Below are 71717 nucleotides of genomic sequence, written 5' to 3'. Positions count from 1 at the left end.
GCGGGGAATTTGGATTTCTTTAATGCCGAGGCTTGTGCTTGTTTGGTTCCTAAGGGCTACAGCTCAATATGTCTTTGTTTAACAAGGTGTTGTGCATGTTTGGACTCCACATATCTTTGTTTTGATACCTGGATGACAGCACTGTGAACTTCCTGCTGCAAGAATTCATTTCTGGAGAAAAGAGGGAATTAAAAAACATGTGATGAATTTCATACTTTCTATGGAGAATGTATATTCATAGGAAAATACAATGGAAATTTGAAAAATCAATGGAAATTCAAGTCACAGTCTGCTATAACATGGTAGAAAATTACTTATGTGTACTGATGGAGCAGTATGAGGTTGGTTGCAATGTCTGAATGTCTCCAGATACATAAATATCATCATATTGTCATATCATGGTCTAGACATATGTTGCCCTCAAACAGAAAAAATACATAATACTGTTTGTTTAAAAGTATCTCTTTTCAAAAGGCATGTGCCAAGAAGCAGTGTGCTGGAGAATAAATTCAGTTTTAACCAGAAGGCTTTTTTTTAAATTAGCAGAATTGTTTGTTAATGAGCGATGGAGATAGTGACCTACAGGGTTTATAAAATGTGGGAATTTGCCTGTCTAGCCAGCACTATAAATAAATAAGAAAGGCTTTTGAAAGATTTTTGTCAGTTCAATATACATTATTTTGTTTCAGAAAGTCTCCTTTGCTTCACAGGCTCCATTCTGTATATGGTGCTATTTATAATCTGGGGTGGAGGAAGAGCGGGTGATTCACAGACACAAAATAGGGCCATAAACAATGTTAACACTGTGGCATAATCTGATAAAATCAGAAACTTGGACAAAGAGTGCAATGCTGTTCCTCACTAAGGCTGTTGTGTGGCAGCTTTTTCTCCCTTTCTCCTGACCTTCTCTGACTTGCCAGAAATGCCCTCTAGTTTTGTTTTCCTGAGAGCCCAGCACTGAGCTGCTGAAGGTTAACCTAAGAGCAGTGCTCTGGCTCAGCCTTCTGTAGGGAGGCTTCATGCCTGACCATATGAAGAGTGTGTGTCACCACTGGTTTTCTGGGACTTGGCAGGGGAGTGTCCAAGGACTTTGGTAGCTCAGTGGCTGTCTCCTCTGCACCCTGGCCTGGCTGCAGAGAGCTTGTGTTTGTGGCCAAAGGTGGATCAATGATTGTATCACGGGCTGGGAGTTGAGGAGGCAAGTTATGGATATGTGTTCTCTTTACACTGCTCCTTTTGTGGCTCTGGCAGAGAAAATGGAGCACTTAAGAAAATCTGAAGCTTGCCTAGGACTGTGCTGAGGGACAGAGTGCAGAGCAGACAAGGGCTGTTTGGGCACACTGAGGTGGTATTTTGAGTGTGTGCCTTTACTATACAGGTAGAGATAGCATAACTACCTCCAGGACTAAGATGTGTGCTTCCTTGTGCCAAATGGAGCACTGACAAAGTCCAGGATTTGTTACTGGAAAGAGGGCAAAGTAGAAGGACTGTGAAGAGCAAGGACATAATCATTGGTGCTTCTCGAAGGCCATAGTTGGAGGAGTTATTTGAGCTGAACTCTGAGGCACAGTATACATTATATGTGTGTACATTTCTTTGAGGCTGTTACGTCTGTTGGAGGGAAGTGATTTGTCACGCTTACCCAAGTACTGCATTGCAGAGCCCATCCTAAAACTCAGGGCTCATAACTGGGCTTGTGTATCTCCAAAACCATGGTGTGTCCAGCAAATCACAATTTAGGGAGTTACAGAGAGAAGTATGTGAAGACATGAAAAAAAAAGAGTGTAGCACATGAATTAAAGATGAATTTTTTCTGTGGTGGTGGATGGGGATCCCAAGGTACTTCCTGCTCAGAAGCCCGTTGGAACAAAATCAGAAATAAGTGTCTGAGCATTCAAGACACAACAGAGATGAAAAGCACATAGAGTTAATTTTAAAAAGAGGAAAAGAAGCTAGCCCAACCAAATAAAAATACACAGGCAAAAGTGTGCATTCATCGTAGGCGGGAAAATTCTATCTTTTGCTTTCTCCTATTATGGGAGGGGTCATTGTTTCTTTTTCTGGTAAAAGAATCCTTTTTTAAAATGTCTGTGGGAAAGGAGAATAGTCTGAATTGAGTCTTTGAGATGTTGTATTACAGAGAGTCACAGAAAATCTACTATGCAAATGACTATCTGCCTTATTAAGATGCCTCAATAGAGTTCATTGTCTCAATATTGCTATTATTGGAGATGGATGGACACTACGTGATTTTACCATCAAGCTGAAAAACTTAGTGTTACAGTCTCATTACAAGGGCAATAATAGTGCACTGACTTAAAGGAGAGAATTGAATTAAGGGGAGTGAAAGGTCCATTGCTCTGTCCATTTTAGTTTGTCTTTTGTAGACTGTGCATCGTTTTAGGGGTCACAACAGGGGGGTTTGTGCTTCATGGTCTTGGTTTTGTTCCTCTTTCATTGCTAATAAAAAGAAAGCCCTTTGATGGGGAGGAGTCCTCCAGCACCTGCTGTGATTTTGCTTGATTGCAGTTGTGGGAGTACTGGTGTTGTTGGATGGTGGTGGGGCTATCTCAGGTGGGAGCTGACCTGTACCACCCTGGTGTCCTCATGGAGGAGGAGCATCATCAACTCCTTTGTTCCCTGATGTCAGGAGCTCATCACAGTATTGCTCTTGTTCTCAGTTGGCTTCTTACCTATGTGACTGCTCACTGAGCCTTCCCTGAGCTGTCACTGGAGCCTCACGCACTGCCTAAGACAAAATATAAATCCCAAAAACTGCTGAAGCCAAAATCTGTCTGATGTCCAAGTCTGCATTGTCAATCACCCTTAAGCCTACTTTTGAGGCCTTGCATTGACAAGAATGTTTTCTTAGGTCATGTGCTTGAAATGACTACTAACTGGTGTTTTGTGATGTGTATTTTTTCCGGGCATCACTTGGTGTGCTGGATCTGGCTACATTACAGTATGGGAACTTCTAGACTTCGGCTCCAGAAGTGTGTTTGGTGTCTCCGTGGCCCCATGGCAATAGTAGGGATTCATCCTTGAGCCATACTGCTGTTCTCCATGATACAATGCATCTCTTGGGTGATGAATGAAGCAACCTATCATTTGCTTCATTTTTTTTCTTGGTGTGAAGGCGGAAGCAACCGAGTTTGTCTCTCTTTTTTTTATCTGGTTAATATGTGTGGAAGTTAATGAGTAGCTAAAAGCAGCAAGGGGGAATTGCGTTGTAACACAGTAACCTCACTCAGTGTTTGCGTCCTTCCTTGACTTTTCAGTTTTGGAGGGGATGAGGAAGGCCTATTACTCATTAAACAAAAACAGTTCTTTACAACCCAGACCATTTTCCCCCAAATACCCAACTGCCTCATGTTAGTCCTTGAAAGTAGCACCTATCATGCAGTACTCTGTAATAAGTATTATAATAACCAGGGATTGCAATGCATATACACTGTGTGAACCACATTTTCTGACAAATCTTTATGCAATAAAAGCTAAACTGCAGAATAAGGCATGCTCTACTTTTACTGTGTCATTCACCTTGGGGTATGTGCTCTAGACTTCTGTATTTCAGTGTTGCTTATTAATGTTTGGTAAACTTTGCTTCCTTTTGGATATATGATGTATCCAGGGTCACAGATATATGAATATATATTCTGTTCTCCATTTCACTCTCCACTTCAATTTTCCACACTGGTCTTGAGGGGTTAGTTTAATACAAGTGTATCTGTAGGAAGAAGAAATGAAGATATTGGTGGCTATTGTAACCCTTTATATTTTTGTGGAAGGGCTGAATTAATACCAGAAAAATTACATCTTCTCGGGTTAAAAATGGCCATTTAGTGTGGTCTGCTGGGCAATCTTTTGGGGAAGGTTTAAGCAGTAAATTACCCTAAACTCCTCTAGCACCTAATCCAGCAGACTTGGTCAAGTTGTAAAGAAGCAGCTCTTCTGCTTTTGTTTTTTTGATGACACTTTCATACTGCTGTGATCCTGAATATGACAATTACTGAAAGTTTTTTAAAAAACAAAACCAACCCCAAAATATGCACCCTTTCCTCCTGGAGCTTTTGGTGACACTTTCACCAAGTCAGTGTTTTATTTGCTCTCTGTTTTTGGTCATTTTGCACATGACAGACACAAAACAGGGAAGGAAAAGGTACTGTAGGAAACAGATACATCTATAAACCTAGAAGCCTTCATAGATTTCAGGAACTGTGCTTATCCCTAATAAACATCTTCAACTGATTAAAACCGGGGCGGGGGGGAATCTAATTAACGGTGCAGCTTTTCAGTTAAAAACCTGGTAATGCTGAGCTCAGTGAATTGAGCTAACTTGTATTTTGCCATTATCAATAGAGATAATTTAAGGGAATGTTGGAAGACAGATTGCAGTATTACAATTTGTTTGGCATGTACAGCAACAGAAATTCTGCTTTTCTCCTGCTTCTCATCAGAAAAGCTCAGTGCACAGGTAGTGTATTGTTTTGCACTGAGCTTTTTGTCTAGTCTTTCAGTGAATATGTGGAATTTTCTGTTGCTTGAATATATTCTGTGATTAGACATAATAGATTTTGTTATATGCAAAAAGCACACCTTAATAGGTTCTTGCAATTGTTTTGAACATCCTGGCTTTTATGCAGCTTATCTTCTTGTGTGACTTCTTTACATTTTTTTATCTCACTGTATTGAAATTATAAGGAAAATATTCTCATAATTTCAGTAAGAAAAGCATATTACATATTTATGACTGGCTGTGTAGAGTTCAATTACCATTTCATAAAGGGGCACTCAAAGCTGGGAAGAGCTCCTGGGGCGTTATTTCTCTCACCCTCTTTTCCTGACTCCCTTGTGCATCTCAGAAGGGCTTTAGCTACTTCCTCTGTTCTTCCTCTGTTCTTTCTCTTTCAGCATCACCCCCTGCCCAAGGGGAAAATTCCTCCCTTTCTAAAGGAAGATGGAAGGTCTGGTTGTCTGTTGAAGTGAACCCTTGTGCCTTTTGGTTGTTGATGGGAAGTGGAGCTGCAGCCTATGACTGCTTAACTCTTCTGACATCTCACTTGCCTGTTTCCTTTCTATGCCAAAGGAAATGGTTTTTGGTTGGTTGGTTGGTTGGTTGGTTGGTTGGTTGGGGTTTTTGTGTGTATGCTGCTGGCTTTGTATTTCTGCATATGACTTAAATTTTCTCCTTTTGCAAAGTTGGAGCTTTTTCATTCTTAACTTCAGTCCACTGGATTTTAGTAACTTTCTTGAGTCTCCTTGCCAAAGAAGCAGACATTTGGAAATAACTTCTAAAACAGGGAGGGGTAAATTACCTCACTTTGTCATTCCTACAGTTTGTGCCCTCCACATGCAGCACAAAAGGTGATTATCTGGCTGAACCTTTTCTGGACCACAAAGTATTTACTTCAGGTGAATGCTGTAGATTTGTCTTTCAAAACACATGTTGTAGCAAATGGAATTAATGTTTTGCACCAGGGAAAGGGGTACATCCTTTTTACAATTGCTGACTGCCTTAAAGACCCTCCTGTATTGCTGTAGTTGTGTTGGAAGGGCAATGGGCAGGAGCTAGTTTTGCCAGATGAGAGCAAAGTTCTTAATAGAGTGGTGCTCTGCTTTCTGCTTCTAAGTGTTACTGAAGTGCTGTAACTTGCATGTATGTAATTTGCATGAACAGGCAAATTAAAGGGTGCTAAATTTCCTCCTACTTTCTTCAAGTTCTGCTATTTCAAGCTGCTGTATTTGTGTTTTCCACTAATATTATTGCACAGAGGAAGGAGAACATTTTATTTAAAAACAAGTATTTCATGGCAGTTAATTTGTGCAGTGTTTATAGTAATTACTTGAAGAACACATGGTACCTTTTCTGTTGTGAATAAATACTGTACTAACCTCTGCTAAGGAGTAGTGCAGGTTGTCTAATGAATTGCATCAGGATTCCCAACTGGTTCATTCATTTCATTGTTGGTGCTGGCTGAAAGATGATTTGTTCCTGCTGTGTCAGAATACTCCCTCTGCAAGTGCCTTGTGCATCTCAGTCATGGCAGTGATAAAGTAGTGTGTCTGGAATAGAGAGTGCTTTTGAAAACAGCCTTTCTAAAAGGATGTTCTCATGTCCAGCCATGTACTGTGTTAAGGCAGAAGGACCTTAATTTGTGTGGTTTTTCTAAAGGAGTCACTTGCCCATCTCGTGTCTTTCAACTGGTTCACCTAGGCAAAAGACAGGAAAGTGAAGCAAGCAGGCAGTGAATGAGTGGACTGTAGAAAAGATGCTTTTGAGATTCCTGGTCAGAAAAGAACATGCCATCATTCTGTAGGCTGCCAGTAGAGCTTTCACCAGGAAGAATGATAAGCAAATGATTCTGTTTACTTGCTTTACATAATTGAAATATGTCACCTCTGTGAAATGACTGTTGTTGGTGGAAGGGTGAATGTTTTCCTGCCTCAAATGCCATTGAGATGGGTGAGTGTTAGATCTTTTCCTTTATGTTTGAAAGAGGGTGAGGCCTTATGAAACAGCTGAGCCAATCTAATGGCCATCTTCTTCCCTGTGTCACCCGGTGACGGGAGCTGCTCCCTTTCACTCTGCTGGTCCATGTCTGACCTCGTGTTGGGCTGGGTGAGATAGCTAAACTAGCAGAAAGCTATTTCCATTATTCTGGAAGAGAAGTTCTCTGCCAAATGAGCTGATTAAACAAATTCACTGTGCAGTCAGGTGGGTGACCATGCCTCAGTGAGGGCAGTGTGAGGAGAGGAGGATGGCCACAGCTGGGTAGGGTCAACCAGAGTCTGCAGCAGCAGTAGTAAAAGTTATATTAACTGTATTTTAGTTTCTTATGCAGTGTCATCATCCATCTCTGTAAGCCTCAAATCAAATGCCAATTTCAGAGCTAAATGTGTGAACTGTTTTAATAGAGCAAATCAAAGTCCAACTTGGTGGTAATAGCAATGTGCTGATGGTCGATGAGGTTGTTTTAGCATTCAGTTTCTCCTACAGCTGCAAAGACAAAAAGCTTCTCCAAGCATAAAAATCAGATTTCCTTTTTAAAATAATTTCTGAATTTTTTTTTTCAAGAAAACTGGAAATAATGGGCTAAGAATGTTGCACACCTGTGTAGCAAAAGCATGTTATTTCCTATCAGCCAAAACAAAACAAATTTACCATTTTTTTCTGGGGACCTGTCTGCTACAAACCATGGGATATGAGGAAAAAAAGTATTAGTATATGTCTATGCCTTGCTGAGCCTGAGGTTAGTGACAATGGTTAATTTCTTAATTACTTAGAAATAACCTTCTTTTAATGAAAACATGCAGTGTAATATAGACACTGTATTATTGCCCTATTCCTATGTTTCTGCCGCTTTTAAGACCAGTTTATCCACACTAATTTGAGTAGTTACTGCTTGTTAACACTATGTGAAGGAAAGCATTTACTTTGCTGAAGATCTCCTGTAACTTTTCTGACAAGTTCAGTGGGTGCAGTTGGGCTTTGTTATTTATTTCAGCCTAGAAAATCCTCATGTTAAGGAACCCTAAAATAGTTTGAATATCTGTCTATCAACACATTACCTTTTGGAGTAGACATGAGTGATTAGGCTAACACTATGTGAGCTGAGGAATCATTAACATTGGGTTGTGATAGATTATCCAGTATCTGGCATTTCTAATTCAAAGCTGGTTTTACCTTGAACTGATAATGTAGCTAAACCCCAAGGCATACACAGATTTTGGGAAAAAACTTGCAGTTGGAGTCAGGCCTTGGTCCCCAAGGCATGTATAGGTCTGTGTCTAGTGTTCCACCTGTGGTGGCTGCAGTGAAGTGTTTTGGTGATTTGCTACAAAGAGCTGCAGCTTTGTGTAGTTTAAGGTCTTGTTTGTTTGTTTGTTTCAGTTGACTTGTGTCCTGTCTGCTTAGCAAAAGTTGGAAGGACTGGGATCCTTCAATATCTTTCCTATGTTCCTATGCTCTTTAGTTTCTTGTTGCTGTTAGAAATTGCGGACTGGTTACTTAGAGTTCATGCAGAGGTCAGAACATGGGAATCTACTGGCAAATATTTTTTCTTCCTCCTCCAGTTTACATTAGGGAAATAATTTTTGATTCTTAGTTGTTTATTTTAGCCAAAATCTCTTATCTGTTTCCCCAAATGCATTTTGTTTAATTTGAGGCTTAATATTCATATTGTCTAAGATGTTTATTACACTTTTTAACAAGAAAAGTGATTTTTAGACTTTTCTTGTAGTCATGCCAGTAAGCAACTACTTCTGGTTAGAAGATTGAATCTAAAGCCTATTAGTTTTTACCAGGAAAAGTTCCAAAGCAGGCTGGAGTCCTTTCTACAGCTCTGGCAGTTTCAAGCTACTGTTGCCAGATGTTTTCACTTGTAAATGTTATGTCCATATGTGTGCACTCCACCTTTATTTTGTGTTTATCTGTACCTATGAACAAGGTCTCAGTGAAAATGGTGATGTGAAAATAAACAAATACTGCAAGCTTTATTCAATCTGATTTTTGTGCCTTTGATTTTTTTTTTTTTTTTTTTTGCCTCCATTTGGAATATGACACTTAATAACTATTTGAACATAAGTGATAGGGAAAACCCACCATGGATTTTGGGTCTTGTTTTCATGGAGCATGTTTAAAGAGAGGTGTTAGGTGAGGTGAACCTGGGGCTCTTTTTGTGGTGCAGCTTCCTCTCTCAGGTTGTTGCAGGTGGCTCCTGAGCTGGGACTCATGTTTGGGCTACATTGGTTGGAGGAGTCAGGCAGATGGGATTCTCCTGAGGATTCAAAAAGTCCTTTGACAAAATTTGCTCTGGTAATTTATTACCTGCTTTGCCTGGCAGGGACTGGGCTGGTAGCTTGGCTCAGTGATGTTTTAAATTTCCATGGTGGAACTTGTCACTTGTGAGCTTGCCCGCATCCTGCACCTGAAAAAGAGCAGCAAAGAAGCAGAGCTGAGATTTGCAAGGTGTGCCTGGGCAGGAATCGGGACCTGGCTGTTTGATGACAGTGATTGTAGGGGTGTTCTGTGTCATCAGGAATGGGAGGAAAGCTTCCCCCTTGTCTCTAGTCTCCTACAGAGAGAGGGGCTTGCTTCATTCACACAGAGCAGACCTCAGAATGCAAACTTGGTTCTTTTAGAGGGGATCAAAATAATAACAATCACAGGTTGGGGTGGGAAGAACAAAGCTGAAGAAAAGTTCTTTTCTTCCATTGTCACTTGGCACCTCTTCCTGCTCTAAGTGCTCAGCCAAAGCATTAGTACTGATCTGCTGCAGAGAAGGACTGTGTACAGTTGTTCATAATATAAGCAGGCCTTTTTTTATGGAGTTGTATGGATTACATATGGTGTCTGTTGTATGAGTTACATATAGGTATGTAGGGTACCCGTTTTCAGCTTTTCGAGGTGTTGTTGACCATATTTAATTTGAGTTTCCCCATGAAAAAAGTAATCAGAGAATAAAATAGTCTGTGCCCCATGTTTTTAGGCTTCTGAAATAAAAGTGATTTTTTTAAAAAACAGCAAACCCCTCTCTTCTAAGTATACGAAGATGAAATGTTCTGATATAGGCAAGTTTACACAGAAATTTAATGATGAAGATCAGTTAGTCATACAAATGTTTGGATGTTTACCCACAACCAGGGAAGCAAATAGCAAACATAGTTCCCAGCTCTGCTGCAGCTCTTTCCTTATCTAACTCTTCCTCTTGTTTGCTGTTGCCTTATGGTGCTTCGAGAAGAAAGAGAGGGCTTGGCATTCCTTGGTGTATTTTGGGAATTCTTGTGCTGAAACTACCGGTGTTCTGTTCCATGTAATCTCTGTCACCCACCCTCCTTTTTTTTTTTTTTCTTTTTTCCCCTCTCTCCTCTGTCATTGCTGCGCTTAAATTCATAATTTTTTTTAAACTGCTGAGCTCCTATCCCCACTCTGCATCAGAGACAATGAAAAAAGCAGGAATGTGTCTAATGACCCATGAAATCAATAATCCTTGCAAGCAGTTGGTTGGGAAAATGAGTCACATGTCTTTATTTTGAATGTCTGGGGTGTTTCAGAAAGCAGGCAGAAGGTCTCTCAAAACAGTGCTTGCTGACACCCATGTGTGCATCAGAACCTGAGCAGCTGATCTGAGAAAATCTTTAGAAGCTGCTCTCAGATCTGTTCTGAAGTGTCTTTGGGGTCATAGGAAATCCCCACAATCTGAAGTAATTAGCCTTCTGCTTTTTCATTAGTGTGAAGTTTTCTTCTTCAGTGTGGAAGTCTTCCTAAAGCTTGTATGTTCAGGGAAGTGCTGCAAGCTTAGTAATAGTTTTACAACTGGTCTATTGCCTGGCTTTTTGGCTGATCTTGGAGCTTGTCAGGAGAAAAAAAAAGGAAAATGTTCTAAGTGCTGCTCCTGATGTTGTTCATTTCCATAACTTGTCAAGGTGTGAAGGAATATTGATTTGTGGTTGCTGAATAGAATGAACAAACAAGTGTTAAGTTGTAAGGTCAGAGCAATTAATATATATGGAAGTATTTTTCCGAGGCTTTTTTCATATTTGCAAAGATAACAAGTTTTGCCTGTTTCTGTACCAGCAGCGATAGAAATCTTGCTTAAATAAACTGAAATAAAATACAATGAGGCCTTTAAAAACAAAGCATGGAAGGAAAGGGCAGCAATTTATTGGCTCATTGTGTTGATGACATGCTAAATACACAGCTTGAGAGGGCTTAGCTCAGGGTCTAATTCAAAATCTTTTCATTGGCATGTTGTGGTGTCCAAGATGAGAAAGAATTCTTATGTCTGGAAACTGTCTTAGTGCTAAGAACTATACTTTATCTGGTTAAACACTGTTGAAACTGAAAGTTTTTAAAATAGTACTGGGTGTTTTTTAACATCGTGTTAAACTGAAGCTACTTTGCATAAGGATGTTCCTGGCTTCAGTAAATGACTGTGGCCAGCAGGCCAGTTAATTATATTTCTGCTTAACACATTTGCTGCTGTGCTTATTTTGAGTAACCTCTTCTTCCTGCACTAGAACTGCAATATTTCTTCATGTAATTTCTAACAAGTTATGCTTCTGTAGGCAAGGAGTTGAGAAGTGTTCCTAAAAGCAGCCCAGTGGAACTGTTAAGTGATTTCAAATTGCAGATCTGAAGTAATTAATTAAAAGCAAAGCAAAACAGAAAACCACGGCCCAGTGAGACTGAATAGAGTAACAATGGCAACTTGTCTGTGAGCTGTGCAAATTTGATGTACAAGTTGCTGAGATACAATAATGTAGAAACTGTTGCACCATTTTTAGCAGTCTTAAAGGCCTTTATACACAGGGCTGTACAATAAATCTTGCATCTTTTTTATTATAGGGAAGTGTTTTCCTTTCACTGTGAGACGTTGCTGTGTTGTGTTTCAAATAATAAGTGTACTCTAAATCTTCATGTGTTAAATGCAGGCAGCAAAGCATTTTTAGATTTCAAAATTGAAAGTCATTTGATTTAGTCTGCTGCAAAAAGCCACTAAATTAGCAGAGCAAATAAAAAGGAAATAATGTTGACAAGTTCCTTTTCCTTACCAAGATAATTTAAAATACTGGCTTGTAAAAAGGTCTGTGAGAAATGGTTATAAAATGCAGCAAGAGAACTTAGGAAACAAAAATCCTCATCTCTCCTCTTGGTTGTTATGTGCAGCTAGTCAAGGACTGAATGGAAAACACTTTTACAATGTCTTGGTTTGAAAAGACAGGAGTCTGTGAAGGAAGGCAAGAGCCTCCCATGAAATGGAAAAGGTAAATCCCCTCCCCCCAGATTACAACAATTTCAAAATAAAAAGGCTCTCAGGCAAAGATATGGGAATGGGAATAACAGTTCTTTACTAGGAAAAAAAACTAAATTTAAAAAAATGTAATTAGTACAAACAAAACTACTGATAGAGTAAAAAACCCGACACCCTGAGGAGTTGGGGTATTGGTGATAGTCCAGTTAAATGGTGGCTGCTCCTCCTGGAGTGGCAGATGAAATACTGCTGAAGCGATGATCCAGTAGAAGGGTGTGGTCTTCCCTTCCAGGTGAAGGTCTAGTGATAGAGTAGATGGGCCTGGTCTTCCTCTGGGAGTCCAGTGAAGAGGCTGAATTGATGTCCCAAGAAATGCTGATTTTATGCAGGTAAGGATGCTTGGCTCCTCCCTCTGGGTGGAGCATCTCACAATGGGATGATGTAACTTTCTCAGTCATGCAGTGAGCCATTCAATGGCACATTAACAGAAGATATCTCCCCCGGGGGAGACATTGTTCTTGGAAGAGGTAAGAAAACTGCCCAGCAGAAGATACCTGCCCCACCTCTGACAGATGGCAAATAGAATATATGCTTATCTTACAAGCCAGGACATACAATAAGTTCGAAATTATAAGGGAAAGCAATTGTATTAAAGAATATACAGCTTTTGTGAAAGGGAAAACAGAAGCAATACTTGAGTATGACTAAACCCAGGGTCCCAGAATTTCAGGCACTTTATTCTTGGTGCAGTCTTCTATGTGCAACTGGTTCCATTTGAACTTCTGCACTTTTCCATGATCAAATAATATCTAACATTTTCATAGTTCTGTGGGCCAAATACTGGCTGCCTGCTCTGCCTCAATCCTTACTCTGTGCAACAGAAACTTCACAAATTCCCATTAATCAGTTTGCTGAAGAACTGCCTGCATGTGTTCAGCACTGTAGTTACTGCCTCTGTTCCTTTGGTCCTCAGGCCTCACAAGGGGGATAAAATGTTTCTAGTGTGTAATGTTTTCAGCTGTTTTTTTTTTTTTTTATTTTATTATTGTGTTCCTTTGCTCCTTGCTCAGAGGGATAATATATTGCCAGGTCTCAGTGGATCAGGGTTGCTTTAAGGCAGGCTGTTACTTTAAGCCAGACTTGTTGTTCTGCTCTCCAAAGATGTAACCCTTAGAATAACAGTTTGTGTGATACTACATTAAGTACTGAAAATGAGGATCAGAGATGCCCTTTGCAGAAGGATTCCAGAAAATGCCAGTTTTACATGGTTCCCACTCTTGGTTGCCCCTGAGAAACTCAAACTTGCTTTAAGAGCTCCTTTTGTCCTTGTAGCAGAAATGCTGCAGAGAGCTCTAAGGGAATTGTTAGTCATTTCTGCATAAGTACACACAGTGAAGGGCTTTGGTACCTTGTCCAATCCTATCATAGAGGTGTTTTTTAAGGGATGATGTTTGCAGCAGTGTGAGGCTGAAATAAGTGCACACTTCCGTATCTTGCAGCACTTGTTGAGATGTGCAGTTTGGCCCACAGGTCATCTTGTGAACATGAGTTAGGATTTACATCTCCTTTTACCTGTAAAACAAATGGTGACTTTAAAAGAAAAATGCCCTTTTTATCTGCTGAATCCAAGCTTGACTTGGACTTGGACTCCACTGTGTGGGAATCAAAGCCCCTGGCTGGCCCCCATCCACCCTCCTGCTCGCTCTCCCCAGTTCAGAGCCGCTTCTGGCCAACTTCAAAGAATTCACTTCAAAGGTTTTTGGCAGACACAGAACAGCCAGGTTGAGGTTGGAGTTTCCAACTTCAGCAGAGTGAAGCATTGGCTTCTTGGGGAGCCCTCTTCTCTTTTCCTGTTATTCACTCAAGCTGCCCCATGGGGGGCATGGAGGCTGCGTTCACCCTTTACTTGAGCTGTGCAGCAAGAGGGGAAAGTGCCTGGGAAAGGTAGATAGCTCTGGCAGAGCAAAGGAGCTTCAAATTCAGCTATGGAGAGAAGATTCTATGTTAGTTCTCCACCTCCCCTGAACGCAGGATTGGCTTTATAACTGAATGCAAGGTTTAATCCTGCCTGTAAGGGATCTACTTTTTCTGTTTTAGCAATCCGATTGTAACTCTTCTGGTTCTTGTTAGTCCCTCAAAGACCTGGTTCCTCTTCTCAGCTTCCTGAGATCTTACTTCTCGGCAACTTCCTATAACCATAATAAAAATGTGCTCCACAGAAATAGTGTGCACTGCCTGGAAATTTGCATTCTTTTGTGTTTGGCAATGTGGGACTTTCTGGGTGTCAAATGTCCAATTGCTTGAGGGAACACTGCAGCTCCTCCTGGTGCAGTTGTTCTGGAAACCTCAAGCAAGGTGGAGGCTAGGGCACACGTCGCTGTTGGGTTGGGGTGAGAACTTCTGCATCTTCCTGCCTTAATATCCTGAACCTCTGTGTACTGGCTTTTGGGGGGACTCCTCTCTCCTCCAAACCCCAGAGCATGTGTTCTCTTAGCCACTGTTCTCGATTAAAAGATGTCATGGCTTCAGGAGGAGGCAAATACCAGTGGGGCTGGGAGAGCTGCCCATGGAAAATAAAATGGGAGCAGGGGGAGAGCACCTGGCACAACATTTTTGTGTGAGGTGCTCAGTGTTCTTCAAAAGTAGATACAGAAATATGTCGAGTGCAACCCTTATCACCTTCTCCACATCCCATTTTGAATATTAATAGTTTTCTTTAAGAGAGTGGCCCTGAGATGGTGTGTGGTTTATACTATGCACTAGCCAGGCTATTTATATATTTAAAGCCTTGATCTTGCTGGTGGGAATTAGAACTGTGGAAAAATGCTGAAAGTTATTTTTTCTTCCCCTATTATTTTAAAGCAACTCTCTGGCATAAGGAGAAGCAAGAGATCCTGCAAAAAACAGAGGTTTGCTGCTTGTCAGAACTTTAGTCCACAATCAGTAACAGAAAAGATACCTCAAATACTGATTTTTCTTTTTATTAAACCATACAAATCGTTTTTTATACATAAATAACAAATATATGTACATGAAATATTTTTACACACACACTTCTTTCTGCACCAACTGTTTTGAGAGTGGAAATTAGGAAATAAAATTCTTGATACTGCCAGGCACTGGGTGTTCTTCCAGTTAGAGCCATGAATGCCTGGAGCTCTCCACCCCAGCCTGGCATGTGCCACTGGCTGGGAGTTGTGTGCTGGAAGACATTATTGGAGAGGAACTTTTGATTCATTTGTGTGCACATTAAAAAAAAAAAAAAAAAAAGGCCATTTTGGCTGCAATCATCACTGAGATCTTCCATTGTCTTGATCTTGTTTTTAGAAGTCTTGAGGCTGAGTGGTGATTGAAAAAGCTGTGCCACAGGGTGGAGGCTTTCCTCTGCCTGATCTCCTGTGCCCAGTGGCTGCTGCTGCTCCCACTCAGGACTGGGAAGGGGGGCTGAGAAGAGAGTCCTGCCAGCTTGGCCAGGTGTCAGAGCAGCAGGTGGGACAAGCAGTTCGCAGAAGCTGCTCTATGGGAGAAATGCAAAACTCAGTTCGACCTCAGCAGCTAGCCTCTCTTTTATATTTAATTATTTACCTATTATTTATTATCATCAGGTGGAGTGGAGCTAAATTTGCAACTGATCATGAAGATGCAAGATGGGAAAATGGGGCAGCACTTCCAGCTGTTAGCAAGTTGTGTGCAAAAGCTGGAAACATCCGGTCTCTTGGGTAATCACTAAGGGGCAGCCCTGCTGGGACTTAATCAGGTATGCCTCATGAAAGCTGTGTGGGTACTGTAGAGCAGTTTTGTGTATGAATGGCCACTTTCTAAGTAAGAAACTGCACCTGCAACACAGTATTTTTTTCTTCAGTAATGGCACCATAATAAAAGGAGCTATTTGGGCCTAATTCAGAAGGCTGGAATGCTGCAGTTACAGCATATATTAGAACACAGAGTCCCAAAATACCCCAGGCAGGAGCATCTTGCTTTGCTGTGCATACATGATGTGAGTCAGAGTGTTGCATTATGGTTTCACTGCTGCCAGTTCATACTGTTGTCCTGCTTATAATTAAATGACTTTTGGGTCTAACTTCCTACTAATTTTGCCTATCAACAAAGCTGAGTTTAAGTGTTTCAGATCCCTCCTTCCCCAGGCTTTTTATTTTGCTAGATGTGTTTTAGGTGTCTCCATACAGGCTTGTTAAGTAGATTTACTCTCACCCTGAGCAGAAGAAAATAACGAATAGCATTCTTCCCATTGTGCTCTAGCTGCAGTTGAATAAAGGGTATGTACTGAGTGGTCTCTGAGAGAGGAATTTGATGCTGTTCCCCAAATTACTGCTATTTTAGGGGGATTATACAGAAAGCTAAACAGAAAGGAAAAATAATAATTTATGTCTTTAGTCCTCTGCTGTTGCCCCACCCTGGTGTGCAAACAAATACCTTTCCCCTTTGCTTCTTTTGAATATTTATTTATTGTTTTTACAGGATTTTCTGCTCCCAGAGCTGTTGGCTTCTAGGTGCTAATAAAACGTGAATGTGTCCGAGACTCACCCTCACTGAAGTGCACACAGTTCTGCAGTGGTCAGATTTTCTTTTTTAGCACAACACGAAAAGAAAACAAAAAATCTACATCTTTATTTTTGCATTTGGTGGCATAGATATGGGGAAATAACTTACTCTCCCAAAAAACCATTTTCAAAGGGAAAAATTGTGGCAATTCCACTAGATGGTGGGAATGGGGCTGGAGGCTGGGAACAGGGGGAGGTCTTACAGCAACAACAACCCACAATTTGGGTAGTTTAGGGTAATTTGACTGTTTGGTGTGACCTCATGTTAGAGTGGTTTACCTTGGGCTTCTTTTTTGCCTGTGTGGTTTGTGTTTAAACCCAAGAGTCCTAGGGGAAGGAGTTGATGGAAAGACAGCGGGAGAAAAGAGGCAGCCCATGTTTTTCCCAGTGGCACATCCCTGTATGTGCTTTGTTGAAGCTTTTTTCTTCATTAGGGCTTGACCTCAGGTCTGTCCCAGCAGGAATGTGTTCCAAGCTTGGCGCTAATTAAGGACAACTGGGCACAGGGTGAGGGCAGCTCTGAGCTGGACTGTCAGCTCTTGGAGCGGGAGCTGTTGCCCCATGCCCATTTGCCCTTCCCTCTGTGGCCAGGCAGCGAGAGGATTGCAGTGTGGATCTGCTGTGTGCCAGCTGAGTGGGGCTGTTGGGAACCATGGTCACCATATTGTGGCTGAGTGTGGCTGAGTATGGCCCTTCATGTCCTCGGCTTTTGTTCCCCATGCTCAGCATCTGAATGTTTTTGTCAGAACCGAAATCGTTCCTTTCCCTCTCCCACCTCAGTTTCAGTGTGAGTTGCAGGAGGTTGTCCTCGAGTGAACCCTTCTGTAAATTCAGCCCATATTCATGAATAGTTTAGTCTTCCCTGAAGCTCTGTTTCTTAGTAAATAAATGATTGAGCAAGGGGGGAAAAACCATTTCCATCCAGAAGCAGCAATATTAAAATCTGCTAGGCCTGTTTCTTTATTTTTATATAGTTTTGGGCTGTTGTGACTGGTGTGGATCCAGTTCAGCTGATAAACAAACCTCACTCCTGTAGTCAGGGGAAGAAAGTTTTTATTTTACTGGAGTTTCTTTTAGGGTTTTTTATAAGCCTATAACTTTAAAAAGAGAGCTTTGCAGTAAAAGCTCTGGTACTGCAGTAGAAGGAACTGGCTCATATGGTAACACAAGCAAGGTATCTACAAGGCAAAACTTGTATATTATTTATTATATAAACTCTACATAATAAGAGAGGAAACTATTATGCATTTTAAACTTCTTATTCAGAGCAGTTCTGTGTCTTGCATGTCTGATCTGTGTTTGAAATAAAGGAGGAAGCTCTGGTGCTTTATTGGAAAGGGTTTTTTTCTGCAGAAGATCAGCTCTGTTGGAAGATGATGTTTTGGGTCTTTTTTAGGTTGTGTAGCTATGCAGATACTGTTTCTGGGGTGACTGAGCCACCATTTACATCCAGCTTTTCTGATAGCTGCTATAAGTATACTCTGTGTTCTTGATGGAAATGCAATAAAATTTATACTACTGAAATTAATTAAAAACTTCAAGAGTTGCATATTATGGGGGATAAGAATTGATAGATGAAGTGTTCCTGTGATACTGGAGGGGTATGTGAAAGAACAGTGCAACAGCTTAAAATGTTACTGTGGTAATATTTGGGAATGGAGGATCTTCATACAATACATGCTGAAATGGGATAAGAGGGTCATTAGGAAAATGGAAATATCTTTCAGGATGCAATTCTAGTTAAATCAGGATAAAGAGTACAAAGAATAACATTCAGTCCCCTTCTTCAGTTTTTTCACTCCTCAGTCAGTGTGGGCAGTTCAAATGTCAGGTATAAAGGATGTAATTCAGATGAGACTGTTTTGGTTAACCTGCAATATGAATGCTTTGGGTTAAAAATACCATAACTGCAATTTGTTTTCTTTCCTTTAAATATGAAGGTTAAATTCTGATAAGTCATATCATCTAACATAAGTTTTTTGGGAAGTTGGCTAGGAAATATCCAGTGATAGGTGTTGGATCAAAAAATTCACAGCTGTTCCCAGAGAATTTCCTGTTTAATTGTCTCTTATTGTAGTACTTTCTTCTTTCAGTGCAGGATTACCCCTGGGCTGACCTCTGTCAGTAAAAAGGTAATTTTTTGGTTTCTTTAGTGCTTGAGTTGTCCTGCTGATGCTGCATTCCTGGCACCAGAGTAATAGCGTTTGAATGAATGAAAGTAGGTAACTTCATGTTCTTGGAGTCAATAATGAAACATGCTTGTTTGAAGTACAATTCAGTGCAATTTTTTTTTTCCTTTGGCAGCTACAAACTCAATCTTTTTGCTTCTTGTAGAAGGCTTTAATCTTGAAATATTCCTAGAAACATATCCCTGATTCTAGAGCTATCCCTGATAAGTCGTTCTAGTTGGTTGAGGGCTTTTTTTTTTTTTTTGTGATTTTGTTCACAGTGTTGTTTTGTTTTGTTTTTTAACCTGTGATCTTGAGACATGGGTGAGTCTGTGTCTTCCCTTTTACATGCAACAATGTCCTCTATGATCAGAGCTCATCTCTTTGGCTGCCTGCATCTGAACCCCCTGTGTGACACTGCAGGAGCTCACACTATCTGGTCACGCCTCTATTTTCAAACAAGAAGGAAACCCCTTAGTTATCTAAACTAAGTTAGTTAAACTAAGTGTTTAGTTATCTAAACACTTTTCTGTTTGTTTGGCTTATTTGTAAGGAATGTGCTTTGGTAAGTGTCCTTGGGAGGCAGAACAGGGACTGGGCTCTAAAACTTAGTCTGCATTTAAAGTGGGCTCTGAACACAGACTTCACAATGTGCAGTTGCTGTTAGAGGCAGCACAGATGTAAAAATCACTGTATGGCTGGGTTTGAGAAACGACTGTAACAGTGGATTTTAAAAGGTTCTGGGTCACGCAGACTGGATAGATCACTAGGAAAGAAAAGGAGAAAATGTCTTAATAGAGATGTTCAGCCCTTAGGGGTTGTCTAGACATCTGCCTTCTTGCCTTTTGGCATCTGGAGGCTCATGCGTCCAAATACATGACAGAAAAAAAGTCTGTGGGGATATTTTAATTTTCATAGCTTGAGTCAGGTGGTGGAGCAGGCATCTTTCTAAACTAGGGCTTTGTGTATGCTCGTGTATTCAAACTAATGTGTTTCTCAGTCCTTTGAAAAGTGTTTCAGCTTTGCAGGGCCAGTCTGGGTGCAGTGAACAGTGGTCTTTAGTCTGACTTGGCTTGGCGTGCCCTCGCTCTCATTTATATGTGTCGTCTTAGCTGAGCCTTCCCTCTTGATGAAACTCTTCCTGGTAGTGTCTGCAGGATTCCTTCTCACTGCTGCTGAAACACAGGGTCCTGCCCAGTAGGCCAGGGATTAAACCCTGTGGGGGTGTGGATCAAACTCTGCTGTCAGCTCTCACCAATAAGACCAATTGTTCCGAAGTGCTTTTCCTTGTTGGGTTGTTTTCTGCAGTTGAAGTGTAAGGAGGAATAAAGCAAGCTGTATCTCCTAGAGATGGGAGAGGCTGCTATGGCCTGTGAAGGATGCAGTACTTTGTTCTGGTATGTAATGGTTCTTAGAAATACTTCACATTCTATATTCAAACCTGTTCTTCAGGTAGTCACGTTTCTGGTAGCATTATATAACTCTGTGACATTTTGACTATCTCTGTTAGAGACAGGAGAGGTGCAGAGGAATCCAGCTTGTGAATCACTGTCTGTTTAACCCTTGTTGGAAGGTGGGGAGGAAAGAGCCTGAGGCCACTAGAGGAGCAGTTCAGGGAAGGTGATGTGGAAGCAAAACCACATCAATCAAAAGGTACCAAGATAACAAGGTTTCAGCAGCTGGAATGCAATTAACTTCCTCTTCACTCTTATCTTTCTCCCCTACCTGCACATGGGTAGCAAAGGTCATTTGTGTCATCTGATACAAGGCTTTAGAACTCAGCACCCCGAGTTCATGTATAATTTTTATTGTGCTAAGATTACAGATATACCAAAATCCCACCAGTAGTGTGGTGCAGAGCACTTAAGGTTTGTGCTTTATATTTCTGCTTTACAGTTCTTGCTGTGGGCAAGCAGCAGTTTGTAGATAGTTACAAATAAGTGTGTTATCCCCCTCATCTGAGGGAACTCTGGCTATTAGATGAGCAAAGACAGTAAATGACTTAGCCTTCTGTGGCATGCACATAAAACATGATGCAAGGCATGGAGGACTTAATCTCATCTTTGTCTTAGAGCTGGTTTAATGTGGCTTTAGTATTCGAGTGTGAAGAGGAAGCTTTGCCCCATGTGTGCATCGTGAAAATGCATCACAGTGAACTGAAGGGTTTCCCATCTAACCTTCCCCAAAGCTCTCACTCCAAACACAGACACATTTACGTGGCTTTTCTCTTCAGAACTTGGTACTTGTCAACTACTTAAACACACAGATGAGAAACTTCAGAAGCATATTTTTAGCAGATAATTCAAAGTTCTGTTGGTTAACTAGATGTGTTTTCATAAAACACTTGAGCATTTGCATAGCAATCCATAGTTTGTGGATTTTTTTTTTGTTTGCTTGATTTTTTTTTTTTTTTGAGGAGGAGTCATTGGTGTGATGTTTTTGTTTTGTTTTTTGTTGGTTTTGTTTCAGGGTTTTGTGGGTTTGTTTTGTTTTGTTTTTTTGCAAACAAATAATAGCAGTGAATATGCTCTAGCTCACTGGCTTTGGGTATGTCCTTGTTTCCTCCCTGAATATGATAGAGCTGTTATGCTTTAGCTATTGCAAGGTAGAAAAAATTAAACACCAAACATGAGGCCAGAAAGAAATGTGCCCGTCTGGAAATCATGAAGTTCTTATCCGTCAGGGTTTCCCAGGCATTTTGCAGTGTGCAAAGAAACTGTTTATGTAGTTTAGCTCAAGGTTAGAAACCTTTTAGAAAAGCAGTGATTTTTTTTCTCTTTCCATACTTGTGGTCTGTTGAGGGCAGAGGAGCTAAAGAGAACACATCTACTGTTTCAAAGACACTAAACGTATAATCTGGGTGAAATCAAATAAAATCTACTCTTGTGACTTTCAGTCTGAGTCAAATAATAATGAATTGAAGGAAGTGTTAATGTGTTGTTAAAGAGCAGCAAAACTGAAGAGGAAGGAGGAGGTGTTGTGATTGATTATTGTACCTGCTGCTCATCTTTCACTCTGCCATTTCGTATAGACATATTAAGAGAGATTAAAATACATTGAGGGACATCTCTCCATTTGAATTTCTAACTGTCCCTAACATGCTTGAAAAAATAATTAGACTAAAGGGGTTAATAGCATAGGTAGGAAAAAGAGGAGTACTGATGAAGCCCTCCCCTACCCCCAGTGTCTTCTGCAGAGTCAGTGCCTGACCAGTATTAGTACTTTTTAATGTCTACCTTTTTTTTTTTTTTTCTTGTCTGTAGTTGAGGCAATAGTTGCTACTACAGACTTTGTCAAAGGGAGATCTGCCAAAATGCTTGGAGGATGGTACTGCACTTGTTGCTACCCCTTTCTGCTTTCCTATTAGGGCAACACTGTCAGATGCTGTGAAGGCCTTTGTGACACAATTATTCTTAATCATACACCCATACTTCCGATAAAAGTTCGAAGTGCATTTAATGTGTTTTCTCAAGGCAGTCTGTGAAAGAGGAGGCTGCCTGTATAAAATATACATGGGTGTGTCATCAGAAACAGAACTTGTATAGAGATTTTTTTTTTTTTAATCTTGTGTGTTTAAAATTTGCAAGAACCATCCTCAAGTGGAGGGGGAATTTCTGATTGTAATAGTTGTGCTTCATCATTAAACTCACTGGTAGTGGATCTTCATTTAGTGGTAAAACAAGTTGGGATAAATTTAATGAATTTTGTCTTTTGTCTTGTTTGTCTTTTACTTAATTGCAATTTTTAAAAGGGTTTTTTTTCAATAATATTTTACAAAAACTTGGGATTTGTCTGCCAAGACTGTGCAATAGAAAGAGATATGCTTTTGTATTCTGGGTTGTAGTGTAGGTAGAAGAAAATATGTAAGTCTATGGAGATAGCAGAAGCTATGGGAAGCCACATCAGTGGTACTGTTGCTCTAAGCAAAGCATGAGCAACATGTTGGGAAAATTGACTCTTAGTTTTGAAAGCTTTCTAGGTTTGGTTTCTTTTTCCAAGTGATGTGTAAGGCTAAGCAAACACTGTACAGTGATATAATGTGCAATGTATTTGAAATAAGCATACTTCCAGACTGGTAATAAATAACATAAACATCTTGCTCTTAAAATAAGAGTTTGAAATTACCTACTGGTTGTTCAGTCTGTATCAGAGCTATGCCAAATACACAGATCAGCAGGAACTCCTTCATGTGTCTTGGAAGGAGAGAGAAGCCATGGGTGTTATTTTCCTGGAATAAAAAGTTTGCAGCTGTTCAGGCTGCAGTGTCGGTCTGATCTCTGCTTCTGACCTTGCAACACCCAGTCTTTTTCCACCATAGCCAGTCCTCCCAGATGGCCATGAAGTTGACCTTTGAGAGATGTGTCTATTGACTGGTAAATGGGAGAGAGCCCTTGTTGTTGTGGGTGAATAACTTCTCATGCAGCCTCAATGTATTCACAGAGACAAGTCTGGCAATGGGATAATGGCAGAGCCAATTCTCATTCCTGCTTCTATTCAGCTTCTGTTCAAAGAGGAGGAAAAGAGAGATTCTACCAGAGACCCAGATGAACTTAGTGGAGCTGTACAATGAGGTCTTTTGTTCCCTCCCAGGAGTACTACTACATGTTTTGAACGCTTGCAGTCCATTTGTCTTTTGCTACAGTTTAAATTCATTAAAGGATTAAATGGGCTGAAGATAGCAGGCAAACCCCAAGAGTATCCCTGCAGCCCCATAGTGCTGCGTGTGAAAACAACACATGGGAAAACATTGTTTAATCAAATTGTTTGTGTTAGTGATAATCTGATCCTTGTAGATGAACCAGATCTGTAGCTTATTTTGGAGCTGGAAAAGGTTTCACATCACATTTTTTGCTGTAAGGCAATTTGCATTTGTTTTGAGGAAGTCAAGCTACTTTGCTTTTAGGTCCCATCAAAAAATGTAGATTCACTGTAAACCAGTGCAGGTGAAGATGTGATATGCTGCAAATAAATAAGCACTGTGAAGAAAGTCTAAGGTCCAGCCAGTAATATATTGCATGAAATTACTTTCCTGTGACAGGTTTATGATGTTTGAAGATGCACTGAGCCTGCCCAAGCTGGGATGGCCTGGTGTCATTATCTCCCACTACCAGAACAAGGCAGTGCTGCATCCACATTTTACACTCTTAACGTGGGCATCCTTAGCCTTGTGCTTTCCAGAATGTCGACTTTTATGGGAATTCAGCATGTTTCCCTGCTGTTAGTCACTCGGGCTGAAGTTAGATGGTTTTACTGGGGCCTCTAGTGGTCTCAAACTGTATGACTGCTCCAAAGCTGCTGTTCAGGGATGGGGAGGGAGGATTGCTTTCCTCCCTCCCTTTGGATAGATTTACCCAGCTACAGGGCAAGGGCAATGCCATACTGAAAATTTATTTGGGTTCTAGTGGAGCATTTCACACGGAGTTAGAACTGAATGTACTGAAGGAGCATAAATGAGTTGTAATAAACAGCAACAGAGTGTGAAGGAGGAGATGAAGGTTAGCCTGAGAAGTCTGTGTTGGGCAGTGGTCACAGGCTAGTTTATCCCAGCTGTACAACTCACAGATTTTTAGATTAGGAAGTTTTCAGGACCCTGATAAGCACAGAAAGATAGCCTGTATTAAGAAAAGTGTAGAATTAAGGCAGGAAAGAGCAAAACATTCATGTACCAGCATCAATGCTGCCCCCCGCAAAAAAGGATTTTCTGTGTAAACAAGACAGTTTTGAGCTCTATGTGAGCAAGCTTGAAGGCTTTCACAGGCCATGGTTCTCCTGCCACCAGACAGGGTGTCACAGATGAAAAGTTTGGCCCTTTTTGTCAGTATAAATAATCTTTCTTGATGTTGTCTTTGAGCTGTAGGGTAAGTTTTAAAATCCCTTTGCAACTAGTTTTACTTGGAAAACCTCTCAAACCAAATCTAGCTCAGTGTTATTCTCCTTGCAAAGTATTTTTTAACATGTCCCTGAGCAAAAACTATGCAGAGTCCAAAGTGTCTGGCACAGCATATTGAAACATGGTTGTGATAAGAGAAACTTGAGTGTCCTGACTGCACTCAGCTCAGCAGATCTGAACTAGGGCTCTGTTAGGAAATGCTGCTCCTTTTTGTGACTGTGCTGCACAGGCCAGGTAGCTGCTGGCTCTGGTGAGCATTTTCCATGGGGCCTGAGTGGCCAGCCCTGCTGACTTGACCACACTGAGTGTTGTGTCATTGCCACCCGGCTATTTTTTTTTTTCCTTCGTTTTTTCATTGTATCCTGCTTCTTCCAGGGTGTGCCTGAGTAATGACTCAGAGTGGAAAAAATAGTGCTCTTGAGCGGTATGCAGGAATGTGGTTTGTTTGCATAAAATGAAGGTTGATGGTTCCTCAGTTTAAAAAATAAGATGACTGGCAGTGTTAACTGAAGTTCCTCTTAGAAGAGGAGGCTTTTTTCCATTCAAGCACTGCTCTCGCACTTCCATCTCCAGTTCCACCCATGGAAGTGTCGTGGTTTAACCCCAGCTAGCAACCAAGTACCCCATCCAAAACAGCCCCACACAAGCCACTGTCGAGGAAGCTGGCTCTGCCCCAGGTGAAACCAGCATGGTATGACATGGAACTTGAGTAGGATAACAGTTTGGGGTTTAGTAAGTAGTTGTTTCAAGTATTACTCTTTGCCATTGTCAAATAAGCACACTGTTTTCTTTATAACCTCCTTCACCAGGATGGTCTCTGAATTACATGTACAACTTACTGAGTTATGTGAATGATTTAAGCTTGTTGAAACTTTTCAGCCTTTCTTTTGGCTGGAGTTTTGTGGTTTCCTCAGCTGGAGAAATGATCTTACTAAGCTATGAGGTGGTCTGCAGCGCTTAATGGCTGCAATTAAACAGGACTTGGAGGTCTGGGTGAAACAGAGCTTCTACTGGGCTGCTTGTAAACATTTGAACTCAATGTTTTAAACTGGAAGTCACTGGAATTAAATCTAATGGTGTTCTCTGGGGTCAGTGGTGAGAGAGCTATCAGTTGCAATGCAGTCATGTTTGGGTTTTGATGTCTGTATTTTTCTCTTTATTTTGGATATGTTGCCCAGAAAACTCCTTGCTCCTAGGCTGGCCATCTGAAAAGCAGATACAGGTAAAATTTGCAGAAGAATCAAGGAAAAAAGAGCTTGCTCCTGTATGTGTCATCACAAATATATTTTTGGTGTCTCAACTTGGTTTTCTTACAAGGCTTTGTCTTCCACAGCACTTTCAGTTCATTGGAGGTGCTGCGCAAGCTAGAATGTCCTCATATGTTTTCATAAAAACCAGTGGAAAAAAAATTATATTTGGCCTCTCTATGCAGAAAGGCTTGCTTCAAGGAAGTCAGAATTTAGAAATGTCAGGGGCAAAATATAAATACATGCAAAGTGGAAATAGCCTTTCCTCTTTCACATAACTGCATAACAGTTGAAAATAGCCTGTGCACAGTGAATGAGATGGAACAGCCCTGCGATGGGTTTCAAGAGACAGAAACATTTAATCTTTCCAAAACCCACCTTGTCTTCCTGCAGGACAACAGTCTCCAGCAGAAGGGTGTTGCTCCCTGCTGATTCAGACTTTGCACTCCCAGGGAAGTGGAAAGATATCTCCAGGTGGAATAGCAGGCCATGCCTTAAAAATCCTAGTAAATCAGAAAGTATTGGAAAGCTGTATCAATCTGTGGATGCAATACTTGGGCAATCCATTTCCATTACTGTGGGGCTTTCTGAGTTTGATTTTCACTTACTTTGTGTGACCTTGAGTAAATGCTTTCTCTGGGAAGACTTCCTGAGTAAGTCTATGCTAAGTAGGAGATATCAGAGGTGAGAGAGGGGTCTGTAAGTGCCCAGTTTACTGTGTATTTGCTGGTTAATGTTTATTGGCTGAGTGTTGGTGGCTGACAGCACCAGCAAAGCCAAGCTTGGAGACATAAAACCATCATGATAGTGCTTTATGGTGGCTTGTCCTGAAGCCCACAGTTATGCTTGTGGGACAACTAATCATAGCTGGACATAGAGGGGGAAAAAAAGGTGTGAGATAGGGGTACTGCCTCGTGGGGCAGTGATCTTAATTATGCTGCTACTTTGGTGAAAGGGTGTTGAGAAGCAGTTTGGAGACCATTGTGATAGCTTGGTGGTATTTTGGAACTCCTCCAAACCTGGTAGGATGGATGGGTGGAGGCTATAAGATCTGAAGGTACACACCTGGAAGATCAGCTTTGAGAGGGGTGCGATTAACTCCCTGGCTTTTTGCATCTGAGTCACAAGGTGCACAGTGCTGAGCACACCAGAAACGGTAAGGAGCAACCTCAAGTGGTGTTCTTGGAAAGGATTTGTGGTTAAGGGTTTTTTTGGCTAAGATTTTTTTTGGTTTGCTCACTTTGACTGTTTAGCCAGCCTTTGACCTTATATTTACATGAACCAAACCATACTGTTTTGTTTTGAAAACTGGAGCAGGTAGGTTGGCTGCTGTCCACAAGGGTTTTCCCCAGAGCAGGAACCCCAACTTCATTAGAGGACACAGTTTGGCAGCAGAGCCAAGCTGTGCTGAAGTCCTGCACTGCTGTCTTTCCTGTGGCTCTCCCAGTGCATGTGTAGAGCTGGCATGTTTTAAATCCTGCTCCTGGAAATATCTTACTCTGAGTTATCAAATATCAGTGGGATTTGGTCTTCTTAAAAAATAGTGGGTGACTGAGACGTTTTCCTGCACCATGTCTTAATTTTTCCTGGATAAGATTACTTGTGAGATTAACAACTGATTCCTCAGTTAGGCAACCCAGTGTATGCATGAGGAGGATGGAGCTGAATTTAGTTTTTATCACACACCACCAGCTCCTGGTCAGTTGTAAACTGCTCACATAAAGAGCACAGGATAGACCTTGTGCAGGTTCAAATGAATTCCTCAGCTCCTCTGGAACCCTTTGATCATGGCTGTGTGACACATGAAAATATTCATTTGCCATAGCTGATGACAGCGATGGGTTTGTGTGCGGCGTGGGTTTTCGCTCTCCCCGGCTGCACGCGGCTCTTGAGAGCCCGGCTGTGGCGTAGCTTCCACGTGCTGCCGGGTTTTGCTGCCGCGGGTTCCCGGACACGGCTCCGTGTCTCGGGTGCATGGGCTGGCCAGCCTCTGTTACCGTGCACTAGGGACCCGGCAAAGAGGAAGGAATTTGTCCATTTACTCCGTGCTTAGCAGGAACGGTTTATTGGTCACGCGGCGCGGTTCGATGGAAAGACGCGACCGCTCCCAGCACTCGCATGGGAGAAAATGGCGTCTGACTGCCGGCGGGATAGGGCTTTATGGAGGGGTGGGGCGAGAGGATCCACGGCCTGCCGCCCAATAGGGGCGGCTGCCGTGGCAGTGACGCCAGCAACCGCGACCAACCAGAGAACCCCGCAGGGGCGGGCACCGAGCCGCGGGCTGAGCGGGATCGTGTGGCCAGCACGGGGTTTCCCGGGGCCGGATGGCAGGGTGGTTACAGGAGCAGCACAGGGGTAAGAGCTGGCAGCGGGCAGCGTGGGGCCAGAAACCGCGGGGGGGGACAACACGGGGGAAACGCGGGATTACAGAACTTGACTTATTTTAACATAAATTAAAAACCCTAATCTAAACCCAAACTCCGGGATGCAACATTTGTGTATACATTTCTCTCTTGTTTTTCAGTTGAAATTGTCAGTATTTGGCATTTTTCTGTCTTTTCTTGGTTAAGGATGTTCCACCCCTACCCAAAGTTCCACAAAAGTTTTAAAAATTACCTAACTGTATAGATGAATAATAGGGATTTATGTCATTGGAAAAGAAAAGCAGAAATGGCAGGGCTCGTGATGTATTAAATGCAAACACAAGGAAAATCAGGTGTTCAGTGCAAATATCCTCTGAAATCATAAGCAAATGCTTTGTGTAAATTCTAAGTAATAACATCAGGTTGGAGAACAGTTTGGTTCATGGCTGATGTTGAAAAATACAACATGGAACGACTGAGTCAGGCAGGCTGATGCTTGGGAATGGGATAGTTTGTTTTGTGTAGTTTTGGGTTTCAGAAGGAGGCCTGCCTGCTGCCAGTGGGATGTGATTTTTTAGATTTAATTTTGCACATAGGGTTCTGGAAAGTCAGAAGGGTATTTTGAGGGAGTATTGCCAGGGTGTGATAAGGAAGTAGAATGATAGGGTGCAGTTTCTTAATCATGTGACAGGAATTTTAGTAACTTTCCTTTTTGAGGTTATTTGACCATCCTTAATTAAAGGGTGCCCACGGTCCACATGTGATAGTACAACCAAATTTAAAGCAGCTTGATCATTATTTGCGTTATTATTAGATCAGATGCCCATAAAACAGGAATCAACGTGTTCCATGTTTGAGCTGGCAGGGAAGAAATGGGATGGTAAAAAGGAGGGGTTCAGGGTATTTGCTAGTGGCATACCTGTTTCACATGTTGTACAATACCTGTTGTTCCTGTTCCTCAGGAAGGATACTGTGCCCCTAAACTCAAAATTTGTGAAGTGCCGAGCTGTGGGGGCTTTTAGCCACTCGGCACAAAGCTCGGATAGCTGGTACATCTGAGAGTCCACCAGAAGAACGGGAGGGACACTCGGGCTGCTGAAATCCTGCTCGTTTATTGAAGGGTCGCAGAAGGGGCAAACAGGGAGACAACGAAGCAGAAGGGAGGCAGATTCCGAGAGCCCCGAAGGGCGGGGTGAGGATTCTTTTACTGTGTAGGGGTAGGAGGGTTTAGCATTCGAGGGTACAATCAGGAGAAGGCTAAAGGGAGGGGAAATATAACATTAACCAGTGGGGAAAAGGGAAAGGAGTGTTCTTGGTGGAAGAACCAAAGGGAAAACGTGGAACAGAGAAGATTCTAGGCTAAGGGGCAGACTTGAACAATAACTGACAGGACAGGGGGAGGAGGGTACAATTCTCTTCCAAAAGGGGGTGGAGAACTCATACAACTGCTGTTTCCCATGGCAACCCTAGACTGACTTCCCCAACCCCTCCTCCTACATCTCCCCCGTTTTTATTTATTAAATAAGCACTTCCCAAAGTTTTAAGCAACATACGTCTAAACAAAAATAAAGCAACCGAGATAATGAACATTATCAGAAAGATCCAAAAGAGTCCCTTGAGGATGATAGCAACCCACCCTGGGACACCCCATTGAGATAGTAGTTTATTCACAGGATCTACATTCGAGGTCTCAGTCTTGAGGTCGTCAACTTGCTCTTGGATCCGCTGGATATTAGCTTGGATGGATGTGCTCTTTGATGCCAGATTGAAGCAGCACATTCCTTCAAAGTCCTCACAGCCGTGGCCATGGGCGAGCAGTAAGAAGTCAATAGCAGCCCTATTTTGCAGTGTGGCGTGCCTGGTGACTTCTTCGTCCGCTAGCAGGTCGGAAAGGGCAGCGGATGTGGCGTTGGCCTGCTTACTGAGCCAACACTTGAGGTGAGAAAGCTCACCGAGGGCCTTTGCTGCAGCATACCACAGTAAAAATATGGATACTGTGACTCTCTTCGTCTTTCCCCAATTGTAAATTTTTGAATCACAATTTTCGTCGAATTGGTTATAGGATCTCTTTTTGCAAGCCAATTTATTTTCATTTTTCCAATTTAAAATTTGGGTTTTGTTCGGTGTCAGTGTGGTAAACTGCCCAAGGCTGCAGGGGCCTCCCTGGATTTGGGAGGGAATCCCTGCCCACACCCTGTGGCCGCAGATGAGAAAAACCCCCCTGGGGAGCACCCTGGGAACTGAGGAGGACCTAGATACGATGGTCGAGGTGTAATTGCACCAATTTGCTGCATGGTATCTCCGATCGTGGGGAGATACATCGTGTCTTTTTACTTCTTGGGCACCAGCCGAGTGGAGTTTAGCCATTTGATCCCAGTCTTTCTGGGAGGGCTGGTACCTAAACCTGACACAATATGTTGCCTGAGAGGAGCCCAATAGATTCAATTCTTGGGGCTCCTGTGGTGCATGTGGCAGAATCCTCGTCCACTCATCCCAGGTGTCCACAGGATTAGGTTTTTTTCCTGCATATGGATAGTCGTTTGGCGACAGGGGGACTCCTACCAGGCACGTGGATAACGGATTGTCCACACTTCCCATGGCCATGCAGAAGTTGTCCTGCTTCAAGGACTTTGCCAGCGTGACCCATATGTTTTCTCTCAGCTGTGGGACTATCCAGCTCCTGACCGGTGACAGCCAGATGATGACGATCAGGAGCATCAGATGTTTCAGAGGTGTCCTCAAGGCGGCAGTCATCCTCAGCGTCTTGTGATAAAAGAAAGCATAACTTGAATGATAAATTTTCCTCAGTGGTCCCTCCCCAACCTCCCCCGTTTTTATTTATTAAAGAAGCACTAAATAAAATTAGAGAAAAGGGATAAGGATTGAGGGAAAGGGGAGGTTAGGGGAAAGGAAAGGGCACAGGGGGCGATGGGGTAATTGGGTACGTAGAGTTCAGCGGGGGAAAATATCTCCGGGTAATCATGACACGTGTGACGATATTGGGAGGAACGGTCTTTCTTCTCCTCCTCTTCCAGGCAGTGGAAACTCCGTCCAGCGATGAGGTGTTCTCGGTGGTTTGCACCAAGGACACATTGTCTTGCTGAGCTGGCACCTCTACAAAGGGCTTGACATATTTCCCCGGAATCCATCTTGGTCCTTTATCTGTAGAAACACAGGCATACCCTCTCCCCCAGGTTATTAGAGGGAAAGGGCCCTGGATAGCTTTGGATTCTGGGTCCTTTATCAAGACTGGTGGCCTCTCGGCGAGTTGCGCTCTGGTGTTATTGTGAAAATGGCGGATAATAGGAGGGTCAGGCTCCCTTTCTGAGCAGTTTAAAAAATTCAGGACATACAGGGCCTTACATAACCTTTCGGCTGGGCTCACTGTAATGTCCGGGTCATGTTGTTGTTCAAGGAGCCTTTTTAGATTTCTATGGGCCCTCTCTATTATTGCCTGTCCTGTAGGATTGTGGGGAATTCCGGTGGTATGGGAAATTCCCCACTGTTGCGCAAACTCAGCGAAGCGCTTTGACGCATAGCATGGGCCATTATCAGTCTTTATGTGAGATGGGACTCCCAACGTAGAGAATGCCATGAAAAGATGTTTAATGGCATCCCTGTTTTTTTCACCTGCATGGACGGAGGCAAACACTGCGCCAGAAAACGTGTCAATAGAGACATGTATGTATTTCATCCGACCAAACGGCTCGAAGTGTGTTACATCTGTCTGCCATATCTCTAGCGCTCCCAACCCTTGGGGATTTGTCCCCGTAATGAGGGAAGGGAGAGCAAAAGATTGGCAGCTCGGGCAGGTAGAAACAATGGCTCTTGCCTGTGCTATCGAGATCTTAAATTGTCGCACAAGAGCCGGGGCATTCTGATGGTAAAATGCATGGCTGAGCCGTGCTTGCCGGATTATGTCTGGTAAGGTGGTTGAAGTGGTTGCGGATATTTGTGTTGACATGGCTAGGAGGTCTGCTTTCCGATTACCCTCAGTGATCTCTCCGGGTAAATCGGTGTGTGCCCTTACGTGCATGATATGATAAGGTTGCTCTCTATGGGAAAGTAGCCAAATGAGATCAGAGAGTAAACTGTATAAATTTTTGTTTGAAACTTCTTTGAGGAGGGCACCTTCGGCCCTTTCTGCTACCCCAGCGACATAGGCCGAATCAGTGACCACATTCAGAGGCTGTTGAAATTTTTTGAATGCTCTCACGACTGCGGCAAGTTCAACGATCTGGGGGGAACCCTCAACCAGTTGGACGTCAGACTCCCACTTCTGACTGTCTGGGTCCTTCCAAGTGATCACCGATTTGTGGGATCTGCCCGACCCATCGGTGAACACTGTGAGAGCACCTGGAATTGGTGTTTTACTTCTAAACATTCTTGGGGCCAAATGCAATGTATCCTTAAACAATTTATGCTTAGGATAGTGAGCCGAAATTTGTCCAGGGAAGCTGTCCAAAGCAATGAGCAAAGTTTCATTAGTTTGCAACAACGAGTCCAATTGATCTAATGTAACAGGTAAGTAAATGCACGCAGGATCACACCCTGCGAGGGTTCGGAGGCGGTGTCGTGCCTTCATTATTAATGTGGCTAGCAATTCTGCAGGGGTTGTGATCGTCCTAGAGGGCTGGTGTGGTAGGAAGAGCCACTCTAAGATGACCAGGGGATCAGATGCTCTGTTTTCCCACTGGAAGAGAAGTCCATGGAGGTGGGGGCACTTACCCAACACCGCGAAGTTCATGGGAAGGGTCCGGACCACACGGTGTGCCTGGCGAGACTTCAGAGCAACAGCAACCCGTTGCAGGGCTTCCCGCGCGGCAGATGTCAGCTTGCGCGGTGAGGCGAGGTCTCCGTCGCCTCGAAGCAGACAGAAGAGAGGTGACAGCTCCTCAGTTGTCAGTCCCAGGAGGGGGCGGATCCAGGTGATCGTTCCGCACAGCTGCTGAAGGTCTCGCAGTGTCTTCGGATCCTCGTTGATGGTCAGTGTCTGTGGCGTCACTGTCCTTCCTGTGATGAGGAATCCCAGGTACCTCCATGGTGCTGAGAATTGGATCTTCTCTTCCGCTATCTGGAGCCCTGCAGCTTTGATAGCCTTAATAGTCTTGTCCAGTGTAGCCTTTAGGTATGTCGAGTCAGAAGCACAAACTAGCACATCATCCATGTAATGCAGGATGATGGCCTCAGGGAAAAGCCGACGCACAGGTGATAAAATCTGCGCTACAAAAGTCTGACAGAGCACAGGGGAATTTTTCATCCCCTGAGGCAGGGATGTCCAATGATATCTTTTAAAAGGTTCAGCCCTATTCAATGATGGTACAGAAAAGGCGAACCTGGGAGCATCCCCGGGGTAGAGCGGAATGTTAAAAAAGCAGTCTTTGATGTCTATCACTGCTAGCTGCCAGTCTCTGGGGAGCATAGAAGGTGACGGAAGGCCTGGTTGAATGGGACCCATATCTTCTATCACATCATTAACCCTTCGCAGGTCTTGGAGCAGGCGCCACCTGTCTGTGCCAGGTTTTCTAATTACAAAGACAGGGGTATTCCAAGGGCTGGTAGAAGGTGTTAAATGCCCAAGTTTCACTTGCTCGTCTACTAATTTATGAAGCGCACTCAATTTTTCTGATGGAAGGGGCCACTGATCCACCCAGACCGGTGTGTTGGTTTTCCAGGTCAGGGGTGGGGAAGTGCGCTCTGCAGTGGCCCACACTAAAAATCCCACGAAGGGCTAGGGATGTCGAGGCGGGCTCCCCATTGGGATAAAACATCCCTTCCTAATAATAGTATGTTTGAAGAGACAACAAAAGGTCTCACCGTTGCCAATTGTCCTTCTGGACCTTCCACGCACACAAGATGCCTACTCCTCAGAGAGTGGACCGCTCCGCCCACACCAGAGATCCTGCCGCAAGGGGGCACAAGCTCCCAGTTGCTGGGCCACCTCGCCTGGGGGATGATGGTCACGTCAGCTCCTGTGTCTGCCATGAGCCGCATCTGCACCGACTTTCCCTGGAAAGAAAGTTTGGCATCAATTAATGGTCTTTCTTTACATACATTTTGGGTGAAGAAAACATGTCTCTCTGTGTCCGGGTCATCGTGGGTGTCCAGTACGTAAAGCAAAGCAAAAGGATCTCCTTTCCTTAAAGTAAATGGCGGGTGGTTACAAATGACAGAGACGGTGATCTCCTCTCCTGGTGGAAAACACACTACCTCAGGTAAGATGGTGATTTCATTCGGCGTGTTGAAAGAGTCTTCTAAGATGAGCACGGTGGTGTCCCGACAGTCGTGGAGGGGGCCCAGGAACCCAGCAGGAACTCTCGTCAGGTCCTCATCCTGGAGAGAGATGGTGACGCTGCTGCGGAGGACCCGACGATTGCCCTGATTTAGGGTACCTGTCCGGCGGAAGAGGCGGAGTCCGTCCTCGTGGCTGCGCTGAACTGCTGGACTTGGCCGCGCGGCCACTCGTCCTCCCTGATGGTCAGAAGGCTGGGATGCTGAGAAGGGCCACTTGGTGTCGTCGCGCGGCCCCTCCTCGCGCTCCGCCGCCAGTTTCCCGCTGGCTGGTACCCTTGTAGCTGTAGATGAAACTGGTGATCTTGATAAAATGGGTTCCTAGGATATGGTCTTGGGGGGGGCAAGATAGGTTGTTGAATCTGTGGCCAGTGGGGACAGTTCACCTGGATGTGACCCAGCTGACCACAGTTAAAACAGCGCGTATTTTGTAAGTTTATCATGGCCTCTCCCACCCCTTTGCTGACAGCCAGGGCCACTGTGTGCTCCATTGACATTGCCTTTGTGCAAGCCTCCACCATCTGAGAGATGGTGGGCTCAGGGTCCTAAGGTAGTGCACGGAGAATCTTTTTTGTTTCCGAATTAGAATTAGAAATGGCCATCTTTCGTAGAAGCTCTGCACGAGCTTCTGCGTTGTCTATTTGTCTCTCAATGGCCTCTTTCAGTCTATCAACAAAAGTAATAAAAGTCTCCTCAGGCCCTTGCATGATAGAAGAAAAGTTTTGGAGGGGGGTCTTACCATCCGGTATCTTCAGGACTGCCTCCTTTCCCGCTGCTGCTATGTCCTGAAGCAGCTCCTGTGCTAGTAGAATTTGGTCCTCCGGACTGCTGAACTCCCCTTCTCCAGCAAGGGCTTCCATTGCCTCGTCCCCCACTCCCACCACCTCTGCGAGATCATACTTGCGCAGGAGTGGTTTCAACAGTTTTTTCCAATGAATCTCCCAGAGGTCGCATTCGGTGGGAGAAAACAGTGCCTTAGCAATATACTTTAAATCATGGGGGACTAGCAAACGTCCAGCAAATGTTAAGTCCAGCACATTTTTAAAGAAAGGCGAGTTTCTGCCGTAATCTTTGGCAGCCTTCCTTAACTCCTTCACCTCAGCGTATGGAATTTGCTCCCACTTTGGCTCCCTCCCCCGCCGGAGGATGACCGGTGCCGCAAAGCTGCCCAAGTCCCGTGCCAATTCCAAATCCCCATCCTTAATTGCCTCCTCTCTGATCTTTGCCCAACCCCCCCCCGACTTGTTGGAATGCCGGGGGCTGCCACTCTCCTCATCCTTTTCCGAGGATGAAGCAGGCTGGGTTAGGGCACGGTGCCTCCCCCTGGCCGGTGGGTCCCGGAGACCGTGCTTCTGACAGGCCAGGATGGCCTGCTTCCGGCCAGGCCTCCTCCTGGTTCCGGTAGAGTGGGAACTGGCAATGGCAGAAGAGGAGGAGGCGTGTCCCGACCCACCCACCGGGGTGTGACTTTCTGGTGGGGGGTTCCCACCCACGGGGGCTGGGCCCACTTGGGGGCTGGTCCCAGCCACAGGGGGCCCACCCAGGGGTGTGGTCAGAGGGAAGGAGGGGACGGGTCCCGATGCAGGGGCGGCACTCGACGGAGGGGGGGGAGGAGGCGGGGGCGAGACGGCAGGAATTTTCTGGAGTGAAGGAGAAGGAGGGGCGCCATCTTGGGGCTGGTCTTTTTTCGCCATGAGGCAGGCGCCATTTTGTCCTATTTGTTCAGTTAAGTCCTCTAAAGAGCAACAGGGTTTCAAACTAGGATTAGGGTCTCTGGGGTGGAGGGAACAGGAATGACGTGTGTTGGGGTGGCCAGTCCCAACACACGAATGGGACAGGGAGGATCGGGAAGCAGCAGAGAGGCGGCAGCAGCTCTGTGCCGATGTATGGCAGGATCTGTCTCCCGATCCGCCCTTAGGGGAAGAGGGAATAGGATTGCGGGGGGAGGAACACGAGGTAGGTGAACTGGGGACCCAACTCTCTCCCTTCTTTTTTAACAAATTAAGAATGGAATGAAAAAGCGGAAAAAAACGACCGACTGAAATCCTCTCCTGAACTTGTAAATCGTAAATCTTTCTCCCAACTCTTCCCCAGAAATCCGGCATCAAAACATCTTCCCGTGTAGTAGCAGGAAAATGTTCAAAAATAAATTTAACAAAAGGCTTTAAATCTCTCTTATTAAAAGAAATGTTCCCTAAAACAAGGTGGGACTTAATTTGGATATAAAACTCCCGTTGAGCTGGAGACAGGCGGTTGCCCATTATATCAGGTCTCACAGCTAAATCACCCTCTTCGAAAAGGAAAAAAAAAACCAAAAAAACAAAAAAGGGAGTTGAAGCCTAGTCAGGCGTAAGAAAAAGCGAGATAAGCATACCTCTGAAGGACACAGGCCTAAAACGGGGACATCGAAGAGGGGTCTGGTGGAACTTCTGCTGGTCCGAGGGCGTTGCCGCTGCCGCGCAGCTTGAAAGTCCGTCGGTTATCAGCAGAACCCAGGAGACAGAAGCCTTCCGAACTGAAAGGGCGACTGTCCCTGGAACTGGTCCCGAACGCCGCTTGCAATCCTGGAGAAGGCTGGTCACAGAGCAGGCAATCTCCAGGAGACGGTCAAGGACTGGACCCGCTGGTGTCCGTCCCTGTTCGGGCAGCCAGTCGCCGAGCCGTGGGGGCTTTTAGCCACTCGGCACAAAGCTCGGATAGCTGGTACATCTGAGGGTCCACCAGAAGAACGGGAGGGACGCTCGGGCTGCTGAAATCCTGCTCGTTTATTGAAGGGTCGCAGAAGGGGCAAACAGGGACACAACGAAGCAGAAGGGAGGCAGATTCCGAGAGCCCCGAAGGGCGGGGTGAGGATTCTTTTACTGCGTAGGGGTAGGAGGGTTTAGCATTCGAGGGTACAATCAGGAGAAGGCTAAAGGGAGGGGAAATATAACATTAACCAGTGGGGAAAAGGGAAAGGAGTGTTCTTGGTGGAAGAACCAAAGGGAAAACGTGGAACAGAGAAGATTCTAGGCTAAGGGGCAGACTTGAACAATAACTGACAGGACAGGGGGAGGGTACAATTCTCTTCCAAAAGGGGGTGGAGAACTCATACAACTGCTGTTTCCCATGGCAACCCTAGACTGACTTCCCCAACCCCTCCTCCTACAGTGAAGGAGATCAGAAAGTTTATTTTCAGTTCTACAGAAGAGAAAGTAACTGAGGGATGATAGGTTGTGAATGATGTCAGGCTCTTGATTCTTTGCCTGTAGGGCTGCAGAAATTGCTATAGCTTAGTCCTGTGGCATTTCTTGTTGATTTTGTTTTTCTTGTGAGTTCCCTTTCTTAATAAACATAACATCCTTTTGGCTTTGCTTGTAGATTGCCCTGCATTTCAGGGGATCTCACCGCTTGCTCAATATTCAGCAGCTGTTTCCACACAGCTTAGCTTTTCTTCTCTGGACACTACACAGTAGTGTCTTCCTGCCTTCAGAGTGGCTGTTGCCTTCTCGAGCTCTTCTTCCTCAGACACTTTAGGAAGGAATGCAGAAGTACTCTTGACCTGGGTGCAGGCAAGTATTTCCTCATTTCCTGTATAGCCTTGCAGTTTGGCTGAGCTCTCAAAAGCTCAGGTTGAGGAGGAGCCTCACACATGTATGTAGGACATCCCATGTCATGTCTGTTGTGTGCCATGTTGTCCATAGGGCTGTGCTAGACAAGACCTTACAAATGTTTTTTTTTCCTAGGAACAGTGCCCAAACTCTTCTTGCTATGGCACTGAGACCATCACAGGAATAAGATTTAATGGTATTTTCTGACTACTTTTTGAGGGTGTGTCTGCTTGGACACGTGACTGGCTCAGGAGCTATGGCTGCTGGAGCTCCTTGTGGCACCAGCAACATGATAGCTAGAGGAGTGAGTGATTTGGGATTCAAGCATTGCATTAGGGTGTTGGGAGATAGCTGCTTATTTTGAGTTAACTCGTGGAATTGCACAAACAGCTAAGAAATTGCATGAGGGTAGAGGAAACAAAAGTTCCAAGTGCTTTAGGTAAGACTGCTTCTTGCAGACCTCAGTCTGGGGCTTTTACTTCACTCCTCTAAGCAGCATTTTGTGGTGCTGCCTGGAGGGACGTTAATATGACAATTTATGGGCCAATTCTCACTCCAGCAGGAAGGGAAACGGCTATTTGGAAGCAAAGTACAAAGTTTGAAGGCTAAAAATCATCCTCAAAGCAAAAATCTGCTGTGTTTGTCAGTATTACCAGCAAAGGAGTTTCAGGCTGCAGTTAAATGGCAACTGCTGATATGTTATGGATGTGTGCACATGTATAAACCGGACTTCAGAGCATGTATCAAGTGTTTTGAACTTTGGCCACCCTGTGTTTGCTTCAGAAAATGCAAAAAACACTTTTGTGAGAAGTAATAAGAAGGTTTATGCAGCAAAAGGATTAAAGGAAAAATCTTATTAGCAAGAAAGGCCTAATTGACATCTGCCATTCTTCAGTGGGAAGTTGTCAAGGATACTAACTAAAGTGTGTTTTAACTAAGATCTTACAGGTTTGGTTTATAAATTTATATGTGCAAAATAACCAGCTTATGTTATTCAAACTTTTTTTTTTTTTGGTGACAAAATAAACTGCTTCTTTTTAGAATGTGGAAACTAACATTTTACCAGCATGCTTAGATTTTTTTTCTACTAGTTTGGTGTAATTTTTTTTGGTGTTATTTTTATGTCAGTAGTATTTTATGTATGCCTTTTGCAGATTGAAAAATCTGGAGTTTTTAAAACAGATTTCTTCCTCCCTCATGTTAATTAAACCACTCCTTATTTTATTTGAGCTTCCAGTAGTTTTAATTTCTATTAATTGTTTTTGTTTTCCAGGTCAGATGTACAATTGCTTGTAAGTATCATTCTGTTGCTTGCTTCCTTTTTTTTTTTTTTAATATAACTCTCCTGATTTTAGTCGCTTTTAAGAAAGATCAAGCAGTATCAGCAAAGTATAAAAAAAAAAGCTTCCTGGAAAGAATTTTTAGAAATAGCAGTTAAAAATATGTACTAAATTCTTTTAGTGACTGTAATACCTACAGTGCATTTAAAGGTATTTAAAAATATAAATCTGTAGTTAAATCCCTTTGCTTTTCAGTTTGTAGAGAGTTCTGGTAAAATCAAGTGCAGGTGTAATGTGCTTAGAAAGATAGGAAAATACACTTAAAGGCAATAAAAACCAAACAAACCCCAAAAACAAAAGACACACAAAATTATGCTTTTAAAGAATTTCTGAAGTGAGTCTAGAACTGCTGTACTGGTCAAGATAACACATTTTCATGTGTCAGAAACTTCTGAAAGTGTGTGCAAAGAAGTTCTACCTTAATATTGAATATTAGACTTAGAATGAGTTAGCCTTTAAATTTTAGGGTCTGAATCAATGCTTTCTATTCTTTGGACTGTACAGTTGATGTAATATTTCTGGTGCTAGATACAGAGCAATGTCTCTTCCTTACTTTTAGCCTTACTTGTGGGAACACATTGTGGGAATATGAGAGGGGAAGAGGGGAATATGTTTAGGGGAGAAACAAAATTGCTATGCTAGGTTAAACAAAACTTCTGATAATACATGAAGAAAACGCACACACGGAGTGTGGCTGCAAGTTGTTTTAACTACTTTTAAGCAAAACTGGACTGAAAAGAGTTCATAATAGCTTTCATCCAAACCATATTGTAGAGTCAGTAGATGGCTGAAATAATGTGACAATCACTTGAATCTAGTTCTTATAATCTCACAGAAGTTAAGAGGTGAAACCAGGAAAAGGGGTAAAACCAGGAAACGTGCAGTGAGGTTTCTGTAGAACTGGAAAAATAGAAGTGACTATGGGTCTGTTCATGATATCTATAACTGACTGTACTTCTGCAAATGGAAAGTTCAGAAGTATTGTAAAGACAGAGTTTTGTGTTCTTCCAGGCACCGAGGATTGCAGCTCAAAAAATGCAACTGCAGAACCAGCAACCAGTAGTAATGATGATTTATCAGTAAACTCTGCAAGTGGAAGAGTGATGGGGGCTGCATCATCACCTGATGAGACAAGAGGTGATCTAAGCACTGTAACACGTTTATAGTTTGGAATGTGACTGGGATGTGAATATTTGGGGTGTTTTGCACTTCTATATCGTGATAGCACTTTTAGCCTGAACTCTAGTTCAGCATTGCAGGGGCATGAATCCAACTGCTTTACTGCAGTAGAGAATGAGGCCAGGAAATGCATCTGCACACCTGACTGGGAGTGCAGTTTCATGTTGTGGTTGCTGCATGGCCTTGGAATGATTTTATCCATGTTAGACTCAGACTCCCTTCCCTACTTACTATGGCTTTTTAGGTTACAGGTTAATAGTTCAACTCACTGTGACATACAGATTGGAAATGCATAAATGATGGGGTACAGCTGAAGACCTCTGCCTAGTATAGAATGTTCTGTGTCACGTATGTGCAGGACAGGTGTGTGAATCTTGCAGCTAGAAAGGCTCCTCTATTTGGGATATCTAGTTTAGGAAAACAATGACAGCATGTTGTGTGTCCCAGTCTTCGTCAGCACACTGCATAAAGCTCACAGCTGAGTCAGCACAGAAATCACTGCTGCACCTAGACGGCTTTACTGCTTCAGGTCAAGTGAACCTCAAGAAGTTGGGGTAGAGAGCAGAGCTTGCAAGTATGCCTTCCAGTAGAGAAGGGTGGCTTGATTGTTTTCCCAGGCTGATTTCTGTTTTAGAGAGACAAGATATGGCAGGGAGCAGAGCATTGTATGTGTTTGTCAGTAAATATTCTTGTAGGTTAAAAATTTTTTTCTCTTTTCATAGGATCCAACCTGATGTATAATCTGGAGGCAGAATTCATTGGTGTGACTTCCGTCACCTTAAAATGGATAGTGAATAGCAACGCTTCTGACCAATACACATACAGGATAGAGGTTGTAAATGCTACAAATGATACACCTGAGCCGAACGTGACATCCAATGAAACCAAAGCAAAAATTACTGGGTTAATCCCTGGGACACTGTACAGCTTCACAGTATTTGCTGTAGCAGTTCATGATGAGACAGAAGGAGAAGGAGTGTCCATAGATCTGTATACAAGTAAGTCACAGTTTTTTGCATTGCTGTTGCTAGTGGTCTATGCTTTGCTGTATAGGACAAGGCTCTGCCCACCTGCCTGAGGTTGTAACTTAATAGGAGACTTACCTGGGCCAGATGCTAAGAATGAATGGTTCATGTATAGAAAAAACATAGCCTTGATTTATTTATTTACTTATCAAACACCAAACTCCCTCTAACCCCCCACCATAAAGCAAAAAATCCTCCACAACAATAACTAAACCAAAGACCAACCAATAAACCAAACTGAAATTGTCTGCATTGCCACCATACCCATCTGTTTCCTATCCATCTTTCTGGATTCCCTGGGAGCTCTGCTTCAACATGGCCAAAGCTTCTCCTTTGGAGTGTCAAAGGGAGGTAAATGCCACTCAGAATGGCTTGTCTTCAGTTCTCTCTTAGCTGTCCACTGGTACAACAGTCTCCAGGAATGCCTGGTGATGTTGTTGGGGTGCTCCTGCACTCTGCTGGACCAGGAGTGGTGTGAGGGAAATGAAGCCCTGGTGTGGCTGTGTTTCTTGTTTCCATGTCTGTGAGCAGCTGTTCCTGCAGGTTAATGAGTTGTTGCTTTGCCTTTCACAGGGCCCAGCCCGGTTCTTGATCTCGAGGCAGAATCCATTGGTGTGACTTCCGTCACCTTAAAATGGGTGGTGAATGACAGCGCTTCTGACTCCTACACATACAGGATAGAGGTTGTAAATGGTACAAATGGTACATTTGTGAGGAGTGTGACATCCAGTGAAACCAAAGCAGAAATTACTGGGTTAATCCCTGGGACACTGTACAGCTTCACAGTATTTGCTGTAGCAGCTGATCATGAGACAGAAGGAGAGAGAAGTCCCATGCACCTGTATACAAGTAAGTCACAGGTTTTTTACATCCCTGTTGCTGGTGGTCTGTGCTTTGCTGTCCAGCATGAGGCTCTGCCCATGCTGCCTGAGGTTGTAATTTAACAGGAGCCTTACCTGGGCCAGGTAATAATAGAAGCCTTTAATAGGAGCCTTACCTGCTAAAAATGTGTGGTTCATGTATAGAAGAAACATAGCCTTGATTCACAGTATCTGCTATTGCAGCCGATAATGACAGAAGGAGAAGGAAGGTCCACAGACCTTGTATACAAGTAAGAAAATTGTGGACAGCTCAAAGCTCTTCCTAACTGCTTGAGGGCTACAATGTAAAGTTGTGTGTATAGATCTGATGTCTTACTGCTGGAGCCTTATCTGGAATGTCTAGTAATCAGAGTGGTCTTTAGGTTTGGAAGAAATACATCCTTGGTTTAAAAAAAAAAATCCAGGCAAACAATCCACCCTGCTTCCTCTCCCTCTTTGTCCTCATATCTCTTCATGTGGGAGATAATTTCTTGTCACAAATAGCGAGCCAGCTAGGAAGGATGCCCTCCTAGAGCTGGTATTTTTAAATAGAGTAGGACTCATGGGAGATGGTAGGTGGCTGACTTGGCTATGGTGATCATTAAATGACTAAGTTTCAAATTTACAATGTAATGAATAACAAGAGAGAGCAGAGTTGCTCTCCTGGAGTCCAGGAAAGTTTAATTTGATCAGGGCACTACTTAGCACCCTACCCTCGGAATCTGCTTTTGAGGTCTTAGTGTCATGATCCGCTTGTTGCAGGGTGTCGTGATGGTTCTTTTCACCGATCCCAAAAGTGCAACAAAGGCAAACAGCAGGGGACTGTCAGTTAATCACAACAAATGCACCTTCATTAGGGGCCAAAACAGTAAATGTGATAGTGGGGGATCAGAAAGGAGATAAAAGGATAGATGGAAGAGAGAGAACAGAGGGATGGGAATAGCTACCAACACAGGTGAGATCCTCAGTGGTCCGGATGATAGGGATCCGTCTGTCATGTTGGGGTGTCTCCGAAGATCTCGTGAATTCAGGGTTTCAATTATAGTCCTCAAGGAAAAGAGGGGGAAACAAGTGTAACAATGAAAGTCCATTGTAATCGCCACGAGGGAACAGGTGAGTCCACAGAAACCACCAAAGCAAGATGAACACAATGAAGAATAAGTCCATTGAAATTACTAAAGGGAAACAGGTCATGTCATTAGTGGTCAGACCACCAATTTTCCCCCCTCACTGTAGTAGGGGTCTCAGTCCTTGGGAGGAGGGTTCTCAGTCTTTGTTTGTCATGGTGGTAACGAGGCAGATGAGGGGTCTTCAATGAAGGACCAAGGGAGTCACCTCAAAAGTTCATTCGGCTTAAGAACGGAGATCTGAAGCAGGCCACACATCAGGCTGTCCCATGCTGGGTCCATGTCAGGTCTTTGCCAAGTTCTTGCCAACTCCTTGCCAAATTCTTGCCAGGCCTTGTTGGGAACAGCTAGCATGACGGTTCAGTGGTTCCACATGCACTGTGTCCTGTTCTAAGCCAGAGCTGTAGTGGGGGAAGAGAGTCTTTCTCGTGGCAATCAGAAGACAGAATGGAGAACGAGGGGGCTTCAGACAGCCTCTTACACTTAGGAATCCACATGTGCTGTTCAGTTTTTAAGAACTGCCTTTTAGAAGCACAAGAGCAGGCATTTTCACTATGTCAAAAGTCAAGCAATAGGGGCAGAAAACCAGCTTTGATGAACAAGGAACTCCTTGTGGAGCTCCAGAGGATGAAGAAATTGTATGAGCTCTGAAAGTGAGGTCAGGCCTCTCAGGGGGATTACAGAGCTGTAGTTTGTCTATGCCTGAAGAAGACACCAAGGGCCAGAGCTCAGTTACAGTTGAAACTGACCAGTGCTCTTTCAGATAACTGGAAAGGCTTTTTGAAGTACATTAATAGCAAGGGGAGGTCTAAAGAAAACATTGGCCTGATCCTTGTTGAAGATGGTCACCTGTCTAATAGGGATGAAGAAAAAGCAGGGGCATTCAATGTGTGTTTTGCCTCAGTTTTTGGTGATACTGATAAACCTCGGTGTGCCCAATCCCCAGAGCTGGAGGCCCATGAGAGCTGGGACAGTGGCTTTCCCCTTGTGGACCCTGAAACTGTGAGGGACCTCCTGTATCAGCTGAATGTTCACAAGTCCATGGAGCCTGTTGGGATTCACCCCTGAGTGCAGAAAGATCTCACTGGTGTTACAGCATTACCCCTCTCCATCAGCTACCAAAGGCCTTGGGAGCCTGGGGAGGTCTCTGCCAGCCACTGTTACTCCTATTTAACAGGAGGCTGAGAGGAAAGACCCAGGAACCTGCAGGCCTGCTAGACCAACATCAGTTCCTGGAAAAATTATGGAGAATTATTATTATTATTATTATTGTACTGAGTACTGTTGAAAGGTGTTTAAAGAATAATGCAGTCATCAGGTGCCAGTGACATGGGTCACAAAGGGAAAGTCCCATTTAATTAATTTGATCTTTCTGTGGTAAGGTCACCCACCTGGTGGGGAAGGGAAGGTGCTGAATGTAGTTTTTCTGCATTTTAGTGAGATTTTTGGTACTGTTCCTCACAGCATCCTTCTGGGCAAGTTGTCCAGCTATGGGATGAGGGGGTTCATGGTGAGCTGGGTGTGGAGCTGGCTGCAGGCAGGATTCCCAGGGTTCCAGTGAGTGGGGTTGTGTCTGGCTGGTGAGCAGCCACCAGTGCTGTCCTCAGGGCTCAGTCCTAGGGCTGCTCAACATATTTATCAAAAGTAAGGATGCAGGAGTTGAATGTGTACTGGGTGTAGTTCTGGGCCCCACAATTGAAGAAGGATGTGAAGGTCCTTGAATGCCTGTAGAGGAGGGCAAGAAAGCTGGTACAAGGGCTGGAGTGCCTGTCCTGTAAGGAGCAGCTGAGGGCTTTGAGCTTATCTAGTTTGAACAAAAGGAGACTGAGGGTGACTTTATTGTTCTCCTCACCTTCCTGAGGAGGGAAATGCAGAGGGAGGGGGTGATCTCTATTCTCAGGTGTCCAGGGATATGATGAGTGGGAATAGTTCAAACCTGCATCAGGGGAGCTTTAGGCTTGACATTAGGAAGAATTTCTCTACTGACAGAGGGTTCAAATACTGGAATAGGCTTCCTAGAGAGGTGGTCAGTGCCCCAAGCCCTTCTATTTGAGTCATTTGGACAGTACTCTCAGTAATACCCTTTACCTTTTGGTGAGGCATGAGGTAGTCAGGTAGTTGGATGAGGGTAGTTGTAGGTCCCTTATAAGTAAATATTCCGTTCCACTCTATCACTTTCCTGCCCACCTCTGGATTCCCAAGGGAAGCATTAGGAGTTCAACCACTGTGATGGCCTGTGCTTATGTTTTGGGGTGTCAAAGGGAAGTTAATGCTCTCAGAATTGTAGCAGTCAGAGGCCCTGCAAGGCCTCCATAGCAGTCACTAGCCTAAGATAAGAAATGCAGAGTCATGATGAGTGGAACAGAGCTGCCCCTCTTCTGCACATCAGACCTCTGTTATCTCTCTGTAAGGCTATAGGTTGTATTCTCCTCAACCCCAGCCATAGGACAAATCCTGATCCCTCAACAGCCTATATAAACCCATACCATTGCCCAGTTCAGACGGAAGAGCTGTCACTGGAACCCTTTGCAGAAGCTGCCAATAAAGACATCTCCGCAGAACTCCACACAGCCTTCACCTCTCTCCATCCCTGCGTCTGCCGAGGCACTTTGCGAGCACAGAGCTGAAATCACTAAGAGCTGAAATCACTCCACAATTGCTCGCTAAAGATGCCAGCCGCTCAGAGCTAGCCGGAAGGCCCAGACAGGCTGCGCCTCATCAGCACAGCACTATCCAGGACACCTATGGCGGCTGCTGGCCCGGGGGCCAGATGGACCCCCGGGGACCACCAAGCTGTAATACAGAATGACCTGTCTTCAGTTCTCTTTCAGCTGCCCAGTGAGGCACAGGTGTGGCTATGTTTCTTGTGTCCATGTCTGTGAGTAGATGTTCTTGCAGGCTGACAGGTTTTTGCTTTGCCTTTCACAGGGCCCAGCCCGGTTCTTGATCTCAAGGCAGAATCCATCGGTGTGACTTCCATCACCTTAAAATGGGTGGTGAATGACAGCGCTTCTGACTCTTACACATACAGGATAGAGGTTGTAAATGATATACCTGTGAAGAATGTGACATCCAATGAAAACAAAGCAGAAATTACTGAGTTAATCCCTGGAACACTGTACAACTTCACAGTATTTGCTGTAGCAGTTCATGATGAGACAGAAGGAGAAGGAGTGTCCATAGATCTGTATACAAGTAAGTCACAGTTTTTTGCATTGCTGTTGCTAGTGGTCTATGCTTTGCTGTATAGGACAAGGCTCTGCCCACCTGCCTGAGGTTGTAACTTAATAGGAGACTTACCTGGGCCAGATGCTAAGAATGAATGGTTCATGTATAGAAAAAACATAGCCTTGATTTATTTATTTACTTATCAAACACCAAACTCCCTCTAACCCCCCACCATAAAGCAAAAAATCCTCCACAACAATAACTAAACCAAAGACCAACCAATAAACCAAACTGAAATTGTCTGCATTGCCACCATACCCATCTGTTTCCTATCCATCTTTCTGGATTCCCTGGGAGCTCTGCTTCAACATGGCCAAAGCTTCTCCTTTGGAGTGTCAAAGGGAGGTAAATGCCACTCAGAATGGCTTGTCTTCAGTTCTCTCTTAGCTGTCCACTGGTACAACAGTCTCCAGGAATGCCTGGTGATGTTGTTGGGGTGCTCCTGCACTCTGCTGGACCAGGAGTGGTGTGAGGGAAATGAAGCCCTGGTGTGGCTGTGTTTCTTGTTTCCATGTCTGTGAGCAGCTGTTCCTGCAGGTTAATGAGTTGTTGCTTTGCCTTTCACAGGGCCCAGCCCGGTTCTTGATCTCGAGGCAGAATCCATTGGTGTGACTTCCGTCACCTTAAAATGGGTGGTGAATGACAGCGCTTCTGACTCCTACACATACAGGATAGAGGCTGTAAATGGTACAAATGGTACATTTGTGAGGAGTGTGACATCCAGTGAAACCAAAGCAGAAATTACCGGGTTAATCCCTGGGACACTGTACAGCTTCACAGTATTTGCTGTAGCAGCTGATCATGAGACAGAAGAAGAAGGAGTGCCCAGAGCTCTGTATACAAGTAAGGAAATGGTGCCTCCAATTACCAGTATCTGTGCTGTTTGTAGCAAATTGTTCTGCTTTCTTACTTTGGGTTTCCAGCTTCAACCTGTTTCTCATTGTGACGTTGCTTTTTTACTCCAGCTCTGTGCACACATGAATAATGTGGTGTTTGTGAAAGGACTGAAATTGTCTCTGTGCTTGCATGTGCCACCTGCAAATCAGTTATTTCATCAGCCTGTCTGCTCAAGACTACGTAGAGATCCAGCTGCTACCACATTATGACTTCTAGACACTTGAGGGCTGAGTAGACCCCTCACAACACCTCTGGGAATCACAGCTCGTACCAAAAAATATGGTGTGCAGGGATGTGGTGCCATGGTCACTGAGGCTTTTTTTTCTTGAAGATTCTTGAGCTCTTTGCAGAGTCTGGGGCTGAGGTTCCTGTGGGCTGTGACTGACTTGCTTCCTAGGGTTGCGTTATCAAGTGTGGTGCCGATCTTTCTGGCTTTATGCCAGGACACCTTTTCCCTAGACTAGATAGATGTGACAGGAGTAGACACTACTTTTGTGTGTAGCTCAGAAATGCAAAGAGAACAGGCAATGTCCCTACAAAGCAATTTGGAGGAGTGTGTCCTGGAGCTGCTACTGAGTCCATAAACTTGTCTAAGCTGACTAAAATGAGTTTTATCTGTGTGGAATTGGTGCTGAGTTGGGCTTGCAGACACAGCCCCCTAAGGTATGTCAGCTGTTGGACCTGTTCAAGCAGCCCATTTCTTTTTCCTGATATTGAGGAGAGTTTAGGTTGAAGGTCTCAAATTGAAACTCATGGGCACAATTTTGAGTTAACAGACCAAGATCAGCTTGGACTGTTTCCTTCCCTGATTTCCATCTGTTTCTCTGTTTGGAAAACCACTGTGTAAACAAGTAATTGTTGCATATGAAATGAAATAGAATATGCCCCAAAGCTCATATGACCTTCCAGAGATGCCTCAGTGTGAATGCCTGAAACAGGGAAGTGATGCTTGGCTCTAAGTGATGCTCATAGGGAAATGTGGTTGTGGCTCTTCTTTACTTCTTTTTTTTTGACAGGTTGTTGCTTTGCCTTTCACAGGGCCCAGCCCGGTTCTTGATCTCAAGGCAGAATCCATTGGTGTGACTTCCATCACCTTAAAATGGGTGGTGAATGACAGCACTTCCAACACTTACATGTACAGGATAGAGGTTGTAAATGGTACAAATGATACATTTGTGAAGAATGTGACATCCAATGAAACCAAAGCAGAAATTACCGGGTTAATCCCTGGGACACTGTACAGCTTCACAGTATTTGCTGTAGCAGCTGATCATAAGACAGAAGGAGAAGGAGTGTCCATAGACCGGTATACATGTAAGTCACAGTTTCTTGCATTGCTGTTGCTGGTGGTCTGTGCTTTGCTGTGCAGCATGAGGCTCTGCCCACCCACCCAAGGGTTGTAATTTAAGACTGTTGCAGGCAGAGGTGATGATTCCATCCTGGAGCTGGCGATGGCCAATCCCCAAGTATTAGATGTTAGTGGAGAAGTAGAATTGCCCTGGTAGAAAGCTGTTGGTAAAGCTACCTCCAAGACTGTCAACGAAGAGAAGAGACTTTTCCCTGAGCACTGATCTCTTGCAAATTTGGGAAAGGGGCATTTGCATTTGTTTCCTAGAGTAGGGGGGCCCGAGATTCTCATTTTAAGAGGCTCCCAGAAAGAGCATATTGTGGTGGGTGAACTTGTGTGATCTGGGAGCCTATAGCTGCCGTCGTGGTGCAGCCAGGAGAGAGATTCAGACAGTGCTAGATCAGGAGAACTCCTTTGGCCATGCAGCACCTTGCCATGTTGAATATTAAAAGTGTTGACATGTGGTGTTGGAGGGGCCATTTTGGAGCTGGCTTCCAAGGCAGTAGCCCAGCCTGATCTTTCCACACAGTGCATTTGAAAGAAAATGGATGACTGTTCTTGTCTTTTCCTGAAATGTGCCTGCATGTATGATCCTAACTGACCAGTCAATGCCCAAAAGTCTCTCCTGTGCTGTCTGTAATGGCTAATTACCCTCTTTTAAAAATGCAGAAAGAATAGTTTCTCTGCAGAAAGACAGTGTCTCCAGAGGGTCTGGTGATGGTTTCTCTTCTATGGGAGTGAAGTGCAGGGCATGAGGATTAGAGCAGAGTGTCAGGTTCTCATCACTGCTAATCCTCCACTAGTGATATTTCATCTTCCTTATATTTTGCTGTACAGAGTTGCACCACTGGCATTTTTCCCCTTCACTTTTCTCTCCTCGCTGCCTACCTTTTAGCCAGGTGAAACCCTACAAGTGGTGGCACTGGGCTGGCCTTGTGCCCCTCTTGATGTTGCCTCTGAAAGGAAAATGAATCATGCTTGAGATGGCTCATTCTCAATTCCCTGCTCCCCAGCTATTAATACAAAAGTCTCCAGGAATGCCTGGTGATGTTGTTGGGGTGCTCCTGCACTCTGCTGGACCAGGAGTGGTGTGAGGGAAATGAAGCCCTGGTGTGGCTGTGTTTCTTGTTTCCATGTCTGTGAGCAGCTGTTCCTGCAGGTTAATGAGTTGTTGCTTTGCCTTTCACAGGGCCCAGCCCGGTTCTTGATCTCGAGGCAGAATCCATTGGTGTGACTTCCGTCACCTTAAAATGGGTGGTGAATGACAGCGCTTCTGACTCCTACACATACAGGATAGAGGTTGTAAATGGTACAAATGGTACATTTGTGAGGAGTGTGACATCCAGTGAAACCAAAGCAGAAATTACCGGGTTAATCCCTGGGACACTGTACAGCTTCACAGTATTTGCTGTAGCAGCTGATCATGAGACAGAAGGAGGAGGAGTGTCCATAGATCTGTATACAAGTAAGTCACAGTTTCTTGCATTGCTGTTGCTAGTGGTCTGTGCTTTGCTGTGCAGTATGAGGCTCTGCCCACCTGCCCATGGCCTGAAATTTAATAGTGTTGCAGGCAAAGGTGCCGTGCTTTTCCTGCCTGCAGTCAGAGATGTTTTTGTGTAAAAGACATGGCCTTCTTTGAAAAAACAGAGTAAAACAAACACCTCAAAAACAATGATTGTTGAAGTTGGTTACCAAGGCCTGTGACACAGTAAACTCTTCCCAAGAACTTTCTCTCTGGCCTGGGATTTTTGTGGGTGGATCCATTGCCTTCACTTCTTGGAGGATCAGGGCCTCAGAACATTCTTTTAAAGGGCTCCCATATAGAGGTACTGTGATCTGGGGCCCTGTGACTGGGGCAGAATAAACCTTAGAGAACAATGGCTCAGGAGTGCATTCATAGCATGACCTAGGCAAGCTGTTCCTTTGCCAACTTTCATCACCTCTGTTCCTCTTCTGGTCATATATGAAGTTCCTTACCTTTTACTGTACACAGATGGACCACCATCTCCTATCTCCAGTCCCCCTACAGCCTTGTATCTCTCTTGACCAACATCTGAATTTCTGAGCAAAATCCTGGGAGCTCTGGCATTGCAATCATGTGTTCTGCTTTAGAGTGTCAAAAGGAGATGAATTACACTGAAGGTTACATTCCATCAATTCTATCTTAGCTGCCCCCTTGTGCAACAGCCTCCAGGAATGCCTGGTGATGTTGTTGGGGTGCTCCTGCACTCTGCTGGACCAGGAGTGGTGTGAGGGAAATGAAGCCCTGGTGTGGCTGTGTTTCTTGTTTCCATGTCTGTGAGCAGCTGTTCCTGCAGGTTAATGAGTTGTTGCTTTGCCTTTCACAGGGCCCAGCCCGGTTCTTGATCTTGAGGCAGAATCCATTGGTGTGACTTCCGTCACCTTAAAATGGGTGGTGAATGACAGCGCTTCTGACTCCTACACATACAGGATAGAGGTTGTAAATGGTACAAATGGTACATTTGTGAGGAGTGTGACATCCAATGAAACCAAAGCAGAAATTACCGGGTTAATCCCTGGGACACTGTACAGCTTCACAGTATTTGCTGTAGCAGCTGATCATGAGACAGAAGGAGGAGGAGTGTCCAAAGACCTGTATACATGTAAGTCATGCTTTCTTGCATCCCTGTTCCTAGTGGCCTGTGCTTTCCTGTGGAGCCCAGAGCTCTCCCCACCTGCCCAGGCTTTGAAATACAATATTATGTTAGGCAGAAGTGCTGCACACAGCCTACCCGGAGTCAGCAATGGTAATGTGTGGAAGGGGGGATCTGTCCAGGGGATTTTGTTGCCCTCTGTTTCCTGGGTGAGGTCCTCAGGTTCTTATGTGGAAGGCTTCCCACAGAGTGTGCATTGTGCCTGGGGAACTCCCCCCTTTGGAGGGCCCATGGATGCAGCTGATCTTGGGCAGCACGGGATGGTGTGGCTGTCAGCCCTGCTGCTTTGCTCAGCCCATCAGCAGATAGGAGAAGGCTGAGTTATTTCTGCATTCTTCATGTTAGGCATTGTGACTTTTCCTCCTTGTTGTGATCATGTGCTGCCTTGTCCTTTCCTTTGTTTTGTCCCATTTTGACTGAGGTGAAATGAATCTGGCCCAGAGCTCCTGAATGGGTTTTCCAAAGGGGCTCTGGGATGAACTTGGAGAGTTGCTGGTACTCTGAAAATGCAGCTTGCCTGACTGTTTCTGGAGTTTTCTCTTGACTTTCACAGAGCTCAGCATTTTCTTCCTTATTGGGGTAGAGTATGCTGGTCTCTGACATTTCCCATGGAGCCCTGATGGTACTTTATCTGACTGTTCCTACAGTATAGAGGTCAGAAGTCATGATTCCTCTAGAATCTAGATTCCAGGCATCCATTGTCACCAGGTGTCAGAGGTGCTGTTCCAGGGTTTGTCTGTAATCTCCTATAATTTCACTGTATTTGTAGGAGTAGCTGACAGTGTTACTGAAGAAAAATAAATATTTATAAATTGCAGTAGAGGTAAGTCCCAGTCACCCACATCTATTTTTACTAAATCTGTTTCTTCTGGTACACAATTATGCTTCTCCTTATTTTCTTAAAATAATACCCCTTCTAACAACAAAATAATTTAATAGGTGAGTCTATAACCTCTGTATTTGAAAGTACCAAATACTTCCTTACTGATAGAGGAAATAAATTTAGTGTGTGTTGTAATTGTAGGTTTATAAGTGTTTTGGTCCTGAAGGCCAAGTTTTACAAGATGTTTAGTTTAGAGAAACCTTTCTTCTCAGTGGTCCTGCTACATTACTTTTTAAGTATCTTTCTGTATCTGGTCATAAGGTTGCATTTTTTATACTATGTCTTAGAAGACTCTCACCCAAACTGACTTGTTATAGTTGCTACTTTTAAGGATGGCTACTGCTGTGCTCTTAATGGACAGAGATTAAACTAATTTTCTTATTTGTTGGCCACTAAGAGTTTTACATAATTATAGATGGATTTAGTGGCAGTCTACATACTACTGTAAAAATGTTATTAGAGTAGTATGTTAAAGAGTTGAACAGTATTTTGAAAATGTTGCTGATCTTGACAGACACAGCCTGAATTTTCCCAGTAACCCTGTCTGCAGAGGAGGTAAAGAGCACAGAATAGGTCTGTGTATTGTGTTAAATAGTTGTCTTCCTCATAGGGTAACAAGTCCTTGTGTAGGCAGTAGATGCCATGTAGGCATCTTTTAAAAAGGGGAAGGGAATACTGAAATTTTACAAGCATTTATATATATAACATACAAATACACAGCTTTATCTAAGGGCAAGGCTTGATTTCTTACTCCTCCATTTTTGTTATTCTTTTTTCTTTTGGCAGTAACTGTCTCAGTGGATTCACTTCAGTGTGAACCAGTGGCCAAGCAGCCTTTCCTAATGCTGAAGTGGAAATGTCCTTTTGGTAACAACTCTGGCTTCGGAATCAAAATATATAATATAAGCACTTCTGAAGTAGTAAGAGAAGAATCGGCTCCACGCTGCATGGTGGAAGGCTTTGAGCAAACCTTCCAAACAGGACGTTTAAATTTTTTCAGCACCTATAATGTTACTATCATAACTCTTCCAAATGGCACTGAAAGCTCTCCAGTGGGCAAGTTGTGTCACACCAGCATTACTGGTAAGCATTAAGATCTGAGCATGAAAGATACTTGTAGGACAAAAATATTAACTTCATAATTGCAGAATACCAGACTTGGTATGCACTACATTATCAGCTTGCAGAGTATGAATAGAACACTCTATTAATTCGTAGTCTAATGTGAGGCACAATAAATATGCATTATGTGAACTGTGTTGGTATCACAACCTTTTCTTGTTCATAAAACTTTTATCAGTGCTTAACGTACAAAAAAATATTTTTGTTGGCAGACCCACCTCCTCCAACTGAAGTTCCTTCAGTCAAGGCCATCAGTCACAGTTCGTTGTCTGTTGAATTCTCTGATTTTGATCCACTGAATGGTCCATTAGAAGCCTACGCAATAATGATTACAACAGATGATCAAAGTAAGATGTTTATGATATTATCATGTAGCTGAAACCATTTACCAGGCAGCATTATATTTTACACTCTAAATAGGTGTTAAACAGATAAAGAAAAGGCAGACTCAGACTTTTCAATCACTTTTCAGAAATCATGAGGCAGATACCTTGCTTGAAGTCAGGCCACTCCTTGTTTTCAGAAGGTGCCTGGTTTCAGTCAGTCTTTTCCTGCCTGACTTATCTTTGTACATCATCTGACTTATCTTTGTGCTGTTGCCACATTGATTTGCCAGTGATTTGTTTCCCCAAGATTGCATAGTGTCCTTTCTTTCCCCACAGAATAATTTTCAGACCAGCTAATAGAAGCAGCTTTGGAATATGGAATGTTTCCCCCCCCTTTCTTCAGCTGCAAGATGCCTGCAGTAAGGTCTTAAAAGGAAACGAGCTTTCTTCCTGATTTTACCCAAAACACTTTAACTAAGAGAGATGGAATGTGGGTGGAAGGCTTAAACATCATTGATAGTATTAATGGAAGTTAAATGCCACAGAAAACTAGAGGGTAGCCTATCAGACTGGTCTATTTAAAGCATCAGAGCTGAGAATGTCTCCAATAGGTGACTGTCTAGTGATAAAACATTAAATTAAGGAACTTAGTTTTGCAGCATAGGTTGCACTTGAACAACTGTTCATTTTTGCCAGTGCACTGGAGGAATAAGGCACCTGATGGAGACAGTTTCTTCTAAGTGGGAGTTGACATTCATGTTTATTCTTTGTTACAACACTGGAAATTCATTTCGCAGAATTTTGATTATAGATCTTCCTTCAGTAATTTTCTGTGCAATATATATCTAAGAAATTCATGTTTGTTTGCATATATATGGGTGTGTGTATATAAATACATATATGTGTTGTATCACATTGGTGCAGAAAATTCTGTTTTTCACATGCCTGCCCCAGAACTGCTGATTTGAATGCCAGTCTCTTGCATGCAGTTCTGCTTGTAACTTCAGCCAATCCTGGTTAGTCACAAGGAGATCTGGTGCATTCTTCTGTGTGGTTTGGACTGGAGGGTATTCAAGGAGGTCTTGCAGGATTTGACTGAGAGAAATAAGGGAGGAAGGTTGCCCACATTTGTAATATAGAGTCAGTGCTTTGATGGGAACAGAAGACAGCCTTACAGCCAAGCATCTCTTCAGCTTTTTTGTTGAAATAGCACAAATATTCTTGAGATGTGTTTCTCTGTTGTAAACCAGTCATGGTTACCTTTAGGATAGACAGAGGGGACTTTATTCTGTTGTGTAAGAAATTGTGTCTAAGGCTGTTTGAAATGTCATAGGGTGGTATTAAAGGCAGGTAAAACCAGGGGTGTGTATCCTGTTGGAATGGAAACTAGGGACAAGACAGGACATAACATAGCTCAGGTGGTATTGAACACCCATTTCTAGGCAGCTGAGTTATTTGCAACCTCATCTGCTTTTAATGAGACCAAGTTAGTGCTTTAGAAGAGTTGTCTTGCACCTTGTTGCTGCCGAGTCATAGTTGAGGAGAGCTTTGCTGCTGGTGGTAGATCACCCCTTGTCTGCACAGCTCTAGAAAGCTTACCAGAGCTTTTCCACCTTTCAGAGCCTCTTGCAAGGCTTCTCCTTTTTAAAGGTGAATTCAGTATTATACCCACTTCTAGAAGGATCTTTTAGCTTTCCAAAGACAGTCAGTAGAGAGCAAACGTCTGTCAAATGAGTGAGATTTTTTGTCCTGCCTCAGCACTGGGAAGATTTGTCAGTTGGCTTGCTCTTGAGTTGTTGAGACAACTGGTAAGTTGAGTTTATCACCTCTTGGGTTACATGTGCCTCAGCTGTATAATTGCCTCAAGGTTCTAGGGTTAATCTGCTATAAGAACAGACACCATGAAGTGGTGCTGTTCTGCAAATGGTGTCCGTCCACCTGCTCACTGTGGTAGCCTGTTCTTAATCTTCTGAAGGGGAAACTGTTCTGACCATTGTTTTGTCCAATGCTTGTCTATGTCAAGGAAAGGCCTCTTTCATCTCTTACAGTTCAGGTGTGAGACTTCTTGTAGGATAGAACAAGGTCAGGACAAGCTTAGTGTCACCCTGAATGAGGCCTGATGCTGTTTGGGTAGCACAAATACTGATGATTTTTTTCTACACCATTTGCATTTTACTCTCTACATACAAGAATGGATAGAAGACATATGGATATACCTGACTTGGCTGGTGAAGTCTGTCCACAAGGGTGCCTGGTTCCAGCATTCATGCACCTTTATTCAGAAGCTCCACTATATACAGTAGAAGTAAAACCAATAGCAAATAAACAACACTGGGGAGAGGTGGTGCAGTAGATGGCACTGCAGTAGAAGAGGTTTCTGAGATTATCTGTTGCTCTCAGCCTTTCATTTCAAGCAGTACTTGTGGAGGAATGGCAACTGTAGTTAATGTGATCATCTCAGTCACTGTGCCAATTGATACAAAACCAGGGAATTAATTATATCCATGTTCTTGTTGTTTCCTGAAGGTTCTGAGTCTTTGAAATCTAAATTGAACAACACATACAAAGATTTCAAGAAGAAGAAGGCAACTGCCTATGTTACGTATGTCATAAAAACAAAGCAGGCAGAATCACATTCTTCCATTTCTCAGAATGATAAGAACATCATTCATGTAGGCAAGGGAAACACAATGTATGGCTATGAAAATGGACCATTGATCCCTCTTCATTCATACAGGTATTTATTTCAAACCACTCTTTTGGTAAGCTTTCTGCTGTTGAAATCTAGAAGGTCATCTAATGGAAAGATTACAGATCTTGCTAAAGGCTGTTAAAACCCTGTAATGTACCTGGTTTTGTTTTTTTCCTTCCTTTTCAACAGGGCATGTGTTGCAGGTTTCACTAATATAACATTTACAGCCAACGTGATTGAGGGGGAAGATAGTTACGTATCATTTTCACCCTGTTCTGAACCGGTTTTACTGCCCCAGGATCCAGGTACAGTTAATGTCAAATGTAGGACTGGCAACTTGGCATACACAGCATGTGGAGATTCCTTAATTATGGCAAGTTTCACAATATCAAAGCACCTGTTGGTTTCTCTGTATGAACTGTTTCTTTCTAGCTTTGCAGTGGCACTGCTCTGTAAATTCATACCTTGCTAGTTCTGTGGGTGATCCCTTTTTTCCATGTGGCATTCCACAGCAGGAGTATCCAAAAGCTGTGGCATGCTGAAAGGGATTGGATGGCACAGTGAGACTTTGGTATAGCAACAAGTGGCCAGTAGCAACTGATGGTCTCACAGTTTTGTTAAACTAGAAGCAGGTGTATTGGAATAAAAATACTGGTCCTTTGATCCCAATTTTATATTAATTTAACATTCTCTGGTTATTATTCTTAAGGAGATTTCAGTACTGATACTGCCAAAGGATAGTAAAGACAGGATATTTTAGTAGAGTGAAGCATACTTGGTTAGTCACTTGCAAGATTCTGTTGTAGCATGTTGATTCAGTTAAAAGTTACTGAAGAGGACAGTGAGTAATACTTTTTCTCTTTTATCAGGTGTTATTGCTAGAGTGGTTATTGGATGCCTCTTGGCTATCTTGGCTGTAGTTGCTGTAGGGGGGTTCATATTCTGGAGAAGGAGAAGGTAATGTGTGTTTGTTGTATTGGTTGTGTTAGGGAGCACCAGTGTTTCACTTCAGTATCTTTCTCCTAAAAAGCACTCTTTCTGTCATGATGCATGGCTGTCAAGACATTTTAAAATATGTTGTATTAAAATGTTGTCTGTATGTTACAGATTAGAGTTGAAGTATCAAACCACTTGTTTAATAACTTTGTTTAAACCCATAGTTACAAACTAATGAGTTGAGAAGAGCTAAGCAAAATAAATTTTAATTCATAGAACAGAATTATAGAATCCTTGAATGCCTTGGGTTGGAAGAGACCTTTAAGATCATCCAGTTCCACCCCCCTGCAATGGGCAGGGACACCTTTCACTATCCCAGGTTGCTCAGAGCTTCTTCCAGTCTAACCTTGAACACTGCCAGGGAGGCGGTATCCACAGCTTCTCTGGGTAACCTGTGCCAGTGCCTCACCATTCATGAATGGTCATGAAGTCATTCAGTCACAAGTGAGCAAACATCTCAAATTATTGTGCAAGAAGTAATTGGGTGTAATTGTATCTTAGATGGCTTGATTTTAAATTATCCATCAGTCATTCTTTTTAATTGCTTGATGGCCTGTCACATTAAACTTCTATTCTGGAATTTCCAGAAGCTGATGAGTTTGAGCTGGTCTCTCAGTTTCCAATCTTGTTCAAATTATCTGGGATGTAAGAGTGCACAAAGGCTTTTTCCTGCTTCTGACTATGTAGTACACCCTTTCTGTGGAGTTAGCCATAGCCCCAGTCCAGTTTTCTTAGTTGCTTTGATTAACAGTTGTTATTTTTACAATTGTGTCCAATAGCTGTGTACAACTATGGGAAGAGCTTCCTTTAAAGCTAGTGGTGCAGATCCCTCAGTTGTACATCTTCCACCAAAATATGTGCTTTGTGTTCAGGCTTTATACTCTGGGTCCAACAGAAAGAAGCAGTCTCATTGCACAACATCACCAAAAGAAGGGTGAAGGTTTTTTGGGCTTTTGTTGGTTTTGGTTTTTTTTTTTTCTAATTCCAGGTGTAAAAGTTTGCCTCAGGAGTTTGGGTTTTTTTTTTTTTTCACAGGATAAGATGCTTTAAAAGAAATTGTTCTCAACAGGCACAAGGAAACAGATAAGAAATCTCATATAAATTCCATTGAATTCTACTGTAAACCTATGTTGTTTTCTTACACCTTATAGGAAAGATAAAAGAAATACTGAAGTGTCTTTTTCTCCAATTAAGTAAGTCCGTATCTTTTCTCATGGTATTTTCTGAGCTCAAGTGATATTTGCAAAAATTACTCAGAACTCAGATACTTGTTTTCTGTGCAGTTTTATAGAGAATTTTGAAGTATCAATTTCTCGTGGACCTGAAGGATTGCTGCATGAAGACTAAAAATAATCATGTTGATTGAGACTTCTAGAGCCACCAAAGGGATTTGAGTGTTCACTTCATTAATCACTATTAGACACACAAATGCTCCACATGGTTTTGAAAAACAGGGTTTGAATGAAACACAGACTTGGTGCACATTGAGGGAACAATCAGAATTGTTGATAAAATGCAAAAAGGCAAAATATGTTCTGTGATCTTAATTTTTCTTTTTTTTTTTTTTAATGACTACTTTGTGCTGAGCCACTCATCCAGATAATGTTGTGATTGTGAAATCTGGCTATGGAGGGAGTAACCACAATATATTGGAAGTCACAGGCACTGCAACTGAATCATGTTATTGGTTCTGGTACCAATTTTTGTGCTGGTGGAAAGCCATGGCCAGAACATCCCATGGAATTCCACCTCTGTAGGCTTGATGGTTGGCATAAAATACACCAGGGACTGGGGTCAATCCAATGGGAGTAAGCAGCTGGCTTACACCTAGTGTGATGTTCCTCTCCTGGAAGGATGCACTGTTCTCTCCTTGATTTAACAGAGCAGTTAAATGTCCCCTGTAAATGCACTGTTTTGTGTCTGCAACTAACAGTCATGCTTTCAGTCTTAGAGTCACATAATGAAAAATACAACTGCATGTGTCTAATCAGCCTTTTTTTTCCCCCTCCCCCGAAGAATCAAGAAGTAAGTAAAGCATACTTTCTAACACATTAACTGAATTAATTCATGGCTTATTTACCCAACACCAGTTGTTGACACATGGCTTTTCTCATTTTAGATCAAAAATTATTAAAGTGGAGAACTTTGAGTCATACTTTAAGAAGCAGCAAGCTGACTCCAACTGTGGTTTTGCTGAAGAGTATGAGGTATGTGCCCTCAGTGGGGAGAGAACTTCCTGACAAATATTTTTGGAAAGACAAATCATCTTTCCTATGGAGCATACATAAGGCTTACTGAAGGAGAAAAGAAGGGTCCTTTTTTATAGAGATAATTAAGCTGTATGTATAGCCTTCCCTTCCCTTATACAGCTCCTAATTTAGTTGAAGTGCATGATAAATACTTCCTGCCCTGAATTATTATCTCTGACTGTAGCCTGGCCTGCTTGTCAGAGCTCTCACTGGAGAAATCTTTGCCCTAGTCATGTATGGACTTAGCCTAGGGGACACTGTAGAATTTCTCTGCTCTTCAGTTTTCTCATCTTGGGTTGGTTTGGGGTTTTTTATACATATCAAGCCACGTCTGTTGCTAATCTCACAGACTTCTTCAGTGTGTGGGTGTGATTTGCAAACCACACCTGTGAATAGTTCAGTCAGGGAAACAGCAATTATGATTTGCTTACTGACCATAAGTTTTTCTATGAAACGTGCTAAAGCTCAGTTGTTGTAAGGAACAAAGGACAGGAAGGAAGCATTAGGGAGGATTCTGTGTTGTTGTGTCTGCTCTTAAAGAATCTCATTCTGTTTCTCATCTCTTCAAAGCTATTAATTGACTTTGTTCTTCAAATTCTATCTCTTTGTACTTCACAGACTGGTGCACCACCTTGCCTTCCTTTCAGATTTTGCTTCCTTCAGTTGGTTCATGATGTGTTTGCTCCTTTCTCCCTGTAATGCTTGCAGAGCTTCTGCCTTGGGGACAGAAGGAGCTGTCATTGATATCAGTGTCTGTTTCCACAAAACTGTTTCCAGGCTTTTAAAGTCCCATCTTTAGGTTTTAAATATGCTGCTATTCCTACTTTCTGTATTAATTTCTTCTCTAAAAGATTAGCCACTGTCACCCTCCCACTCTGTAACAAGATGATTTTTATTGACATTTATCCCAGTTTAACATGCCTACTTTTACAGCACAGGACACAAGTGTTTGGACTACTTTTTTGTTTCTGTATGATTGCTAAACCAGGACCAGATGGTCATAAATCCTCCTTTTATTGTAGGAACTCAAGTCTGCTGGTATTCATCAGCCCAAATTTGCTGCTGAACTTCCTGAGAACAGGGGGAAAAATAGATACAACAACGTCTTACCATGTGAGTTATTCTCTTTGAGTTGGCATCTTCTACTGGTTGAATTTTTAAGTGAAAACCACTGGGTTTGGCTAACCTGGCTTTAATAGTGCCCAGAGGTTTCAAATATGATTTTCTAAATGAATGAATTTGGGCTGCTGCTTTCCCAAAGTCACTGTATAAACACACCTGAAAGAGCCTTCCCTCAAGGATATTTCTTCAGAAAGCTTCTTTAAAGAACTTTCCCTTAACAAAATAACTTTAATTTTCCATTTGTGAGAAATGTGCAGTCCAGGTTGAAAACACAAGAGGATAACAGTTGACCACAGACAAATAAATGTGCAAGCTATGAGAAATATTAAGACCCTGCAGGCCAACTTTGCAGATGAAGTAAGAGTTTAAGACCTGTCAAGCTGCCTGCGGGCATCCCAATGTAGCAGAGAGTCAGAAGTAATTTAAAAGTGAACAGTGACAGGTACTTAAGGATGCTTTGGAGGAAAAACATCAGCTGCCATGGCATCAGGAGACAAATCACTCCTTTTTATCCAGTAATTAAAACTGTAGTAAATCTTGTGTTGGATTAAAAATATAAAAATTTGCCTTACCAAGCCATGTTTAAAACTAAAATAATCTGTGTTTCTTGAGTGATTATCATGGCCACTTTTTTTCTGAAGCCCACTGCTATTTATGATTCCTAAGGTTCTATTCTTATTCTTAAAATGCACATTGAACACCTTTTATTTAGAAACCATGCATTAGATAAACACTATTTTTCTGAAACGTTCCAGTTCGAAAATTCATAGTTGTCTTTTCCTTTTTTCTTTCTGCAGATGATATTTCTCGTGTTAAACTTTCAAATCAAACCTCTGGAACTGGTGATTATATTAATGCAAACTATATGCCTGTAAGTTGCTTCATTAGCTGAAATGAAATGTAATGTATATTTTTCTGATGTAGGTATAAGGGCTCATAATGATGTTTAAAATCAGCTTTTATTTCTCACTGATGTTGTGTGTGTGTATATATATACACATTTATTTTGTTTTCTTCTTCTTAGGGCTATAACTCAAAGACGGCATTTATTGCTGCACAGGGTCCATTACCCAACACTATAGAAGACTTCTGGCAAATGATTTGGGAAAAGAGTATCTACTCTGTTGTTATGTTGACAAAATGTGTGGAACAAGCCCGGGTATGTTGCTATCAATACTGAATTGTTTCTTGAAGGCAGCTGCACCTCTTCTAATTTTGTTGTTACCTTAGTGGTTTGGAGACTGGCCATTGTCTTTTAACAGTCATCCTCTTGATGGAAGACTGTTTTCTAAATTAAAAACAGCATGATTATTTTGGGTTTGGTTTTTTTTTTTAGCTTTTTCCTATTTTTATATCTGCTGACTACCGGAATGGATTGTCTCAGGAGGGTTGTGGAATTACTGTTGTTAAGGGTGGGTTCTTCTCTCCAAAGAATGATTTTTATAGATCTTCTTTTGTCCTGGAATAGCCCTTGAGAAGGGTGATGTACTTTCTAGCCCCGCTTCAGGTGGTGTGTTATTTAAAAGTGAGTTGTTTCATTGCTGTGTGTGATGTGTCTAACTTTGTAACACTCTTCTTAGACAAAATGTGAGCAGTACTGGCCAGACAAACAACCCAAGAGCTATGGTGACATTATTGTGACAATGGTCTCAGAAGTTGTCCTTCCAGAATGGACAATAAGGGATTTCACTGTAGAAAAGGTGAGGACTGCCTTGATTGTTGGTTGCTCGTGTGTAAATTACCTCGTGCTTATACAGATACCTGTAATATCTTCTGGACCAAAAAATTAGCCCCATCAGTAAATACAGTGCAGTAGATATGAGCTTGGAGTAAAGCAAAAGTACAAGGAAATTATTTCAAAGTATTCTCTACCACAGTAGAAGGAAGAGGGAAACTGGAATATCATTGGTCAAATCACTGCACAGTTGTAACAGGCATCTTTGATGAAGCTGAGCTTGGGCCCATACACGTGTCAGGAAGCCCAACTTCTCCTCTGAAGCCAGTTTTCATTGTCTTTTTCATTAGTTTTTTTAATGTCTACTCTTCCTGCAGTCCAACACCCTCAAGAGCCACACAGTGCGCCAGTTCCATTTCACCTCCTGGCCGGATCACGGTGTGCCAGAGACAACAGACCTTCTCATCAACTTCAGGCACCTTGTCCATGAGTACAACAGCCAGAATCCAGTGGACTCTCCTACTCTGGTGCACTGCAGGTAGGAAGAAGGTATTTCTGTTAGACACACTTTTGTCTTGTGGGTTTTTTTTTCAGTCAGTTCCATTTCAGCGGGATTAAAACCAGAGTAAGCCACTCTGTGTAAGGATGTGGGCTATTTACCTTGCCAAACTAAAACCTTTGCCTAGTGCTTCAGTAAATAGCAGTGCTATGTAGGTAGCAAAGGAAATGATACCAAATATCATAAGAACAGAGCATCTCTCCTAGCCTGGAAAACTGAGCTGGAAAAGATGTCCTTTCAAGAGCTTGTATAATCCTGTGCACATGCAAGGCTGAGAAGCCCCTCTTGGTGGTGGTAAGACCACCTGTGCTGCCAAGAATTTTATTACCTGTGCTGCTGAAATAGTAGGAGGCATCATCCTGGCTTCCCTGGCTTTTTATCAGGCCAGCAGTAAGAAGGTGGTTGGGAGGAAGCACAGACAGCCTGTCCGTGTCGTTGCAGCGCTGGCGTTGGGAGGACAGGGACGTTCATTGCCATCGACCGCCTGATCCAGCAGATGGAGATGGAGAACACCGTGGATGTGTATGGAGTGGTGTACGACCTCCGCATGCACCGACCCCTCATGGTGCAGACTGAGGTGAGGCTCTCTCCCATGCAGCAGCACCTTTCTCAGATGTGCATAATCAGCCAGACGTAGCTCTGAATTACAGGACAGTAAGATATTAAGGAGTTTAAATTGCTCTTCATTTAACTTCCCTCCTTCCTGCCTCATCTCTTCTCCACAAAAGTAGTTGCAGCCAGGGACCATAGTACATCCAAGCAATGTCTTTACAGAGTGCTTTGTAGGACTGGCATTTGCAGCTGGAAGGAATCAAATCCTGAAGCAGACTTTTTTGCAGACTAGTTTTACCTATGTGGATTTTATCGTTCAGTTGTGGGCCAGAATTATCTGGAGTAAAGTGGTCTCAGTGTGCATCTTTGCTTTTGTGCTCTGCAGGAATACAAGCATTCCTATGGAAATTACTACTTTGATCCAGAAAGGTGTATGGACTAACTCAGGCTGATTTAGAAAAGGCTGTAAGAGCTCCATCATGAAAGTCTTTTAGGATAGTGTTAGGCATGACAGATCCTAGCTCTAGACAAAACTATATGTTGCAGCATATGTCACAGTCGAGACGGCCACGATACACAGAGCATCACAATACAATTTCAGAAAGCTTCAACCCGTACAGAGCAACATTATGCTACTTCAGAAGGCTGCAAGCATCTGTCCTTCTTGTTCTTTAGCCCAGCCTTTCATACCCCTCATGTTCATGCATTACACTGTGTGCCCTCTGTTCCCTTTTGTGATTGGTCAGTGCACCTGGGCACTCCATGGCTTATTGCCTTCAATGCTGTTCACCTGCTTTTCACAGCTGTACCCATTGGGAATGAGGCTCTGCTGCAGCCCCACTCCCAATTACCGCAAATGTGTACCTATATATATGTTCTAAAACAAGCACTGTGATAACTAAGACTCAGTGCACTGCCCAAACCTATATTCAGAAGCAGATTTACTTCCAAAATCAGGTCTTTTTTAGAAATGTATTTCTGTCTCTCTTTCTCCCATCAGGACCAGTATGTCTTCCTAAACCAGTGTGTCATGGATATCATTAAATCCCAGAGAGAGAGGAAAATGGACCTTATCTACCAAAATGTGACAGCAATGGCAATCTATGAAAACTTCACACCTGGGCCAGCCTTTGGGAAGGCCAATGGCTACCATGCATAGACCAGAAGGCCTCTATCCTGGAGATGTTATTTGCCCGTAGCAAAGGGAGGTGTCCGACTCGTGTTTTCTGGGATTGTGTGCAGTGTCTCATGTCTGGCTTGTCCAGCTCTGTCTGCATTCAAAGGTGTGATCTACAGTAGGAAAAACACAACACTGGCAGGAGCTGCAGACTGATGTTAAAAAAACCCAAACAGCAAAACCCAAGCAAAGCTTTTTAAAGTTAACAGAGGAATCTTTTTTTTGGGGGGAATTTAACAGTACTGATATGTGAAATAGCATTTGCTGTATGAACAGCGAACTAGAGTTAAATATTAAAATAATAACACAAGCTTTTTATTACAATTTTATATTGTTTCATTTACAGACACCAGGCTGGTGGGTTGTTTTAATATATTTAATTATAAGTTTCAGGAACATATTTTATCTACTGTATCTGGTTACTTAGTTAATAGATATGTGCCTCTGTGATCTATTTTTTTTCTGTGTTCCTTTTTATTTAAAAAAGGAGTACAAATGGCTCCTTCAAATGGACATTCATACTTGGAAATTGTGCCTTTTCTAGTTGCTACTCTAGAAAAAAAAAACAGCAGAGATTCTATTTTTCTACTGAAACTCTTAATGAGAACACAGATTTTTTTAAATAAGGCTTATGTCAAACTTAACTGTAGTTGCACTGTTGGCAGGACTCTCCAGAAGCTTGGAGGTGAGCTTTGTTTTTGCATTTCACCACAAATATCCCCTGCCTTAATGTTTTGGTGTGCCTCTGCCAAAGGAAAAGCAGTGTGGTCTGTCACTCCGAGCTTTAACTGTAATTAAAAACAGAACAAGTGAATGTGTGTGCAGGGGGGTGTTTGGCGTGTGGATGAAGGACAGAATAGCTCCTCCCTGTTCCTGTCTGATATTCCTGTTTTTATACAATTTATAATGACTTATTTAAAGGTGCAATATATGATTTACTGAATAATGCTCACTCTAATAGAGTTTTTCTCAGGTTGGTGTATTTTTATCATTGTTGTTGTTTTTCCTCAAATATATAAATCTCTGAAAATGCTGAAACTAAGGTTCCAAGTGTTCAAGCACTCCCAAACGGATTGACTGGCTTTACTGTGTCTACCAAAAGACATTGCAAAAAATTCTGCTGTAAAGACAAATTTCTTGGTTGTTTTAGCCATTCAAAACTGAGACACGTCTTACCTGCCTGCATCTCACTGATCCAGTGTAATTGTTTTGTAATTATTCACAATATACTGCTGCTTTTGTTTTGACTGGTCCTTTTGGAAACTGAAGGAACAAGCAGAAATCCCCCGTGTGCTGATTTCACAAGTCAAGGATCAGATTGGATTTATTTTGCTGGTACATAATTGTTAGACTTAGGAAGGCATTACCAATGAAGGACTTAGGTAGCATGGGGTGGGGAGAAGGTATGTTTTTTGGTCTTTGGATCGTTGCACTGGTTGCATTGTAGATGAATATGAAGTTTATGAATAATGCTATAGAATAGCTATAAAGCAGGGAAAAAAAATCTTATGAAGGTTTAATAACCAGAGTCCCTGGAATTGTGCTGCTTTTTTGTTGTCATTGTTTTGGGGGTTTTTCTTTGTTTCAGTAGAGTTGTCAGAAAAAGCTACAGATGCTAGGAGTGTATGTGGCTTTACTGTGGAACCTGGCAATCTCACAGGATCCAGTGTCAGCTGAAGGAGAACATAGGAATTCCTGGTGCACAACTGTAACTTCACAAATATCCTGAGGAATTTTTTACAACCTGGTGTGAAACTGTGGTGTGCTGTGTGAGCAAAATTGGAGGAAAAACCACAGTACACTTTTGGTTGTTAGGTTTTGGGGTTTGGTTTTGTTGTTTGTTTAGTTTGGTGTGGTTTTTTTGTTTGGTTTTTGTTTTTTTTTTTTTGGTTTTTTTTTTTTGGTTTTTTTTGGTGTTTTTTTGTTTTTTGTTTTTTTTGTTTTGCTTTGAGTTTTGTTTTTTTGGGTTTGTTTGTTTGCTTTTTTGTTTTTGTTTGTTTGTTTGTTTTGTTTTGTTTTTGTAGCAGCCACTTGTGGGTTCTTGAATATAATTTTGTTCCTCTTTCTCTGGAAATAATTTTAAAAACCCTCATCTTGAGGTTCCTGATCCTGCCCAGCTCCGTCCAAACTGGCAGCTCACAAAGTGGATCTCTCATTTGCATTCTTCCTAAGCTGCTGTCAGATGACAAAGATAAACCCCTTGCACCAAACAGAACCATTCCAAAAGAACTGAGAGGGAGGAAAGTCTGCCCTTTGCAGTCATGTTGTTTTCTTTAACTCTGTTATTCTTATAATTACTGCACATCTGTGCAGAACACAGAGCCAGTATTTGTTATTCCAGGTCTCACAATAACTTTCTGCCTTAGGGTGGCAAGTGCTCTTTCGCTTCAGAAGGCCCTTGTTTTGTAGCATAGAGGAGAGGGAGATGAGTTTTCCATGCTAGATCGTGTTGTTTCTACTCTGTTGCAGCAGAACATCAGAAAATGAGCTAGGACAGTATGTATTTCTGCCTAACCACTGCCCAGATCCTCTTACAGAAAACTAATGGATCTGTCCCATTATTTTGGTGTTGGAAGCAGGCATCAAATTCTCATGAGTGCCATCATCTAATGAGTATCCATTTTTAAAGAACTGTATGCAGGTGTTTTTCCAAAACTGACACATTTTGAGAAGAGACTGAAGGTTGAAGCAAATGACCTCTTCATTCTGTGTATGGGAAAAAGTTGTTAAGGCTTAAGCTGTTGCAAACAAAGTTGGGCGTAGTGCCAGTGTGAGTAAGTAGGACATTCCTTACAGGATGCCTCTGCAGGAAAAGGACTACAGGTAATGTTCCACTACCATGTGGATCTGTCTTGGTCAAGATGACTTGAATTCCTGCAAATGTTTTCTCCCTGCCCTCTGATGCTCTCTGTGTTATAATAGCTGAGATCTGTCTCTTTGGTCAGTGTTTTATCTCACTGTTGCTTATTTAAAGCTGTCCACTGAAAGCTCCACTGTGTGACAATTGCATCTCTTGCATTTCTGTTTAACCCTTTCTTCCCATTTGGGGCCTGCTTAAGAAGGGAAAAGTTGATGTGTTTCAAATAAATGACTGTTGAATATCTTGAAATTATGTACAAATTTTATTGTTTTCATATTTGTTGTACAGAAAATTTCAGTACATATCTGTAATATTTTTAATGATTTGATTTGTTCTTAAAAATAACAATTAAAAAGCATCATCCTAGAGCACTTCTGGTCTTCTTTTTCCTTTGTTGGGACTTTGTCTTGAATCAAAATACCCATTTCATTTAGAAGGGCTTTATAAATGAAAAGTGGGCTCCCATCCTCTGAGGTGATACTTGAGTCAGTTGTGTACTGCTGTCACTGGAGCTCCCCGGGATGGGGTAAATCTGTCATTCAGACGTCCCTGGAAGGTCCTCCCCTGATTTAATTCCCAATGCAGGAGCTGCAATAACCGTGGATGAAGTTAGGAAGGCTGGCAGTGAAATGTCACTTGTAGGATCTTGCTGCACTTGGCTTTCGGCCCCTTCTGAAGAGCTTCGCCTTCAAGGGCAGGAATATCTTTTCCTCTCTGTCAATTTGAATTCCAGACCCTTGGAGTGTGTGCCATGCAGGACCACGTGGACTGGGATCCTCCAGACTGGGACCGCATAGACTGGGACCATATGGATCAGGACCATACAGACTGGGATCATGTGGTCCGGGATGGCTGCACTGGAACAATGTGAACCAAGGCAGTCCCACGCTGCCCAGGGCCTTCCCAGTCACTCCCAGTCCCTCCCATTCCCAGTCCTGCTCTAGGGTGTGGTCAATGCTCCCCGGAGTGAAGTCAGAAGTCCCGGAGCGATCCAGGTACAGGTCCCAGTGCTGGTCTCAGAGTGATCCCGAAGCAATCCTTGTCCCAGTGCCAACCTCGGTCTCAAGTCTCAGTCCCAGAGTACCACCAGTACCAGTCTCAGTACACCCACTTGATGCCGTGTTCTCTAGCCCAGGTGTTGATAAGGCCATTTGCCACTGTCTGCCAGAGCTTAGGCTAGCTCTTTGGTGCAGTAGTGAGGGTGGGGAACTGGCTGGGCTAGTGCCAAGGGCAGAACCTTAGAGCTCACTGCTCTACAGCAGTAGACCGAGACAATGCAGCAGGGACCGGGTGAAGAAGGCAGAGGAGACTCTCTTGCAGTGAAGTTCCAAGCTCTTTCTTGAGGTGGAAGAAATACAGGAAGAACCAAGGTTGAAGGGATCACAGGCAGAGAGAGCCCCAAGCACCTCTGTGCACGGGATTCTAAGTCTCAAAAACCAGGCGGTGGACATCACTAACAAGCCAATAGGGAAACACTCAAGGCATGGTTTCGGGACGACAACTCATCAGGGTAAGGGGAGGAGAGAGGGCTCAGTTGGGAACTGGTTCAGAGGGTGAGTGACAGGGAAGGTTCCAGAACAAGGGGCAGAGTTACTTTGACAGGCAGGGCAGAAGGGGCAGGGTGGCCTTGATAGGCAGGGAAGAGTCTGGAACAAGGGGAGGGGATATCTTGAGGGACAGCTGGAAGGGAGGGCACAACTTTGGTAAGTACCAACTGGAAAACATGGGGGTTAACAAAACCTACCATTGAACAACTAACTTAGTAAAACTTCATGAAATCAACAGGGGCTGCAACAGCCATTCTTGAAATGAGTCCCATTGTCTGAGTCAATCCTCTCAGGGGTACCATGCCTCCACAGGACTTGCTTTTCCATGCCCAGGATGGTGTTCCAGCCAGTGGTGTGAGGCGCAGGGTAGGTCTTCAAGCATCCAGTGGTGGTTTCTACCACTGTTAGCATGTAGCGCTTGCCTTGGTGTGTCTGAGGCAGTGCAATGTAGTCAATCTGCCAGGCCTCCCCATACTTGTATTTGGACCACCGCTTACCATACCAGAGGGGGCTTCACCCGCTTGGCCTCCTTGATCACAGCACATGCCTCACAGTCATGAATAACCTGATCTGAGAAACAGCCCTCGCTTTTTAAAAGGTGTATTAAACATTGACAAAAATTACAACAAAGGACTGAATAAGGAAAAATCACAGCTCTGGGAGCCCCCTCCATCACTACTAGATATGTGGCTCCTCTACAAAATGAATGCTCTGCCTTTTCTATCTTTAGCTCTTCTGAAAGTTTTGTCAGTCAACTCTGTCTCTGCCATCCATTGATGGAGATGACTTTTTACATCTCGATTGGAGGCCAGGTGTTGTTTTGCCACACCTCCTGGTAACAAGCCAGCCTCCTCTAAATGTCTTGACTATTACAGCTATTACGAGGGGGGGAGGGAAAGAGGACTATGGAATGACATATTACAATAACATTACTATACATCTATATAATATCAGTCTCTTAATGGTGAGAGTCAACTATTACATTACTTATCTGTTACACTGAGAAATACTGTCCATGGTTAAACCCACCCCTCGGTCTCTAAATTTGTAAATGATGTTTGGAATACATTGTTAAATGACAACATGCTATTTTAAAAGATGGCATCTTAAGGGAAAAGGTCAGTTTTAAAGAGGTTTTGAGACAGTTGTTTCTGGGGGAAAAAAATAAAAAAGAAAAAGAAGACATCTAAGGGTTTTAGCCAAACCATTTTGAAGATTGATTCAAAACACAGATCCTTCATATAGGAAGAAGAGAGAACCATAAACGTGACCCATTTCAAAATGGAGTTCTATATGGTTCTGGTTAAAATTGAGGGACTGCACTTAGCTCTCCAATCATTTCCTTCCCTGAAATTCATCTGCATTTACTCCTTTCTCCAGAGTGCCCCTTTCTTAGTGATGGTATACTCCATCTATGCACTAGACTCTTCAACTAGAGTGTTTGTCTCATATTTTCTAGTTAAAATTGGCAGGAATGGAATGCATATTTACAGTTGCTTCTATACAATAGTCTTCTTTGGACAAGTTTTCTATCGACAATGTTCAAGCAGCAATAGCAAATAGAAAGTACAGCTTGCAGCAGGGAAACACAGTCTTCTGCTTTCTCAAGTTTCCTGGAGTTAAATGCACGCCAAAAGGCTTTGCATAGTACTACTACTGTCTTGTAGGAATACTTGATAGAATCCTACCTTTGATCAAATTACTAATGGGCTACTTTTCCACAAGGAAGAAAATTTGTCTTTTAGTCGTACATTTTCTGTAAGTTGGAAAGATGAACTTGTGCACTAGTCATATGGAATGTACTCCTACTTCTTAATAAGTTTCACAAACTTCTTTAGAAAATATTCACTCTGTGTAACTTCCAAAGAAGAACTCTAGGCATCTTCATTCTATTGATGTCATTTTTTTTCCATACCATGCTGTTCTTTTTTGATATTCAACTCATTTTTACCACTAGAAATAGTTTTCCATGACACCTCTGGAAAAGAGGTGTCTCTGTTGACTCCATAGTGAAGCATTAGTCCATTGTTTCTAATGATTTCAACATGGTCCCAACCATATGTGACAGCTAGACAGCAGAGCATAGCAACAGTGAATGGGAATAACTTCGGAACAATTGCAGTCCATTTCCCAGGAAGGGCTTGCTTTCTGCCACTGCCAATTTTCCCAGAGATATTGTCTGGTCAACACTTGCAGCAGAAGAGTCTTCTTGCACAAACCTTGGGGCAAGTTCTGTCTCCCATTTCCTAGTGAATGCAAAGAGGGTTAAAGTGCTGCTTCCAACCCTTCTGTGCACTTTCTGTACCAAGACAGGGGTGACCTCAGAAAGAAGTTTTTGATCTCTCTTCAGAACACAAGGCACATCATCACCTCATCCATCTTTTTCTGGGAGTCCTAGCATCTAAAGACTAAAA

General features: G+C 43.0%; 1 protein-coding gene across 1 annotated transcript; it reads left to right on the top strand.

Moving 5' to 3' along the window:
- Positions 1-39119: 39119 nt before the first annotated feature.
- On the top strand, positions 39120-65934 carry PTPRJ (protein tyrosine phosphatase receptor type J; the record flags this gene model as incomplete). Its single annotated transcript, XM_053980765.1, has 23 exons — positions 39120-39156; positions 40216-40341; positions 41106-41381; positions 41982-42257; positions 46324-46590; positions 47191-47466; positions 48559-48834; positions 50058-50333; positions 51217-51492; positions 53213-53509; positions 53761-53895; positions 56401-56611; positions 56756-56871; positions 57436-57523; positions 58714-58755; positions 59682-59769; positions 60834-60924; positions 61731-61804; positions 61958-62092; positions 62514-62633; positions 62986-63146; positions 63609-63744; positions 64720-65934. Coding segments are annotated over 23 exons (3939 nt in total), but the record flags the coding sequence as incomplete, so codon positions are not given.
- Positions 65935-71717: the final 5783 nt, after the last annotated feature.

Source organism: Vidua macroura, chromosome 6, assembly GCF_024509145.1.
Source record: "Vidua macroura isolate BioBank_ID:100142 chromosome 6, ASM2450914v1, whole genome shotgun sequence".
Taxonomy (NCBI): Eukaryota; Metazoa; Chordata; class Aves; order Passeriformes; family Viduidae; genus Vidua; species Vidua macroura.
Note: the sequence above shows the minus strand (reverse complement) of the source record. Positions and strands in the feature narration are given on the sequence as shown.